Below are 69,843 nucleotides of genomic sequence, written 5' to 3'. Positions count from 1 at the left end.
AGTCACACAGCTGACAGTTGGCGGAACCTGGATTTGAACCCATGACCTCTGACTCCAAAGCTTGTGCTCTTTCCACTGAGCCACGCTGCTTCTCGATCGACTGAATACGACTTCTCAGCTACTCCAGCCCTCCAAATCACTTGCTTGGGGATTCTCCGAGGTCAGGTTTTCTCCTGAAGCTCGCAAGGTCGGCCAGGAGGGGAACCCTCGCAGCTCCTCCCGATCCACTCAATCAACTGGTGCTTGGGAAATGGATGGGGTCGGGGATTCTCTGGCAGCTCGCGAGTTCGGCCGGCAGAGGACGCCCTCGCAGCTGTTCCCGATTCCCCCCGTCTCTTTAAATGTGCGGAGCCTGGGGAACGCCTGCAGGAGGGGAATTCCTGCAGCTCCTGGGCTAGGCCAGCAGAGCACGGCGTTGCAGCTCTTCACGGCCCACACGCCATTCAGTGCAGTGTGGGGATAGGCTGGGGACGTGGCCCGACATGGAGTACCCTTTGTGGGCCAGAAGAAGGCGCCTCGCAGTTCCTCCCTTTCCCCCCCAATTAACTGGTGCTTGGGTATATGCTGGGGTCCGGAATTCTCCAGAAGCTCCTGGGCTCGGTCAAAGAACGGCGCCCTTGTCCGGCGGACTCCCGTACTACCCCCCATTCAGACGGGGCGCGGATTGTTTGGGGCAAGGGATTTCTCTGCAGCTCGCGGACCCGGCCAGCAGATGGCTCCTTCTCTGTTACTCCCTTCGTCTGTAAATTCGTTAAGTGGTGGGATTGGCTGGGACAGGGTATTCCCCTGCAACTCGTAGACTCGGTCAGCAGATAAGGACCCTCTCAGCTTCTCCCGAACCCTCCAAATCAACCAGTGCTTGGTAATCGGCTGAGGTCAGAGAGTTTCCTTAAGTTGGTGAGGTTGGCCAGCAGGGCACGTACAAAAAGCTCCTCCCTTTCTCCCCAAGCTACTGGTGCTTGGGGAGTGGCTGGGATCGGGGAGCTCCTGCAGCACGAAAGGGCGGCTAGCAGGGGGCGCCTTAGCTGCTCCTCCATTTCCCCCCAATAGCCCGGTGCTTTTGGGTTGGCTGGGGTCTGTGATTCACCGGCGGCTGGCTAGCTCGGCCAGCAGAGGACTCGCTGGCATGTCTTCCCTTCACCCCCAAATTCATTGGGGCGCATATTTCTTGTGACAAGAGATTTCCCTGCAGCTCACGGGCCCGGACAGCAGATGGCGTCCTCGCAGTTTCTCCAGTCGCCCCAAAATCACTGGAATGCAGATATTGGCTGGAGCCTTGGATTCCCCTGCAGCTCTCGGACTCGATCAGCTGAAGACGACCTCTGAGCTACTCCCGCCCTAGAAAACCCCTGGTGCTTGGGGATTCTCTGAGATCGGGTTTTCTCCTGAAGCTCGCGAGATCGACCAGGAATGGCGGCCTGGCGGCTCCTCCCGGTCCACCCATTCAACTGGTGCTTGGGAAGTGGTTGGGGTCGGGGCTTGTCCTGCATCTCGCTAGCTGGGCCGGCAGAGGACGCCCTCTCAGCTCTTCCGGATTACCCCCCCTCTCCTTAAATGAGCGGAGCCTGGGGAACGGCTGCAGCCGGGGGCATTCTTGCAGCTCCTAGCCTCGGCCAGCAGAGGGCGCTCGCGCAGCTCTTCACGGTCACCTGCCACTCAGTAGAGTGCGGAGATTGTCTGGAGACGTGGGCCCACCTGCAGTGCTCTGTGTGGGCCATCAGAGGGCGCCCTCACAGCTCCTCCCTTTGCCGCCAATCAACTGGTTCTTGGGGATTTCCTGTGGTCCGGGATTCTCCTGCAGCTCGCGAGCTCGGCCAGCCGAGGACGCCCTCGCAGGTCATACCGTTTCCACCATCTCCTTAGCTGAGTGGATCGTAGGGATCTGCTGGAGCTGGGGACCTCCTGCAGCTCCTGGGCTCGGTCAACAAACGGCGCCCTTGAATCACCTCCCGGACCATCCTCCATTGAGACCGGGCGCTGATTGTTTGGGGCAAGGGATTTCTCTGCAGCTCGCGGACCCGGCCAGCAGATGGCGCCCTCTCTGTTACTCCCTTCGCCCGAAAATTGGTGTAGTGCGGGGATTGGCTGGGACAGGGTATTCCCCTACAACTCTTATACTCTGTCAACAGAGGGCCCCCTCTCAGCTTCTCCCGATCCCTCCAAATCAACCGGAGCTTGGGGATCGGCTGAGGTCAGAGATTTTCCTGAAGCTTGCGAGGTCGGCCATATGGGGACGCACGAAAAGCTCCTCCCTTTCTCCTCAGGCTACTGGTGCTTGGGGTGTGGTTAGGGTCGGGGAAGCCCCTGCAGCGCTAGAGGTCGGCCAGCAGGGGGCGCCTTCGCTGCTCCTCCACTTCCCCCCAATAGCCAGGGGCTTTTAGGTTGGCTGGGGTCCGGGATTAACCGGCACCTCGCTAGCTGAGCCAGCAGAGGACTCCCTGGCAGGTCTTCCCTTCACCCCCAAATATAGTGGGGCGCATATTTGTTGGGGCAAGGGATTTCCCTGAACTCACGGGCCCGGACAGCAGATGGCGCCCTCGCATTTTCTCTCGTTGCCCCCAAATCACTGGAGTACAGGAATTGGCTGGGGCCTTGGATTCCCCTGCAGCTCTCGGACTCGATCAGCTGAAGACGACCCCTTAGCTACTCCCGCCCTCCAAATCTCCTGGTGCTTGGGGATTCTCTGAGCTCGGGTTTTCTCCTGAAGCTCGCGAGATCGGCCAGGACTGGCGGCCTCGCGGCTCCTCCCGGGACACCCATTCAACTGGTGCTTGGGAAGTGGTTGGGGTCGGGGATTCTCCTATAGCTCGCGAGCTCGGCCGGCAGAGGACGCCCTCGCCGCTCTTACCGATTACACCCGTCACCTTAAATGATCTGAGCTTGGGGAACGGCTGCAGCCGGGTACAATCCTGCAGCTCCTGGCCTCGGGCAGCAGAGGGCGCTCTTGCAGCTCTTCACGGTCACCTGCCATTCAGAGGAATGTGGAGATTTTCTAGAGCCGTGGGCCCACTTGCAGTGCTCTGTGTGGGCCTTCAGGGGTGCCTGGCAGGTCCTCCCTTTCCCCCCCAATCAACTGGTGCTTGGGGATTTCCTGGGGTCCGAGATTCTCCTGACGCTCCTGGCCTCAATCAAAAAACGGTACCCTTGAGTCACCTCCCGGACCACCCCACATTCAGACGGGGTGTGGAATGTTTAGGGAAACGGATTTCTCTGCAGCTCGCGGACCCGGACAGCAGATGGCGCCCTCTCTGTTACTCCCTTCGCCCGAAAATTGGTGTAGTGCCGGGATTGGCTTGGACAGGGTATTCCCCTGCAACTGGCAGATTCGGTCAACAGAGGGCCCCCTCTCATCTTCTCCCGAACCATCCAAATCAACCGGTGCTTGGGGATCGGCTGAGGTCAGAGATTTTCCTGAAGTTCACGAGGTCTGCCAGCAGGGGAAGTACAAAAAGACCTCCCTTTATCCCCAAACTTCTGGTGCTTGTGGAGTAGCTGGGGTCGGAGAAGCCCCTGGCGCACGAGGCGTCGGCCAGCTTGGGGCGCCGTCTCTACTCCTCCATTTCCCCCCAATAGCACGGCGCTTTTGCGTTGGCTGGTGTCCGGGATTCAACGGCAGCTCGCTAGCTCGGCTAGCAGAGGACTCCCTGGCAGGTCTTCCCTTCACCCCAAAATTTAGTGGGGCGCATATTTGCTGGGACAAGGGATTTTCCTGAACTCACGGGCCCGGACAGCAGATGGCTCCCTCGCATTTTCTCCCGTCGCCCCCAAACCATTAAAGTATAGGAATTGGCTGGGGACTTGGATTCCCCTGCAGCTCTCGGACTCGATCAGCTGAAGACGACCCCTCATCTACTCCCGCCTTCCAAATCACCTGATGCTTGGGGATTTTCTGAGGTTGGGTTTTCTCCCGAAGCTCGCGAAATCGGCCAGGACGGGCACCCTCGCAGCTCCTCGCGGTCCACACAATCAACTGCTGCTTGGGCAGTGGTTGGGGTAGGGCATTCTCCTACAGCTCTCGAGCTCGGCCGGCAGAGGACGCCCTTGCAGCTCTTCCCGATTCCCCCCCTCTCCTTAAATGAGCGGAGCCTGGGGAACGGCTGCAGCCGGGGACATTTCTGCAGCCCCTCGGCTCGGCCAGCAGAGGGTGCCCTCTCAGCTCTTCACGGCCCACACGCCATTCAGTGCAGCGCGGGGATAGGCTGGGAACGTGGCCCGACTTGAAGTACTCTTTGTGGGCCAGCAGAGGGCGCCTCGCATCTCCTCTCTTTCCCCCCCCCCACCAACTGGTTCTTGGGATATCCTGCGTCCCGTGATTCTCCTTAAGCTCCTGGGCTCGGTCAAAAAACGACACCCTGGAATCACCTCCCGGACCACCCCCATTCAGACGGGGTGCGTAATCTTTGGGGAAAGGGATTTCGCTGCAGCTCGCCGACCCTGCCAGCAGAGGGCGCACTCTCTGTTACTCCCTTCCCCCGCAAATTGGTGATGTGGGGAGATTGGCTGGGGCAGGGTATTTACCGCAACTCTTAGACTCGGTCAGCAGAGTGCGCCCGCTCATCTTCTCCCGAACACTCCAAATCAACTGGTGCTTGGGATCGGCTGAGGTCAGAGATTTTCCTGAGGTTCGCGAGGTCGGCCAGCAGGGGAAGCACAAAAAGGTCCTCCTTTTCTCCCCAAGCTACTGGTGCTTGGGGAGTGGCGGGGGTCCGGGAAGCCACTGCAGCACGAGAGTTCGGCCAGCAAGGGACGCCCTCGCTGCTCTTCCATTTCCTCCCAATAGCCCGGTGCTTTTGGGTTGGCTGGAGTCCGGGATTCTCCGGCACCTTGCTAACTCGGCCAACAGAGGTCTCGCTGGCAGGTCTTCCCTTCATCCCCACATTCAGTGGGGCGCATATTTCTTGGGGCAAGGGATTTCCCTGCAGCTCACGGGTCCGGACAGCACATGGCGCCCTCGCAGTTTCTCCCGTCGCCCACAAATCTCTGGTTTGCAGGAATTGGCTGGGGCATTGGATTCCCCTGCAGCTCTCGGACTCGATCAGCTGAAGACGACCCCTCAGCTACTCCCGCCCTCCAAATCACCTGGTGCTTTGGGATTAGCTGAGGCCGGGTTTTCTCCTGAAGCTCGCGACATCGGCCAGGACTGGTGGCTTCGCAGCTCCTCCCGGTCCACCCATTCAACTGGTGCTTGGGAAGTGGTTGGGGTCGGGGATTCTCCTGCAGCTCGCGAGGTCGGCCGGCAGATGACGCCCTCGCAGCTCTTCCCGATTCCCACTCCCTCCTTAAATGAGCAGAGCCTGGGGAACGGCTGCAGCCAGGGACATTCCTGCAGCTCCTGGGCTCGGCCAGCAGAGGGCGCCGTCGCAGCTCTTCACAGCCCACACGCCATTCAGTGCAGGGTGGAGATAGGCCCGGGACGTTGCAGGAATTGCAGTGCTCTTTCTAAGCCAGCATAGGGCGCCTCGCAGCTCCTCCCTTTCCCCCCGAATCAACTGGTGCTTGGGGATTTCCTGGGGTCCGGGATTCTCCTGAAGATCCTGGGCTCGGTCAAAAAACGGCGCCCTTGAATCACCTCCAGACCAACCCCCCATTCAGACGGGGCGTGGATTGTTTGGGGCAAGGGATTTCTCTGAAGCTCGCGGAACCGGCCAGAAGATGGCGCCCTCTCTGTTTCTCCCTTCGCCCGCAAATTGGTGTAGTTCGGGGATTGGCTGGGAGAGGGTATTCCCCGCAACTCTTAGACTCGGTCAGCAGAGGGCCCCCTCTCAGCTCTCCCGAACCCTTCAAATCAACCGGTGTTTGGAGATCGGCTGAGGTGAGAGATTTTCTTGAAGTTTGCCAGGTCGGCCAGCTGGGGATGCACGAAAAGCTCCTCCCTTTCTCCCCAAGCTACTGGTGCTTGGGGTGTGGTTAGGGTCGGGGAAGACTCTGCAGCACTAGAGGTCGGCCAGCAGGGGGCGCCGTCGCTGCTCCTCCACTTCCCCCCAATTGTCAAGGGCTTTTAAGTTGTATGGGGTCCGGGATTAACCGGCACCTCACTAGCTGGGCCAGCAGAGGACTCCCTGGCAGGTCTTCCCTTCACCCCCAAATTTCGTGGGGCGCATATTTGTTGGGGCAAGGGATTTTCCTGGTCTCACGGGCCCGGACAGCAGATGGCGCCCTCGTAGTTTGTCCCGTCGTCACCAAATCATTGGAGTTTAGGGATTGCCTGGGGCCTTGCATTCCCCTGCAGCTCTCGGACACGATCAGCTGAAGACAACCTCTCAGCTACTCCCGCCTTCCAAATCACCTGGTCCTTGAGGATATTCTGAGGTCGGGTTTTCTCCCGAAGCTCGCGAGGACCGCCAGGAGGGCCGCCCTCGCAGCTCCTCCCGGTCCACCCAATCAACTGGTGCTTGGGACCTGTTTGGGCTCGGGGATTCTCCTGCAGCTTGCGAGATCGGCCGGCAGAGGACGACCTCGAAGCTGTTCCCAATTCCCCCCCACTCATTAAATGAGCGGAGCCTGGGGAACGGCTGCTGCCGGGAACATTCCTGCACCTCCTGGGCTCGGCCAGCAGAGAGTGCCTTCGCAGCTCTTCACGGCTTACACGCCATTGAGTGCAGGGCAGGAATAGGCTGGGGATGTGGCCCGACTTGCAGTGCTCTTTGTGGGCCAGTAGGGGGCGCCTCGCAGCTCCTCCCTTCCCCCCCAATCAACTGGTGCTTGCGGATTTCCTGGGGTCCCGGATTCTCCTGAAGATCCGGGCCTCAGTCAAAAAACGGTACCCTTGAATCACCTCCCGGACCACCCCACATTCAGACGGGGCGCGGATTGTTTGGGGCCAGGGATTTCTCTGCAGCTCGCGGACCCGGCCAGCAGGTGGCGCCCTCTCTTTTACTCCCTTCGCATGCAAATTGGTGTAGTGCGGGGATTGGCTTGGCCAGGGTATTCCCCTGCAACTGTTAGACTCAGTCAACGGAGGGCCCCCTCTCAGCTTCTCCCGAACTGTCCAAATCAACCGCTGCTTGGGGATCGGCTGAGGTCAGAGATTTTCTCGAATTTCGCGAGGTCTGCCAGCAGGGGAAGCACATGAAGACCTTCCTTTCTCCCAAGCTACTGGTGCTTTTGGAGTAGCTGGGGTCGGAGAAGCCGCTGCAGCACGAGGCGTCGGCCAGCAGGGGGCGCCCTCGCTGCTCCACCATTTCCCCACAATAACCCTGTGTTTTCGGGTTGGCTGGGGTCCGGGATTCACCGGCAGGTCACTAGGTCGGCCAGGAGAGGACTCCATGGCAGGTCTCCCCTTCAACCCAAAATTCAGTGGGGCGCATATTTTGGGGGCAAGGGATTTCCCTGAACTCATGGGCCCTGACAGCAGATGGCGCCCTCGCAGTTTCTCCCTTCGCCCCCAAATCATTGTAGTGCAGGGATTGGCTGGGGCCTTGGATTCCCCTGCAGCTCTCGGACTCGATCAGCTGAAGACGTCCTCTCAGTTACTTCCGCCCTCCAAATCTCCTGGTGCTTGGGGATTCTCTGAGGTCGGGTTTTCTCCTGAAGTTCGAGAGGTCGTCCAGGACGGGCACCCTCGCGCCTCATCCCGGTCCAGCCAATCAACTGGTGCTTGGGAAGTGGTTGGGGTCAGAGATACTCCTGCAGCTCGAGATCTCGGCCGGCAGTGGACGTCCTCGCAGCTTTTCCCGATTACCCACCTCTCCTTAAATGAGCCGAGCCTGGGGAAAGGCTGCAACCGGGGACATTCCTGCTTCTCCTGTACTGGCCAGCAGAGGGCATCGTCGCAGCTCTTCACGGCCCATATGCCATTCAGTGCAGGGCGGGAATAGGCTGGGGTCGTGGCCCGACATTCAGTGCTCTTTCTGGGCCAGCAGAGGGCGATTCGCAGCTCCTTGCTTCCCCCCCTCCCCATCAACTGGTGCTTGGGGATTTCCTGGGGTCCGGGACTCTCCTGCAGCTCCTGGGCTCGGTCAAAAAACGGCGCCCTTGTATCACCTCCCGGACCAGCCCCCCATTCAGACGGGGCGCGGATTGTTTGGGGCAAGGGATTTCTCTGCAGCTGGCAGACCCCGCCAGCAGATGGCGCCCTCTGTGTTCCTACCTTCCCCCGCTAATTGGTGTAGTGCGGGGATTGGCTGGGATAGGGTATTCCCCTGCAACTCTTAGACTCGGTCAGCAGAGGGCGCCCTCTCATTTAATCCCGAACCCTCCAAATCAACCGGTGCTTGGGGATCGGCTGAGGTCAGAGATTTTCCTGAAGGTCGCGAGTTCGGCCAGCAAGGGATGCACAAACAGCTCCTCCCTTTCTCCCCAAGTTACTGGTGCTTGGGGAGTGGCTGGGATCGGGGAACCCCTGCAGCACGAAATGTCGGCCAGCAGGTTGCGCCCTTCCGGCTCCTCTATGTCCCCCCAATAGCCCGGTGCTTTTGGGTTGGCTGGGGTCCGGTTTTCACCGGCAGCTCGCTAGCTCGGCCGGCTGAGGACCCCCTGGGAAGTCTTCCCTTCACCCCCAAATTCAGTGGGGCGCATATTTCTTGGGGCAAGGGATTTCCCTGCAGCTCACGTGCCCGGACAGCAGATGGCGCCCTAGAAGTTTCTCCTGTCGCCATCAGGTCACTGGAGTGCAGGGATTGGCTGGGGCATTGGATTCCCCTGCACCTCTCGGACTCGATCCGGTGAAGACGACTTTCAGCTACTCCCGCCCTCCAAATCACCTGCTTGGGGATTCTCTGAGTTCAGGTTTTCTCCTGAAGCTCGCGAGGTAGGCCAGGAGGGGCGCCATCGCAGCTCCTCCCGGTCCACCCAATCAAATGGTGCTTGGTAAGTGGTTGGGGTCGGGTTTTCTCCTGCAGCTCGCGAGATCGGCCGACAGTGGACGCCCTCGCAGCTCTTCCCGATTACCCCACTCTCACTAAATGAGCGGAGCCTGGGGAACGGCTGCAGCCGGGAGCATTCCTGCGCCTTCTGGGCTCGGCCAGCAGAGGACGCCGTCACAGCTCTTCACGGCCCCCACTCCATTCAGTGCAGGGCGGGGAGAGGATGGGGACGTGGCCCGACTTGCAGTGCTCTTTGCTGGCCAGCAGAGAGAGCCTCGCAGCTCCTCCGTTTCCCCCGCAATCAACTGGTGCTTGGGGATTTCCTGGTGTCCGGGATTCTCCTGAAGATCCTGGGCTCGGTTAAAAAACGGCGCCCTTCAATCACCACCCGGCCACCCCCCTTTGAGACGGGGCGCGGATTGCTTGGGGCAAGGGATTTCTCCGCAGCTCGCGGACCCGGCCAGCAGATGGCGCCCTCTCTGTTACTCCTTACGTCCGTAAATTGCTATAGTGCAGGGATAGGTTTGGACAGGGTATTCCCCTGAAACTCTTAGACTCGGTCAGCAGAGGCCGCCCTCCCAGCTTCTCCCGAACCCTCCCAATCAACCTGTGCTTGGGGATCGGCTGAGGTCAGAGATTTTCCTGAAGTTCCCGAGTTCGGCCAACAGGGGAAGCACAAAATGACCTCACTTTCTTCCCAAGCTACTGTTGCTTGAGGAGTGACTGGGGTCGGGGAAGCCCCTGCAGCACGAGAGGACTGCCAGGAGGGGGAGCCCTCGCTGCTCCTCCATTTCGCCACAATGGCCCGGTGCTTTTGGGTTGGCTGGGGACCGGGATTCATCGGCAGCTGGCTAGCTCGACCATTAGAGGACTACCCGGCAGGTCTTCCCTTCACCCCCAAATTCAGTGGGGCGCATATTTCTTGGGGCAAGGGACTTCCCTGAACTCACGGGCCCGGACAGCAGATAGCGCCCTTGCAGTTTCTCCCGTATCCCACAAATCATGGAAGGCAGGGATTGGCTGGGGCCTTGGATTCCCCTGCAGCTCTCGGACTCGATCAGCTGAAGGTGACCTCTCAGCTACTCCGGCCCTCCAAATCACCTACATGGGGATTCTCTGAGTTCAGGTTTTCTCCTGATGCTCGCGAGGTCGGTGAGGAGGGGCGCCCGTGCAGCTCCTCCCGGTACACCCAATCAACTGATGCTTGGGAAGTGGTGGGGGTCGGGGATTCTCCTGAATCTCGCGAGCTCGGCCGGGAGAGGACACCCTAGCAGCTCTTCCCGATTACCCCCTTCTCCTTAAATGAGCGGAGCCTGGAGAACGGCTGCAGCCGGGGACATTCCTGCAGCTCCAGGCCTCGGCCAGCAGAGAGCGCTTTCGCAGCTCTTCACGGGCACCTGCCATTCAGAGGAGTGCGGAGATTGTCTTGAGCCGTGGACCCACCTGCAGCACCTCCCCTCCCGCCAATCAACTGGTGCCTGGGGATTTCCTGGGGTCGGGGATTCTCTTGCATTTCGCGAGCTCGCCCAGCAGAGGACGCCCTCACAGGTCATACCGTTTCCACCGTCTCCTTAACTGAGTGGAGTGTAGGGATCTGCTGGAGCCGGGGACCGTCCTGCAGCTCCTGGGCTCAGTCAACAAACGGCTCCCTTGAATAAACTCCCGGACCACCCCCAATTCAGATGGGGCGCAGATTGCTTGGGGCAAGGGATTTCTCTGCAGCTCGCCGACCCGGCCAGCAGATGGCACCCTCTTTGTTATCCCTTCGCCCGCAAATTGGTGTAGTGCGGGGATTGGCTAGGACAGGGTATTCCCCTGCAACTCTTTGACTCGGTCTGCAAAGGGCGCCCTCTCAGCTTCTCCCTAACCCTCCAAATCAACCGGAGCTTGGGGATCGGCTGAGGTCAGAGATTTTCCTGAAGCTCGCGAGGTTGGCCACCAGGGTAGGCACAAGAATCTCCTCCCTTTCTCCCCAAGCTACTGGTGCTTGGGGAGTGGTTGGGGTCGGGGAAGCCCCTGCAGCAGGAGAGGTCGGCCATAAGGGGGCGCCCTCGCTGCTCCTCCATTTCCCCCCAATTGCCCGGTGCATTTGGGTTGGCTGGGGTCCGGAATTCACCGGCAGCTCGCTAGCTCGGCCAGCAGAGGAATCCCTGGCAGGTCTTCCCTTCACCCTCAAATTCAGTGGGGCGCATATTTGTTGGGGCAAGGGATTTCCCTGAACTCACGGGCCCGGACAGCAGATGGCACCCTCGCAGTTTCTCCCATCGCCCCCAAATCATTGGAATGCAGGAATTGGAGGGGGCCTTGGATTCCCCTGCAGTTCTTGGACTCGATCAGCTGAAGACGACCCCTCAGCTTCTCCCGCCTCCAAATCACCTGTTGCTTGGCTGGGACAGGGTATCCCACTGCAATTCTTAGAATCGGTCAGCAGAGGCCGCCCTCTCAGCTTCTCCCGAACCCTCCAAATCAACCGGTGCTTGGGGAACAGCTGAGGTCAGAGATTTTCCTGAAGTTCCCGAAGTCGGCCAGCAGGGGAAGCACAAAATGGTCCTCCCTTTCTCCCCAAGCTACTGGTGCTTGGGGAGTGGCTTTGGTCGGGGAATCCCCTGCAGCACGAGAGGTCGGCCAGCAGGGGGCACCCTTGCTGCTCCTCCATTTCCCCCAGTTGCCCGGTGCTTTTGCGTTGGCTGGGGTCCGGGATTCACCGGCAGCTCGCTATCTCGGCCAGCAGAGGACTCCATGGCAGGTCTTCCCTTCACCCCGAAATTCACTGGGGTGCATATTTGTTGGGGCAAGGGATTTCCCTGAACTCACAGGCCCGGACAACTTATGGCGCCCTCGCAGTTTCTCCCTTCGCCCCCAAATCACTGGAGTGCAGGGATTGGCTGGGACCTTGGATTCTCCTGCAGCTCTCGGACTCGATCAGTTGAAGACGACCTCTCAGCTACTCCGGCCCTCCAAATCACCTGCTTGGGGATTCTCTGAGGTCAGCACTTCTCCTGAAGCTCGCGAGGTCGGCCAGGAGGGGCTCCCTCGCAGCTTCTCCCGGTCCAGCAAATGAACTGGTGCTTGGGAAGTGGATAGGGTCGGGGATTCTCCTGCAGCTTGCGAGCTCGGTCTGCAGAGGACGCCCTCGCAGCTCTTCCCGATTCCCCCCCCCCTTAAATAAGCGGAGCCTGGGGAACGGCTGCCACAGGCGACATTCCTGCAGCTCCCGGACTCGGCCAGCCGAGTGCACAGTCGCTTCGCTTCACGGCCCACATGCCAATCAGTTCAGGTCGGGGATAGGCTGGGGACGTGGCTCTACTTGCAGTACTCTTTGTGGGCCAGCAGAGGGCGCCTCGCATCTCCTACCTTTCCCCCCCAATCAACTGGTGCTTGGCGATATCCTGGAGTCCGGGATTCTCCTGAAGCTCCTGGGCTCGGTCAAAAAACGGCGCCCTTGTATCACCTCCTGGACCACCCCCCATTCAGACGGGGCGCGGATTGTTTCGGGCAAGGGATTTCTCTGCAGCTCGTGGACAGGGCCAGCAGATGGCGCCCTCTCTGTTACTCCCTTCGCCCGCATAATTAGTGTAGTGCCGGGATTGGCTAGGACAGGGTATTCCACTGAAACTCTTAGACTCGGTCAGCAGAGGGCGCCCTCTCAGCTTCCCCGAATCCTCCAAATCAACCGGTGCTTGGGGATCGGCTGAGGTCAGAGATTTTCCTGAAGTTCGCGAGGTCTGACAGCAGGGGAAGCATAAAAAGGCCCTCACTTTCTCCCCAAGCTACTGGTGCTTGGGCAGTGGTGGGGGTCGGGGAAGCCCCTGCAGCACGAGAGGTCGACGAGTAGGGGGCGCCCTCGCTGCTCCCCCATTTCCTCCCAATGGTCCTGTGCTTTTGGGTTCGCTGGGGTCCGGGATTCCCCGGCAGCTGGCTAGCTCGACTAGCAGAGGACTCTCTGGCAGGTCTTCCCTTCACCCCCAAATTCAGTGGAGCGCATATTTCTTGGGTCGAGGGATTTCCCTGCAGCTCACGGGCCCGGATCGCAGATGGTGCCCTCGCAGTTTCTCCCGTCGCCCCCAAATCACTGGAGTGCACAAATTGGCTGGGGCCTTGTATTCCCCTGCAGCTCTCGGACTCGATCAGCTGAAGACGACCCCTCAGCTACTCCCGCCCTCCAAATCTCCTGGTGCTTGGGAATTCTCTGAGGTCGGGCTTTGTCCTGAAGCTCGCGAGATCGGCCAGGATGAGCGCCCTCGCGGCTCCTCCAGGTCCACCCAATCAACTGGTGCTTGGGAAGCGGTTGAGGTCAGGGATTCTCCTGCAGCTTGCGATCTCGGCCGGCAGATGACGCCCTCGCAGGTCTTCCCGATTACCCCCCTTCTCCTTAAATGAGCGGAGCCTGGGGAACGGCTGCAGCAGGGGACATTCCTGCAGCTCCGGACCTCGGCCAGCAGAGGGCGCTCTCGCAGCTTTTCACGGTCACCTGCCATTCAGTGGTGTGCCTAGATTGGTGTCGTGGGCCCGCCTGCAGTGCTCTGTGTGGGCCAACAGAGGGCGCCCTCTCAGCTCCTCCCGTTCCCGCCAATCAACTGGTGCTTTGGGATTTAGTGGGTTCCGGGATTCTCCTGCAGCTCGCGAGCTCGTCCAGCAGAGGAAGCCCTCACAGGTCATACCGATTCCACCGTCTCCTTAATTGAGCGGAGCGTAGAGATCTGCTGGAGCCTGGGACCTTCCTGTATCTCCTGGGCTCGGTCAACAAACGGCGCCTTTGAATCACCTTCCGGACCACCCCCCCATGCAGACTGGTCGCTGTTAGTTTGGGGCAAGGGATTCTCTGCAGCTCGCGGACCCGGTCAGAAGATGGCGCCCTCTCTGTTACTCCCGTCGACCGCAAATTGGTGTAGTGTGGGGATTGGCAGGGACAGGGTATTCCCCTTCAACGACTAGACTCGGTGAGCAGAGGGTGCCCTCTCAGCTTCTCCCGAACCCTCTAAGTCAACCGGAGCTTGGGGATCGGCTGAGGTCAGAGATTTTCCTGAAGCTCGAGAGGTTGGCCAGCAGGGGACGCACAAAAAGCTCCTCCCTTTCTCCCCAAGCTACCGGTGCTTGGGGAGTGGCTGGGGTCGGGGAACCCCTGCAGCGCGAAAGGTTAGCCAGCAGGGGGCGCCTCACTGCTCCTCTATTTCCACCGAATATCCCGGTGCTTTTGGGTTGGCTGGCATATGGGTTTCACCCGCAGCTCATTAGCTCGGCCGGCAGAGGACTCCCTGGCTGGTCTTCCCTTCACCTACAAATTCAGTGGGGCGCATATTTTTGGGGGCAAGTGATTTCCCTGCAGATTACAGTCCCGTACAGCTGATGGCGCCCTCGCAGTTTCTCCAGTCGCCCCCAAATCACTGGAGTGCAGGGACTGGCTGGGGCCTTGGATTCCCCTGCAGCTCTCGGACACGATCAGCTAAAGACGACCTCTCAGCTACTCCTGCCCTCCAAATCACCTGGTGCTTTGGGATTCTCTAAGGTCGGGGTTTCTCCTAAAGCGAGCGAGGTCGGCCAGGAGGGGCGCCCTTGCAGCTCCTCCCCGTCCACCCAATCAACTGGTGCTTGGGAAGTGGTTGGAGTCAGGGATTCTCCTGCAACTCGAGAGCTCGGCCGGCAGAGGAGGCCCTCGCAGCTCTGACCGTTTGCCCCTTCTCGCCAACTGAGTGAAGCGTAGGGATCTGCTGGAGCCGGGAACCCTCCCGCGGTACCAGGGCTCGGCTAAAGGAGGGCGCCCTCGCATCACCTTACGTCCCACCCCCCCTTCAGTGGGGCCCGGATTGGTTAGGGCAAGGGATTTCTCTGCAGCTCGCGGGCCCGGCCTGCAGTCGGAGCCCTCGCAGGTAATCCCGTCACCCCCAAAATAGTGTAGTGCGGGGATTGGCTGGGACCGGGTATTCCCCTCTCGCTCTTAGGATCGGTCAGCAGACTGCTCCCTCTCAGATACTCTCGAACCCTTGAAATCCACTGGTGCTTTGGGATCGGCTGAGGTCTGGTATTCTCCTGATGTACGAGAAATCGGCTAGCAGGGGGCACAGCAAAAGCTCCTCCAGTTCCCCCCCAAGCAACTGGTACTTGGGGATTGGTTGGATTCGTGGATACTCCTGCCGCTAGCGGGGTCGGCCAGTAGAGGGCACCCTCGCAGCTCCTCCCATCCCCCCAAATATCCTGGGGTTTGTGGATTGGCTGGGGTCAGGGATTTTCCGGCAGCTCGCGAGCTCGGCCAGCAGAGGACGCCCTGGCAGGTCTTTCCTTCACCCTCAAATTTAGTTTGGCGCGGATCTGTTGGGGAAGGGATTTCCCTGTAGCTCACGGGCCTTGCCAGCAGACGGCGCCCTCGTAGTTTCTCCCGTCGCCTCCAAATCACTGGCGTGTGGCAATTGGCTGGAGCCTGGGATTCCTCTTTAGCTTTTGGACTCGGTCAGCAGAAGACGGCCTCTCAGCTTCACCTACCCCTCTAAATCATCTGGTGATTGGGGCTCGGCTGAGGGCGGGTTTTCTCCTGAAGCTGGCGAGGTCAGCCAGTAGGGGGCGTCCTTGCAGCTCCTCCCGTTCCACCCAATCAACTGGTCCTTGGGGAGAGGTTGGGGTCGGAGATTATCCTACAGCTCACGAGCTCGGACAGTAGAGGACGCCCTGGCAGCTCTTCCCGTTGCCCCGCACCCCCTCTAGTTATATGAGTGGAGCGTGGGGTTCTGCTGGAGCCGGGTACATTCCTGGAGCTCCTGGCCTCGGCCAGCAGAAGGCGCCCTCGAAGCTCCTAACGGCTATATGACATTCAGTGGAGTGCGGAGATTGTCTGGGGCCGTGGGCCAACCTGCAGTGCTCTGTGTGGGTCTGTAGAGGGCGCCCTCTCAGCTCCTCCCTTTCCCCCCAATCAATTGGTGCTTGAGGATTTCCTGGGGTCCGTGATTCTCCTGCAGCTCGAGATCTCGGCCAGCAGAGAAGGGCTTCGCATGTCTTACCGTTTCCACCGTCTCCTAAACTGAGTGGAGCATAGGGATCTACTGGAGCCGGGGACCGTCCTGCAGCTCCTGGGCTCGGTCAAAAAACGGCGCCCTTGAATCACCTCCCGGACCACCCCCCCATTCAGATGGGGCGCGGATTGTTTGGGGCAAGGGATTTCTCTGCAGCTCGCGGACCCGGCCAGCAAAAGGCGCCCTCGAAGCTCCTCACAGCTATATGACATTCAGTGGAGTGCGGAGATTGTCTGAGGCCTTGGGCCAACCTGCAGTGCTCTGTGTGGGCCTGTAGAGGGCGCCCTCTCAGCTCCTCCCTTTCCCCCCAATCAACTGGTGTTTGGGGACTTCCTGGGGCCCGGGATTCTCCTGAAGATCCTGGGCTCGGTCAAAAAACGGCGCCCTTGTATCACCTCCCGGACCCCCCCCCCCCCATTTAGACGGGGCGCGGATTGTTTGGGGCAAGGGATTTCTCTGCAGCTCGCCAGTTCGACCGACAGAGGACGCCCTCTCAGCTCTTCCCGATTACCCCCGTCACCTTAAATGAGTGGAGCCTGAGGAACGGCTGCAGCCGGGGACATTCCTTCAGCTCCTGGCGTCGGACAGCAGAGGGCGCTGTCGCAGCAATCCGCCGTCACCTGCCATTCAGTGGAGGGCGGGGATTGTCTGGAGCCAGGGACCCACCTGCAGTGCTCTGTGTGGGCCAACAGGGCGCCCTCGCAGCTCCTCCCTTTCCCACCAATCAACTGGTGCCTGGGGATTTCCTGGGGTACGGGATTCTCCTGCAGCTCGCGAGCTCGGCCAGCAGAGGACGCCCTCGCAGGTCATACCGTTTCCACCGTCTCCTTACCTGAGTGGAGCGTAGGGATCTGCTACAGCCGGGGACCGTCCTGCAGCTCCTGGGCTTGGTTAACAAACAACGCCCTTGAATCACTTCCCGGACCATCCCCCATTCAGACGGGGAGCGGATTGTTTGGGGCAAGGGACTTCTCTGCAGCTCAGTGACCCGGCCAGCAGATGGTTCCTCTCTGTTACTACCGTCGCCCGCAAATTGGGACAGGGTATTACCCGGCAACTCTTTGACTCGGTCAGCAGAGGGCGCCCTCTCAGGTCGCCCAAGCACTCCAAATCAACCGGATTTTGAGGATCGGCTGAGGTCAGAGATTTTCCTTTAGTTCGCAAGGTCAGCCAGCAGGGGACACACAAAAATATCCTCCCTTTCTCCCCAAGATACTGGTGCTTGGGGAGTGTTCGGAGTCGGGGAAGCCCCTGCAGCACGAGAGGTCGGCCAGCAGGGGGCGCCTTCACTGCTCCTCCATTTCCCCCCAGTAGCCCGGTGCTTTTGGTTTGGCTGGGGTCGGGGATTCACCGACAGCTCGCTAGCTCGGCCAGCAGAGGACTACCTGGCAGGTCTCCCCTTCACCCACAAATTCAGAGGGGCGCATATTTCTTGGGGCAAGGGATTTCCCTGAACTCACGTGCCCGAAGAGCAGATAGCGCCCTCGCAGTTTCTCCCGTCGCCCCCAAATAATTGGAGTGCAGGAATTGGCCCCAGCCTTGGATTCCGCTGCCTCTCTCGGACTCGATCAGCTGAAGACGACCTCTCAGCTACTCCCGCCCTCCAAGTCACCTGCTTGGGGATTCTCTGAGGTCAGGTTTTCTCCTGAAGCTCGCGAGGTCGTCCAGGAGGGGCGTCCTGTCATCTCCTCCCGGTCCACCCAATGAACTGGTGCTTGGGAAGTTGATGGGGTCGGGGATTCCCCTGCAGCTCGCGAGATCGGCCGGCAGAGGATGCCCTCGCAGCTCTTCCCGATTACCCCTCTCTCCTTAAATGAGCGAAGCCTGGGGAACGGCTGCACCCGGGGACATTCCTGCAGCTCCTGGGCTCGGCCAGCAGAGGGCGCCGTCGCAGCACTTCACTGCCCAAACGCCATTCAGTGCAGGGCGGGGATAGGCTGGGACGTGGTCCAACCTTCAGTACTCTTTGTGAGCCAGCAGAGGGCGCCTCGCATCTCCTCCCTTTCTGACCCCAATCAACCTGTACTTGGGGATATCCTGGGGTCCGAGATTCTCCTGAAGCTCCTGGGCTTGGTCAAAAAACGGCGCCCTTGTATCACCTCCCGGACCACCCCCCATTCAGAAGGGACGCGGATTGTTTGGGGCAAGGGACTTCTCTGCTGCTCGCGGACCTGGCCAGCAAATGGAGCCCTCTCTGATGCTCCCTTCGCCCGAAAATTGGTGTATTGCGGTGATTGGCTGGTACAGGGTATTCCACTGCAACTCTTAGACTCGGTCAGCAGAGGGAGCCCTCTCAGCTTCTGCCGAAAACTCCAAATCAACCGGTGCTTGGGGATCGGCTGAGGTCAGAGATTTTCCTGAAGTTCGCGAGGTCGGCCAGCTGGGGAAGCACACAAAGGTCCTCCCGTTCTCCCCAAGCTACTGGTGCTTGGGGATTGGCTGGGGACGGGGAAGCCTATGCAGCACGAGAGGTCGGCCAGCAGGGGGGCGCCCTCGCTGCGCCTTCATTTCCCCCCAAGAGCCCGGTGGTATGGGGTTGGCTGGGGTCCGGGATTCACCGGCAGCTGGCTAGCTCGGCCAGCCGAGGACTCTCTTGCAGAGGACTCTCTCACCCCCAAATTCAGTGGGGCGCATAATTCATGGGTCAAGGAATTTCCCTGCAGCTCACGTTCATGGACTGCAGGTGGTGCCCTGGCCTTTTCTCCCGTCGCCCCCAAATCAGTGGAGTGCAGGAATAGGCTGGGGCCTTGGATTCCCCTGCAGTTCTCGGACTCGATCAGCTCAAGACGACCCCTCAGCTACTCCCGCCCTCCAAATCACCTGGTGCTTGGGGATTCTCTGAGGTCCGGATTTCTCCTGAAGCTCGCGAGATCGGCCAGGACTGGTGGCCTCGCGGCTCCTCCCGGTCCACCCTATTAACTGGTGCTTGGGAAGTGGATGGGGTAGGGGATTCTGCTGCAGATCGCGAGCTCGGCCGGCAGAGGACGCCCTCGCAGCTCTTCCCGATTCCCCCTCTCTCCTTAAATGAGCGGAGCCTGGGGAACGGCTGCAGGCGGGGCATCCCTGCAGCTCCTGGACTAGAACAGCAGAGGCGCCGTCGCAGCTCTTCACGGCGCACACGCCATTCAGTGCAGGGCGGGGATAGGCTGGGGACGTGGCCCGACATTTACTACCCTTTGTGGGCCAGCAGAGGGTGCCTCGCAGCTCCTCCCTTCCCCCCCCAATCAACTTTTGCTTGGGTATATGCTGGGGTCCGGAATTCTCCAGAAGCTCCTGGGCTCGGTCAAAAAACGGCGCCCTTGTATCACCTCCCGGACCACCCCCCATTCAGGCGGGTCGCGGATTGTTTGGAGCAAGGGATTTCTCTGCAGTTAGCGGACCCGGACAGCAGATGGCGCCCTCTCTGTTACTCAATTCGCCCGGAAAATAGTGTAGTGCGGGGATTGGCAGGGACAGGGTATTCCCCTGCAACTCTTAGACACGGTCAGCAGAGGGCGCCCTCTCAGCTTCTCCCGAACCCTCCAAATCAACCGGTGCTTGGGGATCGGCTGAAGTCCGAGATTTTCCTGAAGCTCGCGAGGTCGGCCAGCAGGGGACGCACAAAAAGTTCCTCCCTTTCTCCCCAAGCTACTGGTGCTTGTGGAGTGGATGCCTCGGGGAGGCCCTGCAGCACGAAAGGTCTGCCAGCAGGGGGCGCCCTCGCTGCTCCTCTATTTCCCCCCAATTGCCCGGTGTTTTGGGGTTGACTGGGGTCCGGGTTTCACCGGCAGCTCGATAGCTCGGCCGGCAGAGGAATCCCTGGCAGGTCTTCCCTTCACCCCCAAATTCAGTGGGGCGCATATTTCTTGGGGCAAGGGATTCCCCTGCATCTCACGGGCCCAGACAGCAGATGGCGCCCTCGCGGTTTCTCCCGTCGCCCCCAAATCATTGGAGTGCAGGGATAGGTTGGGGCCTTGCATTCCCCTGCAGGTCTCGGACTCGATCAACTGAAGACGACCTCTCAGCTACTCCAGGCCTCCAAATCACATGGTGCTTGGAGATTCTCTGATGTCGGGTTCTCTCCCAAAGCTCCCCAGGTCGGCCAGGAGGGGCGCCCTCGCAAATCCTTCCGGTCCACACAATCAACTGGTGCTTGGGAAGTGGTTGGGATCAGGGATTCTCCTGCAGCTCGCGAACTCGGCCGACAGAGGACGCCCTCGCAGCTCTTCCCGATTACCCCTCTCTCCTTAAATGAGCGGAGCCTGGGGGACGGCTGCAGCCGGGAACATTCCTGAAACTCCTGGGCTCGACCAGCAGAGGGTGCCATCACAGCTCTTCACGGCCCACCTGCCATTCAGTGCAGGACGACGTTAGGCTGGGGACGTGGCGCGACTTGCAGTACTCTTTGTGGGTCAGCAGAGGGTGCCTCTCATCTCCTCCCTTTCCCCCCCAATCAACTGGTGCTTGGGGACTTCCTGGGGTCCGGGATTCTCCTGAAGCTCCTGGGCTCGGTCAAAAAACGGCGCCCTTGTATCTCCTCCCGGACCACCCCCCATTCAGATGGGGCGCGGATTGTTTGGGGCAACGGATTTCTCTGCAGTTCGGCCGACAGAGGACGCCCTCGCAGCTCTTCCCGATTACCCCCGTCACCTTAAATGAGTGGGGCCTGGGGAACGGCTGCAGCCGGGGACATTCCTGCAGCTCCTGGCCTCGGCCAGCAGAGGGCGCTCTCGCAGTTCTCCACCGTCACCTGCCATTCAGTGGAGGGTGGAGATTGTCTGGATCCAGGGGCCCAGCTGCAGTGCTCTGTGTGGGCCAACAGGGCGTCCTCGCAGCTCCTCCCTTTACTCTCAATCACCTGGTGCTTGGGGATTTCCTAGGGAGTGGGATTCTCCTGCATCTCGCGAGCTCGGCCAGCAGAGGACGCCCTCGCAGATCATACCATTTCCACAGTCTCCTTAACTGAGTGGAGCGTAGGGATCTGCAGGAGCCGGGGACCGTCTTGCTACTCCTGGGCTCCGTCAACAAACGGCGCCCTTGTATCACCTCGCGGACCACCCCCGATTCAGACGGGGCGCGGATTGTTGGGGGTAAGGGATTGAGCGCTTACTATGTGCAGAGCACTGTACTAAGGGCTTGGGAAGTACAAATTGGCAACATATAGAGACAGTTCCTACCCAACATTGGGCTCACAGTCTAAAAGGTTTCACTGGCAGCTCTTTAGCTCTGCCGACAGAGGACTCCCTTGTAGGACTTCCCATCACCCCCAAATTCAGTGGGGCGCATATTTCTTAGGGCAACGGATTTCCCTGCAGCTCACGGGCCCGTACAGCAGATGGCGCCCTCGCAGTTTCTCCAGTCGCCCCCAAATTACTGGAGTGCAGGGATTGGCTGGGGCATTGGATTCCCCTGCAGCTCCCAGACTCGATCAGCTGAAGACGACGTCTCAGCTACTCCCGCCCTCCAAATCACCTGCTTGGGGATTCTCTGAGGTCAGGTTTTCTCCTGAAGCTCGCGAGATCGGCCAGGACTGCGGCCTCGCGGATCCTCCCTGTCCATCCATTCAACTGGTGCTTGGGAAGTGGTTGGGGTCGGAGATTCTCCTGCAGCTCGCGAGCTCGGCCGGCAGAGGACGCCCTCGCAGCTCTTCCCGATTAACCCCGTCACCTTAAGTGAGCGGAGCCTGGGGAACGGCTGCAGCCGGGGAAATTCCTGCAGCTCCTGGCCTCGGCTAGCAGAGTGCGCTCTCTCAGCTCTTCACTGTCACCTGCCATTCAGTGAAGTGCGGAGATTTTCTGGAGACGTGGGCCCACCTGCAGTGCTCTGTGTGGGCCAGCAGAGGGCGTCCTCGCAGCTCCTCCCTTTCCCACCAAGCAACTGGTGCTTGGGGATTTCCTGGGGTCCAGGATTCTGCTGCAGCTCGCGAGGTCGGCCAGCAGAGGACGCCTTCGCAGATCATACCGTTTCCACCTTCTCCTTAACTGAGTGGAGCGTAGGGATCTGCAGGAGCCGGGGACCGTCTTGCTGCTCCTGGGCTCCGTGAACAAACGGCACCCTTGTATCACCTCGCGGACCACTCCCGATTCAGACGGGGCGCGGATTGTTGGGGGTAAGGGATTTCTTTGGAGCTCGCAGACCCGGCCAGCAGATGGCGTCCTCTCTGTTACTCCCTTCGCCCTTAAATTGGTGTAATGGGGGGATTGGTTGGGACAGGGTATTCCCCTGCAACTCTTAGACTCGGTCAGCAGAGGGCGCCCTCTCAGATTCTCCCGAACCCTCCAAATCGACCGGTGCTTGGGGATCAGCTGAAGTAAGGGATTTTCCTGAGGTTCCCGAGGTCAGCCAGCAGGGGAAGCACAAAACGGTCCTTCTTTTCTCCCCAAGGTACTGGTACTTGGGGAGTGGCTGGGGTCGGGGAAGCCCCTGGAGCACGAGAGTTCGGCCAGCAGGGGACGCAAAAAAAGCTCCTCCATTTCTCCCCAAGCTACTGGTGCTTGCGGAGAGGCTGGGTTCGGGAAACCGCTGCACAATGATAGGTCGGCCTGAAGGGGGAGCCCTCGCTGCTCCTCTATTTCCTCCCAATAGCCCGGTGCTTTTGGGTTGGCTGGGGTCGGGGTTTCACAGGCAGCTCGCTAGCTCAGCCGGAAGAGGTCTTCCCAGCAGGTCTTCTCTTCAGCCCCAAATTCAGTGGGGGTCATATGTTTTGGGACAAGGGATTTTCCTGGACTCACGGGCCCGGACAGCAGATGGCGCCCTCGCAGTTTCCCTGTCGCCCCCAAATCACTGGAGTGCAGGGATTGGCTGGGGCATTGGATTCCCCTGCAGCTCTCAGACTCGATCAGCTGAAGACGACCTCTCAGCTACTCCCGCCCTCCAAATCATCAGCTTGGGGATTCTCTGAGGTCAGGTTTTCTCCTGAAACTCGCGAGGTCGGCCAGGAGGGGCGCCCTCGCAGCTCCTCCCGGTCCACCAAATCAACTGGTGCTTGGGAAGTGGATGAGGTCGGGGAATCTCCTGCAGCTCGCGAGCTCGGCCGGCAGAGGACGCCCTCGCAGCTCTTCCCGATTACTCCCCTCTCATTAAATGAGGGGAACCTGGGGAACGGCTGAAGCCGGGAACATTCCTGCATCTCCTGGGCTCGGCCACTAGTGGGCGCCGCCGCAGCTCTTCACGGCGCACACGCCATTCAGTGCAGGGCGGGGATAGGCTGGGGACGTGGCCCGACTTGCAGTACTCTTTGTGGGCCTGCAGAGCTGGCCTCGCATTTTCTCCCTTTCCCCCCAGTCAGCTAGTGCTTGGGGATTTCCTGGGGTCCGGGATTCTCCTGAAGCTCCTGGGCTCGGTCAAAAAACGGCGCCCTTGTATCCCCTCCCTGACCACCCCCCATTCAGAGGGGGGCGCGGAATACTTGGGGCAAGGGATTTCTCTGCAGCTCGAGGACCCGGCCAGCAGATGGCGCCCTCTCTGTTCCTCCCTTCGCCCGCAAATTCGTTTAGTGGGGGGATTGGCTGGGACAGGGTAGTCCCCTGCAAATCTTAGATTCGGTCAGCATAGAAGCGCCCTCTCAGCTTCTCCCGAACCCTCCAAATCAACCGGTGCATGGGGATCGGCTGAGGTCAGAGCCCGGTGCTTTTGGGTTGGCTGGGGTTCGGGATTCACCAGCAGCTCACTAACTCGACCAGCAGGGGTCTCTCTGGCAGGTTTTCCCTTCACCCCAAAATTCAGTGGGGCGCATATTTCTTAGGACAAGTGATTTTCCTGCAGCTCACGGGCCGGACAGCAAATGGTGCCCTCGAATTTACGCCCGGCGCCCCCAAATCACTGAAGTGCAGGAATTGGCTGGGGCCTTGGATTCCCCTGCAGCTCTCGGACTCAATCGTCTGAAGACGACCCCTCAGCTATTCCCGCCCTCCAAATCACCTGGTGCTTGGGAATTCTCTGAGGTCGGGTTTTCTCTGAAGCTAGCGAGTTCGGCCAGGACTGGCGGCCTTGCGTATCCTCCCTGTCCACCCATTCAACTGGTATTTGGGAAGTGGTTGGGGTCGGGGATTCTCCTGCAGCTCGCGAGCTCGGCCAGCAGAGCACGCCCTCGCAGTTCATACCGTTTTCACCGTCTCCTTAACTGAGTGAAGCGTAGGGAACTGCTAGAGCCGGGGACCGTCCTGCAGCTCCTGGGGTCGGTCAGCCAACGGCGCCCTTGAGTTACCTCCCGGTCCACCCCACATTCAGAGGGGGCGCTGATTGTTTGGGTCAAGGGATTTCTCTGCAGCTCGCGGAGCCGGCCAGCAGATGGCGCCCTCTCTGTTTCGCCCTTCGCCAGCAAATTGGTGTAGTGTGGGGATTGGCTGGGACAGGGTATTCCTCTGCAACTCTTTGACTCGGTCAGCAGAGGGCGTCCTCTCAGCTTCTCCCGAACCCTCCAAATCAACCGGAGCTTGGGGATCGGCTGAGGTCAGAGATTTTCCTGAAGCTCACGAGGTCGGCCAGCAAAGGATGCACAAAAAGCTCCTCCCTTTCTCACCAATCTACTGGCCCTTGGGGAGTGGTTGGGGTCGGGGAAGCCCCTGCAGTACGAGAGGTCGGCCAGCAAGGGGTGACGGCGCTGCTCCTCCATTTCCCCCCAATAACCCGGTGCTTTGGGGTTGGCTGGGGTCCAGGATTCTCCGGCAGCTCGCTAGCTCGGCCAGCAAAGGACTCCCTGGCAGGTCTTCTCTTCAACCCCAAATTCAGTGATGCGCATATTTCTTGGGAGAAGGGATTTCCATGAACGCACGGGCCCCGACAGCAGATGGCGTCCTCGCGGTTTCTCCCGTCGCCCCCAAATCATTGGAGTACAGGCATTGGCTGGGGACCTGGATTCCCCTGCAGCTCTCGGACTCGATCAACTGAAGACGACCTCTCAGCTACTCCCGCCCTCCAAATCACCTGCTTGGGGATTCTCTGAGGTCAGGTTTTCACCTGAAGCTCGCGAGGTCGGCCAGGAGGGGCGCCCTCGAATCTTCTCCCGGCCCACTCAATCAACTGGTGCTTGGGAATTGGATGGGGTCGGGTATTCTCCAGCAGCTCGCGAGCTCGACCTGCAGAGGACGCCCTCGCAGCAATTCCCGATTGCCCCCTCTCCTTAAATGAGCGAAGCCTGAGGAACCACTGCAGCCGGAGATATTCCTGCAGCTCCTGGGCTCGGCCAGCAGAGGGCGCCGGCTCAGCTCTTCACGCCCCACACTCCATTCAGTGCAGGGCGCGGATAGGCTGGGGACGTGGACCGACTAGCCGTAATCTTTGTGGGCTAGCAGAGGGCGCCTCGCATCTCCTCCCTTTCCCCCCCAATCAACTGGTGCTTGGGGATATTCTGGGGTCCGGGATTCTCCTGACGCTCCTAGGCTCGGTCAAAAACGGCGCCCTTGTATCACCTCCCGGATCACCCCCCATTCAGATGGGGCCCGTATTGTTTGGGGCAAGGGATTTCTCTGCAGCTCGCGGACCCGGCCAGCAGATGGCCCCCTCTCTGTTACTCCCTTCATCCGCAAATTCGTTATGTTGGGGGATTGGCTGGGACAGGGTATTCCCCTGCAACACTTAGACTCGGTCAGCATAGGGCGCCCTCTCAGCTTCTCCCGAACCCTCCAAATCAACCGTTGCCTGTGGATCGGCTGAGATCAGAGATTTTCCTGAAGTTCGCCAGGTCGTCCAGCAGGGGAAGCACGAAAAGGTCTTCCTTTGCTCCCCAATCTACTGGTGGTAGGCGAGTGGCTTGTGTCGGGTAAACCCCTGCAGCACGAGAGGTTGGCCAGCAGGGGGCGCCCTCGCTGCTCCTCCATTTCCCCCCACTAGCCCGGTGCTTTTGGTTTGGCTGGGATCCGGGATTCACCGGCAACGGGCTAGCTCGGCCAGCAGAGTTCTCGCTGGCAGGTCTTCCCTTCACCCCCAAATTCAGTGGGACGCATATTTCTTGGGAAAAGAGATTTCCCTGCATCTCACGGGCCCAGACCGCAGATGGTGACCTCGCAGTTTTTCCAGTCGCCCCCAAATCACTCGGTGCAGGGATTGGTTGGGGCCTTGGATTCCCCTGCAGCTCTCGTCCTCGATCAGCTGAGGACGACCTCTCAACTACTCCCGCCCTCCAAATCACCTGCTTGGGGATTCTCTGTGTTCAGGTTTTCTCCTGAAGCTCGCAACGTCGGCCAGGAGGGGAGCCCTCGCTGCTCCTCCCGGTCCACCCAATCAACTGTTGCTTGGGAAGTGGATGGGGTCGGGGATTCTCCTGCTGATCGCGAGCTCCGCCGGCAGAGGGCGCCCTCGCAGCTCTTCCCGATTCCACCCCTCTCCTTAAATGAGCGGTGCCTGGGGAACGGAAGCAGCCGGGCGATTCCTGCAGCTCCTGGGCTCGGCCAGCAGAGGGCGCCGTCGCAGCTTTCACGGCACACACGCCATTCAATGCAGGGCGGGGATAGGCTGGGGACGTGGCCCGATATGCAGTACTCTTTGTGGGCCAGCAGAGGGCGCCTCGCATCTCCTCCCTTTCCCCCCAATCTACTGGTGCTTGGGTATATGCTGGGGTCCGGAATTCTCCAGAAGCTTCTGGGCTCCGTTAACAAACGGCACCCTTGTATCACCTCCCTGACCAACCCCAATTAAGACGGGACGCGGATTGTTTGGGGCAAGGGATTTCTCTGCAGCTCGCGGACCCAGCCAGCAGATGGCACCCTCTCTGTTACTCCCTTCACCCGCAAACTAGTGTAGGACGGGGACTGGCTGGGACAGGGTATTCCCCTGCAACTCTTAGACTCAGTCAGCAGATAAGCGACCTCTCAGCTTCTCCCGAACCCTCCAAATCAACCGGAGTTTGGGGATCGGCTGAGGTCAGAGATTTCCCTGATGTTCGCGAGGTCGGCCAGCAGGGGAAACACAAATGGACCTCCCATTCTCCCTAAGCTTCTGGTGCTTGAGGAGTGGCTTATGTCGGGGAAGCCCCTGCAGCACGAGAAGTCGCCCAGCACGGGGCGCCCTCGCTGCTCCTCCATTTCTCCCCAATAGCCCGGTGCTTTTGGGTTGCCTGGGGTCCGGGATTCACAGGCAGCTGGCTAGCTCGGCCAGCAGAGGACTCGTTGGCATGCCTTCCCTTCACCCCCAAATTCAATGGGGCGTATATTACTTGTGGCAAGAGATTTTCCTGCAGCTCACGGGCCCGAACAGCAGATGGCGCCATCGCAGTTTCTCCAGTCGCCCCCAAATCACTGGAATGCAGATATTGGCAGGGGCCTTGGATTCCTCTGCAGCTCGCGGACTCGATCAGCTGAAGACGACCTCTCAACTACTCCCGCCCTCCAAATCACGTGCTTGGGGATTCTCTGTGTTCAGGTTTTCTCCTGAAGCGTGCGAGATCGTCCAGGACTGGCGGCCTGGCGGCTCCTCCCGGTACACCCATTCAACTGGTGCTTGGGAAGTGGTTGGAGTCGGGGATTATCCTGCATCTCGCTAGCTGGGCCGGCAGAGGACGCCCTCGCAGCCCTTCCCGATTACCCCCGTCACCTTAAATGAGCTGAGCCTGGGGAACGGCTGCAGCTGGGGACAGTCTTGCAGCTCCTGGCCTCGGCCAGCAGAGAGCGCTCTCGCAGTTCTTCACGGTCACCTGCCATTCAGTGGAGTGCGGAGATTTTCTGGAGACGTGGGCCCACCTGCAGTGCTCTGTGTGGGCCAGCAGAGGGCGCCCTCGCAGCTCCTCCCTTTCCCGCCAATCAAATTTTGCTTGGGGATTTCCTGGGGTCCGGGATTCTGCTGCAGCTCGCGAGCTCGGCCAGCAGAGGACGCCCTCGCAGGTCATACCGTTTCCACCGTCTCCTTAACTGAGTGGAACGTAGGGATCTGCTGGAACCGGGGACCGTCCTGCAGCTCCTGGGCTCGGTCAACAAACGGCGCCCTTGAATCAACTCCCGGATCACCCCACACTCAGATGCGGAGCGGATTGTTTGGGTCAAGGGATTTCTCTGCAGCTGGCGGACCCGGACAGCAGATGGCACCCTATCTGTTACTCCCTTCGCCCGGAAATTGGTGTAGTGCAGGGATTGGCTGGGACATGGTATTTCTCTGCAACTCTTAGACTCAGTCAGAAGAGGGCGCCATCTCAGCTTTCCCGAACCCTCCAAATCAACCGGAGTTTGAGGATCGGCAGAGGTCAGAGATTTTCCGGAAGTTCGCGAGGTCGGCCAGCAGGGGAGGCAAAAAAAGCTCCTGCCTTTCTCCCCAAGCTACTGGTGCTTGGGGAGGGGCTGGGGTCGGGGAACACCTGCAGCACGAAAGGTCCGCCAGCAGGGGGCGCCCTCGCTGCTCCTCTATTTCCCCCCAATAGCCCGGTGCTTTTGGGTTGGCTGGGGTCAGGGTTTCACCGGCAGCTCACTAGCTCGGCCGGCAGAGGTCTCCCTGGCAGGTCTTCGCTTCACCCCAAAATTCAGTGGGGCGCATATTTCTTGGGGCAAGAGATTTCCCTGCAGCTCACAGGTCCGGACAGCAGATGACGCCCTCGCAGTTTGTCCAGTCTCCCCCAAATCACTGGGGTACAGGAATTTTCTGGGGCATTGGATTCCCCTGCAGCTCTCGGACGCGATCAGCTGAGGACGCCCTCTCAGCCACTCCCGCCCTCCATATCACCTGGTGCTTGGAGATTCTCTGAGGTCGGGCTTTCTCCCAAAGCTCGCGAGGACGTCCAGGAGGGGCGCCCTTGCAGCTCCTGCCGGTCCACCCAATCCACTGGTGCTTGGGAAGTGGTTGGGATCGGGGATTCTTCTGCAACTTGCGAGCTCGGCCAACAGAGGACACCCTCGAAACCCTTCCCGATTACCCCCCTCTCATTAAATGAGCGGAGCCTGGGGAACGGCTGCAGCCGGGAACATTCCTGCAACTCCTGGGCTCGGCCAGCAAAGGGCGTCGTCGCAGATCTTCACGGCCCACACGCCATTCAGTGCAGGGCGGGGATAGGCTGGGGACATGGCCCGAATTGCAGTGCTCTTTCTGGGCCAGCAGAAGGCGCCGTTGCAGCTCTTCACGGTCACCTGCCATTCAGTGGATTGCGGAGATTGTCTGAAGCAGTTGGCCCACCTGTAGTGCTCTGCGTGGGCCAGCAGAGGGCGCCCTCGCAGCTCCTCCCTTTCCCACCAATCAACTGGTGCTTGGGGATTTCCTGGGGTCCGGGATTCTCCTGCAGCTCGCGAGCTCGGCTAGTAGAGGACGCCCTCGCAGGTCATACCGTTGCCACCGTCTCCTTAACTTAGTGGAGCATAGGGATCTGCAGGAACCGGGGACCGTCCTGCAGCTCCTGGGCTCGGTCAACAAACGGTGCCCTTGAATCACCTCCCGGACCACCCCCATTCAGACGGGGCGCTGACTGTTTTCTGGCAAGGTATTTCTCTGCAGCTCGCGGAGCCTGCCAGCACACGGCGCCCTCTCTGTTACTCCCTTCGCCCGCAAATTGGTGTAGTGTGGGGATTGGTTGGGACAGGGTATTCTCCTGAAAATCTTTGACTCGGTCAGCAGACGGCGCCTTCTCAGCTTCTCCCGAACTCTCCAAATCAACCGGAGCTTGGGGATCGGCTGAGGTCAGAGATTTTCCTGAAGCTCACGAGGTCGGCCAGGAGCGGATGCACAAAAATCTCCTCCCTTTCTCGCCAAGCTACTGGTGCTTGGGGAGTGGTTGGGGTCGGGGATGCCCCTGCAGCACGAGATGTCGGCCAGCAGGAGGCGCCGTCGCTGCTCCTCCATTTCCCAACAATAGCCCGGGGCTTTGGGTTTGGCTGGGGTCCGGGATTCACCAGCACCTCGCTAGCTCGGCAAGCAGAGGACTTCCTGGGAGGTCTTCAATTCACCCCAAAATTCAGTTGGGCGCATATTTGTTGGGGCAAGGGATTTCCCTGAAAACACGGGCCCGGACAGCAGATGGCACCCTCGCAGTTTCTCCCATCGCCCCCAAATCACTGGAGTGCAGGGATTTGAGCAGCTCTCGGACTCGATCAGCTGAAGAAGGCCTCTCAGCTACTCCCGCCCACCAAATCACCTGGTGCTTGGGGATTCTCTGAGTTCGGGTTTTCTCCTGAAGCTCGCGAGGTCGGCCAGGAGGAGGGCCCTCGCACTACCTCCTGGTCCACCCAATCATCTGGTGCTTGGGAAGTGGTTGGGTTCGGGGATTCGCCTGCAGCTCTCCAGCTCGCCCGGCAAAGGACGCCCTCGCAGCTCTTCCCGATTTCCCCCCTCTCATTTAATGAGCGGAGCCTTGGGAATGGCTGCAGCCGGGGACATTCGTTTATCTCCTCGGCTCGGCCAGCAGAGGGCGCCTTCGCAGCTCTTCACGGCCCACACGCCATTCAGTGCAAGGCGGGGATAGACTGGGGACCTGGCCCAACTTGTAGTGCTCTTTTTTGCCAGCAGAGGGCGCCTCCCAGATCCTCCCTTTCCCCCCAATCAACTGGTGCTTGGGCATTTCCTGCGATCCGGGATTCTTCTGAAGTTCTTGGGCTCGGTCTAAATACGGCGCCCTTGAATCAGCTCCCGGACCACCTCCCATTCAGACAGGGCTCGGATTGTTTGGGGCAAGGGATTTCTCTGCAGCTCGCGGACTCGGCTAGCAGATGGCGCCCTCTCTGTTACTCCCTTCGCCCGGAAATTTGTGTAGTGCGGGGATTGGCTGGGACAGGGTTTTCCACTGCAACCCTTACACTCGGTCAGCAGAGTGTGCCCTCTCAGCCTCTTCCGAACACTCCAAATCAACCGGTCATCGGCTGAGGTCAGAGATTTTCCTGAAGTTCGCCAGGTAGGCCAGCAGGGGACGCACAAAAATCTTCTCCCTTTCTCCCCAAGCTACTGGTGCTTGGGTAGTGGCTGAGGTCGGGAAACCCCTGCAGCACGAAAGGTCGGCCAGCAGGGGGCGCCCTCGATGCTCCTCTATATCCCCCCAATAGCCCTGTGCTTTCGGGTTGACTGGGGTCCGGGTTTCGCCGGCATTTCGCTAGCTCGGCCTGCAGACGACTCCCTGGCAGGTCTTCCCTTCACCCTTAAATTCAGTTTGGCACATATTTCTTGGGGCAAGCAATTTCCCTGGAGCTCACGGGCCCGAACAGCTAATGGGGCCCTCGCTGTTTCTCCAGTCGCCCCCAGATTACTGGAGTGCAGTGATTGCCTGGGGCCTTGGATTCCCCTGAATCACTCGACCTCGATCAGCTGAAGACGACCTCTCAGCTACTCCTGCCCTGCACATCACCTGCTTGCAGATTCTATGAGGTCAGGTTATCTCCTGAAGCTCGCGAGGTCGGTCAGGAGGGGCGCCCTCGCAGCTCCTCCCTGTCCACCCAATCAACTGGTTCTTGGCAAGTGTTTAGGGTCGGCGATTTGCCTGCAGCTCTCGAGCTCGGCCGGCAGAGGACGTCCTCGCAGCTCTTCCCGATTACACCCCCCCCCTCATTTAATGAGCGGAGATGGGGAAAGGCTGCAGCCGGGGACATTCCTGCAGATCCTGGGCTCGGACAGTAGAGGGCACCGTCGCAGCTCTTCAGGGCCTCCACCGCCATTCAGTGCAGGGAGGGGATAGGCTGGGGACGTGGGCCGACTTGCAGTGCTCTTTTTGGGCCAGCAGATGGCGCCTCGCCTCTCCTCCCTTTCCCCCCCTATCAACTGGTGCTTGGGGATTTCCTGGGGTCCGGTATTCTCCTGAAGCTCCTGGGCTCGGCCAAAAAACGGCGCCCTTGAATCACCCCCCGGACCACCCCCTATTCATACGGGGCGCGGATTGTTTGGGGCAAGGGATTACTCTGCAGCTCGCGGACACGGCCAGCAGATGGCGCCCTCTCTGTTACTCCCTTCGCCCTCCAATTGGTGTAGTGCGGGGATTGGCTGGGACAGGGTATTCCCCTGCAACTCTTAGAACCGATCAGCAGAGGACGCCCTCTCAGCTTCTCCCGAACCCTGCAAATCAACCGGCCTTGGTGATTGGCTGAGTTCAGAGATTTTCCTGAAGTTCCCGAGGTCGGCGAGCAGGGGACGCACAAAAAGCACGTCCCTTTCTCCCCAAGCTACTGGTGCTTGCGGAGTGGCTGGGTTCGGGGCGGCCCTGCAGCACGAAAGGTCGGCCAGCAGGGGGCGCCCTCGCTGCTCCTCTATTTCCCCCCAGTAGCCCGGTGCTTTGGGGTTGACGGGGGTCCGGGTTTCACCGGCAGCTCGCTAGCTCGGCCGGCAGAGGAATCCCTGGCAGGTCTTCCCTTCACCCCCAAATTCAGTGGGGCGCATATTTCTTGGGGCAAGGGATTCCCCTGCAGCTCACGGCCCGGACAACGGATGGCCCCTCCTAGTTTCTCCAGGCGCCCCCAAACCACTGGAGAGCAGGAATTGGCTGGGGCCTTGGATTCCCCTGCAGCTGTCGGACTCGATCAGCTGAAGACGACCTCTCAGCTACTCCCGCCCTCCAAATCACCTGGTGCTTGGGGATTCTCTGAGTTCGGGTTTTCTCCTGAAGCTCGCGAGGTCGGCCAGGAGGAGGGTCCTCGCAGCACCTCCCGGTCCACCCAATCAACTGCTGCTTGGGAAGTGGTTGGGATCGGGTATTCTCCAGCAACTCGCGAGCTCGACCTGCAGAGGACGCCCTCGCAGCTCTTCCCGATTCCCCCCTCTCCTTAAATGAGCGAAGCCTGAGGAACCGCTGCAGACGGGGATATCCTTCAGCTCCTGGGCTCGGCCAGGAGAGGGCGCCGTAGCAGCTCTTCACGGCCCACACGCGACTCAGTGCAGGGCGGGGATAGGCTGGGAATGTGGCCCGACTTGCAGTACTCTTTGTGGGCCAGCGGAGAGCGCCTCTCATCGACTCCCTTTCCCCCCCCCCCCAATCAACTGGTGCTTGGGGAATTCCTGGGGTCCGGGATTCTCCTGAAGCTCCTGGGCTCCGTCAAAATCGGCGCCCTGGTATCAGCTCCCAGACCACAACCCCATTCAGACGAGGCGCGGATTGTTTGGGGCAAGGGATTTCTCTGCAGCTCGCGGACCCGGCTAGCAGATGGCGCCCTCTCTGTTACTCCCTTCGCCAGCAAATTGGTGTAGTGCGGGGATTGGCTGGGACAGGGTACTCCCCTGTAACTCTTAGACTCGGTCAGCAGAGGGTGCCCTCTCGTTTTCTCCAGAACCCTCCATATCAACCGGCGCTTGGGGATCGGCTGAGGTCAGAGATTTTCCTGAAGCTTGCGAGGTCGGCCAGCAAGGGACGCACCAAAAGCTCCTCCCTTTCTCCTCAAGCTACTGGTGCTTGGGGAATGATTGGGGTCGGGGAAGCCCCGGCAGCAGCAGAGGTCGGCCAGCAGGGGCGCCCTCGCTGCTGCTCCATTTCCCCACAATAGCACGGTGCTCTTTGGTTGGCTGGGGTCCGGGATTCACCGGCAGCTGGCTAGCTCGACCAGCAGAGGACTCTCTGGCAGGTCTTCCCTTCACCCCCAAACTCAGTGGGGCGCATATTTCTTGGGGCAAGTGATTTCCCTGAACTCACGGGCCCGGACAGCAGATAGCACCCTCGCAGTTTCTCCCGTCGCCCCCAAATCACTGGAGTGCAGGAATTGCCTGGGGCCTTGGATTCCCCTGCTGCTCTCGGACTCCATCAGCTGAAGACGATCCTCAGCTACTCCCGCCCTCCAACAAACGGTCAACAAACGGCGCCCTTGAATCACCTCCCGGACCACCCCCCATTCAGACGGTGCGCGGATTGTTTGGGGCAAGGGATTTCTCTGCAGCTCGCTGACCCGGCCAGCAGATGACGCCCTCTCTGTTACTCCCCTCGCTGCAAATTGGTGTAGTGAGGGGATTGGCTGGGTCAGGGTATTCCCATGCAACCCTTAGACTCGGTCAGCAGAGGGCCCCCTCTCAGCTTCTCCCGAACACTCCAAATCAACCGGAGCTTGGAGATCGGCTGAAGTCAGAGATTTTCCTGAAGCTCGCGAGGTCGGCCAGCAGGGGACGCACAAAAAGCTCCTCCCTTTCTCCCAAAGCTATTGGTGCTTGGAGAGTGGTTGGGGTCGTGGACGCCCCTGCAGCACGAGAGGTCGGCCAGCAAGGGGCGGACGGCGCTGCTCCTCCATTTCCCCCCAATATCCCGGTGCTTTGGGGTCGGATGGGGTCCGGGATTCCCCGGCAGCTCGCTAGCTCGTCCAGCAGAGGACTCGCTGGCAGGTCTTCCCTTCAGCCCCAAATTCAGTGGGGCGCACATTCCTTGGGGCAAGAGATTTCTCTGGAGCTCACAGGCCCGGACAGCAGATGGCGCCATCGCAGTTTCTCCAGTCGCCCCCAAATCACTAGGGTGCAGGGATTGGCTGGGGCCTTGGATTCCCCTGCAGCTCTCGGACTCGATCAGCTGAAGACGACCTCTCAGCTACTCCCGCCCTCCAAATCACCTGCTTGGGGATTCTCTGAGTTCAGGCTGTCTCCTGAAGCTCGCAAGGTCGGCCAGAAGGGGAGCCGTCACAGCTCCTCCCTGTCCACCCAATCAACTGGTGCTAGGGAAGTGGTTGGGGTCGGGGATTCTCCTGCAGCTCGCGAGCTCGGCCGGCAGAGGACGCCCTCGCAGCTCTTTCCGATTCCCCCTTCTCCTTAAATGAGCGGAGCCTGGGGAACGACTGTAGCCGGGGCATTCCTGCAGCTCCTGGGCTCGGCCAGCAGAGGGCGCCGTTGCAACTCTTCACGGCCCACACCCCATACAGGGCAGGGCAGGGCTAGGCTGGGGACGTGGCCCGACATGCAGTACCCTTTGTGGGCCAGCAGAGGGCGCCTAGCATCTCCTCCCTTTCTCCCCAATCAACTGGTGCTTGGGTATATGCAGGGGTCCGGAATTCTCCAGAAGCTCCTGGGCTCCGTCAAAATACGGAACTCTTGTATCACCTCCCTGACCAACCCCAATTAAGACGGGGCGCGGATTGTTTGGGGCAAGGGATTTCTCTGCAGCTCGCGGACCCGGCCAGCAGATGGCGACCTCTCTGTTACCCCCTTCGCCCGCAAATTAGTGTAGTGCGTGGATTGGCTGGGACAGGGTATTCCCCTGTAACTCTTAGACTCCATCAGCAGATAAGCGCCCTCTCAGCTTCTCCCGAGACCTCCAAATCAACCGGTGCTTGGGGATCGGCTGAGGTCAGAGATTTTCCTGATGTTCGCCTAGTCGGCCAGCAGGGGAAGCACAACTAGACCTCCCATTCTCCCTAAGCTACTGGTGCTTGAGGAGTGGCTGAGGTCGGGGAAGACCTTGCAGCACGAGAGGTCGGCCAGCAGGGGGCGCCCTCGCTGCTTCTCCATTTACCCCCAATAGCACGGCGCTTTGGGGTTGGCTGGGGTCCGGGATTCACCGGAAGCTGGCTAGCTCGGCCAGCAGAGAACTCGCTGGCAGGCCTTCCTTTCACCCCCAAATTAAGTGGGGTGCATATTTCTTGTGGCAAGAGATTTCCCCGCAGCTCACGGGCCCGGACAGCAGATGGCGCCCTCGCAGTTTCTCCAGTCTCTCCCAAATCACTGGAATGCAGGTATTGGCTGGGGCCTTGGATTCCCCTGCAGCTCTCGGACTCGATCAGCTGAAGACGAAACCTCAGCTACTCCCGCCCTCCAAAAGCCCTGGTGCTTGGGGATTCTCTGAGGTCGGGTTTTCTCCTGAAGCTCGGCGAGATCGGCCAGGACTGGCGGCCTCGCGGCTCCTCCCGGTCCCCCCATTCTACTGGTGCTTGCGAAGTCGTTGGGGTCGGGGATTCTCCTGCAGCTCGCTAGCTCGGCCGGCAGAGGACGCCATCGCCGCTCTTCCCGATTACCCCCGTCACCTTCAATGAGCGGAGCCTGGGAAACGGCTGCAGCCGGGGACATTCTTGCAGCTCCTGGACTCGACCAGCAGAGGGTGCTCTCGCAGCTCTTCAGGGTCACCTGCCATTCAGTGGAGTGCGGAGATTTTCTGGAGCCGTGGGCCCACCTGCAGTGCTCTGTGTGGGCCAGCAGAGGGCGCCCTGGCAGCTCCTCCCTTTCCCGCCAATCAACTGGTGCTTGGGGATTTCCTGGGGTCCGGGAATCTCCTGCAGCTCGCGAGCTCGGCCAACAGAGGACGCCCTCGCAGATCATACCGTTGCCACCGTCTCCTTAACTGAGTGGAGCGTAAGGATCTGCTGGAGCGGGGGACCGTCCTGTAGCTCCTGGGCTCGGTCAACCAACGGCGCCCTTGAGTCACCTCCCGGTCCACCCCACATTTAGACGGGGCGCTGATTGTTTGGGGCAAGGGACTTCTCTGCAGCTCGCTTACCCCGCCAGCAGATGGCACCCTCTCTGTTACTCCTTTCGCCAGAAAATGGGTGTATTGTGGGGATTGGCTGGGACAGGCTATTCCCCTGCTACTCATTGACTCGGTCAGGAGAGGGCGCACTCTCAGCTTCTCCCGAACACTCCAAATCAAGCGGAGCTTGGGGATAGGCTGAGGTCAGAGATTTTCCTGAAGCTCCCGAGGTTGGCCAGCAGGGGATGCACAAAAAGCTCCTCCCTTTCTTACCAAGCTCCTGGTTCTTGGGGAGTGGTTGGGGTCGGGGAAGCCCCTGCAACACGAGAGGTCGGCCAGCAGGGGGCGACGTCGCTGCTCCTCCATTTCCCCCCAATAGCCACGGGCTTTTGGGTTGGCTGGGGTCCGCGATTCACCGGCAGCTCGCTAGCTCGGCCAGCCAAGGACTCCCTGGTAGGTCTTCCCTTCAACCCCAAATTCAGTGAGGCGCATATTTCTTGGGACAAGGGATTTCCCTCAACCCACGGGCCCGGACAGCAGATGGCACTCTCGCAGTTTCTCCCGTCGCCCCCAAATCATTGGAGTGCAGGCATCGGCTGGGGCCTTGGATTCCCCTGAAGCTCTCGGACTCGTTGAGCTGAAGACCACCTCTCACCTACTCCCGCCCTCCAAATCACCTGCTTGGGGATTCTCTGAGGTAAGGTTTTCTCCTGAAGCTCGCGAGGTCGGCCAGGAGGGGCGCCCTCGAGTCTTCTCCCGGACCACCCAATCAACGGGTGCTTGGGAAGTGGATGGGGTCGGGTATTCTCCAGCAGCTCGAGAGCTCGGAGGGCAGAGGACGCCCTCGCAGCTCTTCCCGATTCCCCCCCCTCTCCTTCAATGAGCGGAGCCTGGGGAACCACTGCAGCCGGGGCATTCCTGCAGCTCCTGGGCTCGGCCAGTAGAGGGCGCCGTCGCAACTCTTCAGGGCCCACACCCCATTCAGTGCAGGGCGGAGATAGGCTGGGGACGTGGCCAGACATGCAGTACTCTTTTTGGGCCAGCGGAGGGCAACTCGCATCTCCTCCCTTTCCCCCCCAATCAACTGGTGCTTGGAGACTTCCTGGGATCCGGGATTCTCCTGAAGCTCCTGGGCTCGGTCAGAAAAGGGATTTCTCTGCAGCTCGCGGTCCCGGCCAGCAGATGGCACCCTCTCTGTTACTCCCTTCTCCCGCAAATTCCCTTAGTGAGGGGATTGGCTGGGACAGGGTATTCCCCTGCAACTCTTAGATTCGGTCGCAGAGAAGCGCCCTCTCAGCTTCTCCCGAAACTTCCAAATCAACCGGTGCATGGGGATCGGCTGAGGTCCGAGATTTTCCTGAAGTTCGCCAGGTCGGCCAGGAGGGGAAGCACAACAAGGTCCTCCCTTTCACCCCAAGCTACTGGTTCCTGGGGAGTGGCTGAGGTCGGGGAAGACCCTGCAGCACGAGAGGTCGGGAGGAAAGGGGGAGCCCTCGCTGCTCCTCCTTTTCCCTCCAATAGCCCGGCACTTTTGGTTTGGCTGGGGTCCAGGATTCCCCAGCAGCTCGCTAGCTCGGACAGCAGAGGACTCTCTGGCAGGTCTTCCCTTCACCCCCAAATTCAGTGGGGCGCATATTTCTTGAGGCAAGGGATTTCCCTGCTGCTCACGGGCCCGGACAGCAGATGGCGCCCTCGCAGTATCTCCCCTCGCCCCCAAATCATTGGAGTGCAGGGATTACCTGGGGCCTTGGATTCTCCTGCAGCTCTCGGACTCGATCAGCTGAAGACGACCCCTCAGCTACTACCGCCCTGCAAATCACCTGGTGCTTAGGGATTCTCTGAGGTCGGGTTTTCTCCTGAAGCTCGCTAGAAGGGCCAGGACTGGCGGCTTCGCGGCTCCTCTCGGTACACCCATTCAACTGGTGCTTGGGAAGTGGTTGGGGTCGGGGATTCTCCTGCAGCTCACGAGCTGAGCCGGCAGAGGACGCCCTCGCCGCTCTTACCGATTACCCCCGTCACCTTAAATGATCTGATCTTGGGGAACGGCTGCAGCCGGGGACATTCCTGCAGCTCCTGGCCTCGGCCAGCAGAGGGCGCTCTCGCAGCTGCTCACGGTCACCTGCCATTCAGTGGAGTGTGGAGATTTTCTGGAGCCGTGGGCCCACCTGCAGTGCTCTGTGTGGGCCAGCAGAGGGCACCCACGCTGCTCCTCCCTTTCCCGCCAGTCAACTAGTGCTTGGGGATTTCCTGGGGTCGGGGATTCTCCTGCAGCTCGCGAACTCGGCCAGCAGAGGACGCCCTCCCAGGTCCTACCGTTTCCAGCGTCTCCTTAACTGAGTGGAGCGCAGGGATCTGCTGGAGCCGGGGACCGTCCTGCAGCTCCTGGCCTCGGACAAACAACGGCGCCCTTGATTTAACTCCCGGACCACCCCCCATTCAAACGGGGCGCTGATTGTTTGGAGCAAGGGATTTCTCTGCAGCTCGGTGACCCGGCCAGCAGATGGCGCCCTCTCTGTTACTCCCTTCGCCCGCAAATTGGTGTAGTGCGGAGATTGACTGGGACAGGGCTTTCCTCGCAACTCTTAGACTCGGTCAAAAGAGGGCCCCCTTTCAACATTCCAGAACCTTCCAAATCAACCGGTTCTTGGGGATCGGCTGAGGTCAGAGATTTTCCTGAAGCTCGCCAGGTCGGCCAGCAGGGGAGGCACAAAATTCTCCTCCCTTTCTCCCTAAGCTACTGTTACATGGGGAGTGGTTGGGGTCGGGGAAGCCCCTGCAGCACCAGAGGTCGGCCAGCTGGCGGCGCCATCTCTGATCCTCCATTTCCCTCCAATAGCTCGGTGGTTTTGTGTGGGCGGGGTAACGGGTTTCAGCGGTAGCTCGCTAGCTCGGCCAGTCCGGGACTCCCTGGCAGGACATCCATTCACCACCAAATTCAGTGAGAGAGAAGAGGGGGGCCAGAGCTGGTAGACAGTGCGACAAGGGCCGGCAGGCTGGGACCAGTGCCAGAAGGCAGAGGGGTACTTGGGCCGGGAGACAGGGTGACCAGGGTCAGGAGGCAGAAGGGGACCAGGGCCAGGGGACAGAGGGGTTCCTGGGAAGAGGTACAGGGGACCAGAGCCGGGAGGCCAGGGGGTACCTGGGCTGGTAGATGGGGGCCAGGGCATGGAAGCTGAAGGGGATTTCTTCCAGGAGGCGGTGTGGTACCTTGGCCCGAGGCAGAGGGGGACCAGAGCTGAGAGGTCTTGGGGACCAGGGCAGGGAAGCCGAGGGGGCCAAGGACCTGGAGGGAGGGGAGATCAGGGCCAGGAGGTAGAGGGGAACCCGGACCGGTAGACGGGGGACCAGTGCCGGGAAGCAGAGGGGAACCAGGGCGGGGAGGCAAAGGGGGACCAGGGCCGAGAAGCGGTGTGACAAGTTCAGAGAGGCAGAGAGGTTACCTGGGCCGCGAGACAGGGGCACCCGGCCAGGGAGGCAGAGGGGTCCCAGGGTTGGATGGCAGAGGGGCTTTCTGGGCTGTGTGACAGGGGGACCAGGGCAGGGAAGCAGAGGAGTACCTGGGCCGGGAAATGGGGACGAGGGCCAGGGGAATAGGGCGACCTTGTCCGAGAGGCAATGTGGTACCTGGGCCGGAATACAGGGGGACCAGTGCCAGGAGGTTGAGGGAACCCAGGTCCAGGACGCAGGGATGGACCAGGGCTTGGAGGTAATAATAAGCATAATATCAATAATAATTATAATAATAATGGCATTTATTAAGCGCTTACTATGTGCAAAGCACTGTTCTAAGTGCACGGGGTTTACAAGGTTATCAGGATGCCCCCCGCGGGGCTCACAGTCTTCATCCGCATTTTACAGATGGAACCGAAGCCCAGAGAAGTGAAGTGACTTGCCAAAGGTTACACACAGCTGACTAGCAGTGGAGACGGGATTTGAACGTCTGACCTCTGACTCCAAAGCCCGGGCTCTTGCCACTGAACAACACTGCTTCTCTATACTGTACTAGACCATACTGTAATATACACCATACTATCCCATTCCCATGCGCTTAGCACAGTGCTCTACACTGCGTAAGCGTTCAATAAAAAAAATACGATTGAATGAATGAATGAATGAACGATATAGTCCCCAAAGCTATATCTTCAGCCCTAGAGAGCGGGGCACATACGCAATCGAAGCCCGGGTTGGGGGGGGAGATGGGAGGGAGCTCTGCGCATGCACGTGCGGAGCCGGGCAGGGAGGAGAAGCGGGGCGTATGCGCATTCGGAGTCTCGGCGAGGGGGGGGTGCCCACGGCCCCGAAGGGCGCGGCGCATGCGTGGTCTCAGCCCGGCCCCGGGCCCGGGGAGATGGGACAGCTGCCCTGGAGAGCGTAGCGCATGCGCGGTCAGAGCCCGGACCGGAAGGGAAAGGGGGCCCGCCCGGAAGATCGCGGCGCATGCGCCGTCGGAGCCCGGGCCCGGGGAGAAGGGAGCCCCCGCCCTTGAGAGCGCAACGCATGCGCAGTCGGAGCCCGGGCGGGTGGGGAAAAAGTGGGCCCGTCCGGGAGGGCGCGCGGCGCATGAGCAGTCGGACCGCGCCCACGCTCACTATGTACGAAGCTTACTATGTTGCCAAGTTGTAATAATGAGAATAATGATGGCATTTATTAAAAGCTTACTATGTGCAAAGCACTGTACTAAGCGCTGGGGAATTTACAAGGTGATCAGGTTGTCCCACGTGGGGCTCACGGTCTTAATCCCCATTTTACAGAGGAGGTAACTGAGGCCCAGAGAAGTGAAGTGACTTGCCCTAGGTCACACAGGTGTGAGCCTAGACTGTGAGCCCACTGTTGGGTAGGGAGTGTCTCTATGTGTTGCCAATTTATATTTCCCAAGCGCTTAGTACAGTGCTCTGCACATAGTAAGCGCTCAATAAATACGATTGATGATGATGATGATGATGACAAGCTGTGGAGAGAGATTCGAACCCCTGCCGTACAAGGAGACCAGGGCCTGGACACATAAAGGGGCCAGGTCCGGGACGCCGAAGGGGACCGGGTCCTGGAGGCAGAGGGCTACCAGTGCCAGGAAGCAGATGGGTACCTAGGTTGTGAGACAGGGATACCAGGGCCAAAGGGCAGAGGGGGACAAAGGCCAAGAGGCAGACTGGGGACCAGGGCAGGGAGGCAGAGGGGGACAAGTGCGGGAAGGCGGGGGGGGGGGGGTCACGGACAAGAAGTAGAGGGTTACCTGGGCCAGAAGACAGGGGGACCTAGGCTGGGCGGTAGAGAGGACCCAGGGCCGGGACGGAGGGAGATCCAAGGCTTGGAGGTAGAAGGCGACCAGGGCTGGGGGGCAGATGTGGACCGTGGCAGGCGGGGACCAGGGCCAGAAGGGAGAGGGGTACTTGGGCCGGGAGACAGGGGGACCAGGGTCAAGAGGCAGAGGGGGACCAGGGCCAGGGGACAGAGGGGTTCCTAAGAGGGGATACAGGGGGACCAGAGCCGGGAGGCCAAGGGGTACCTGGGCTGGTAGATGGGGACCAGGGCATGGAAGCTGAAGGGGATTTCTTCCAGGAGGCGGTGTGGTACCTTGGCCGGAGGCAGAGGGGCACCAGAGCTGAGAGGCCTTGGGGACCAGGGCAGGGAGGCAGAGGGGGCCGAGGACCTGGAGGCAGCGGGGGATCAGGGCCAGGAGGCAGAGGGGTACCCGGGCCGGTAGACGGGGGACCAGGGCCGGGAAGCAGAGGGGTACCAGGGCCGGGAGGCAAAGGGGGACCAGGGCCGAGAAGCGGTGTGACAAGTTCAGGAAGGCAGAGAGCGGCCAGGCCCGGGAGAAAGAGGGGAGACCAGGGCTGGTAGACAGTGCGAACAGGGCCGGTAGTCAGAGGGGTACCTGGGCCGGCAGAAAGTGGGACTATGGCTGAGAAGCCGAGGGAAACCAGGGCCGAGAGACGGGGCGTGACCAGGTCATCGAGGCAGAGGCCGGCCTGGGCCAGGACTTTGAGAGCGACCAAGGCAGGGAGCCAGACGGGGACCAGGGCCGGGAGGTAGAGGGGTACCTGGGCCCGGAGGCAGAGGGGGACTAAGGCCGAGAGGCGGTGGGAGATCTGGACAGGGAGGCAAAGGGGGACCAGGGCCTGGAGGCAGACGGCAGTACCAAGGCATGGAAGCAGAGGGGCACCACGTCCAGGAAACAGGGGTATCTGGGCAGGGAGACAGGGGGACCCGGGCAGGGAGGCAGAGGGGTCCCAGGGCTGGATGGCAGAGGGGCTTCTGGGCTGGGTGACAGGGGGACCAAGGCAGGGAAGCAGAGGAGTACCTGGGCAGGGAAATGGGGACCAGGGCCAGGGGAATAGGGGGACCTGTACCTAGAGGCAAAATGGTACCTGGGCCGGAAGACAGGGGGACCCGTGCCGGGAGGTTGAGGGAACCCAAGTCCAGGATGCAGGGATGGACCAGGGCCTGGAGGTAATAATAATAATAATAATAATAATAATGATAATTATTATTATTATTATTATTATTATTATGGCATTTATTAAAAGCTTACTATGTGCAAAGCACTGTTCTAAGCGCTCGGGGTTTACAAGGTTATCAGGATGCCCCCCGCGGAGCTCACAGTCTTCATCCCCATATGTTGCCACCTTGTACTTCCCAAGCGCTTAGTACACTGCTCTGCACACAGTAAGCGCTCAATAAATACGATTGATGATGATCCCCATTTTACAGATGGAACTGAAGCCCAGAGAAGTGAAGTGACATGCCCAAGGTCACACAGGTGACAAGAGGTGGAGTCGGGATTTGAACGCCTATCCTCTGACTCCAAAGCCCGGGCTCTGGCCACTGAACCACACTGCTTCTCTATATTGTACTAGACCATACTGTAATATGCGACATATTATCCCATTCCCAAGCGCTTAGCACAGTGCTCTGCATAGCGAAAGCGCTCAATAAAAAAATACGATTGAATGAATGAATGAATGAACGATATAGTCCCCAAAGCTATATCTTCAGCCCTAGAGAGCGCGGCGCATGCGCAGTCGAAGCCCGGGTTGGGAGAGGGAGAAGGGAGGGAGCTGTGCGCATGCGCGTGCGGAGCCGGGCGGGGAGGAGAAGCGGGGCGCATGCGCATTCGGAGTCTCGGCGGGGGGGGGGGGGGGGCGGCCACGAAGAGCGCGGCGCATGCGCGGCCACAGCCCGGGCCCGAGTCCGGGGAGAAGGGACACCCGCCCTGGAGAGCGTAGCGCATGCGCGGTCAGAGTCCGGACGGGAAGGGAAAGGGGGCCCGCCCGGAAGATCACGGCGCATGCGCCGTCGGAGCCCGGGCCCGGGGAGAAGGGAGCCCCCGCCCTTGAGGGCGCAACGCATGCGCAGTCGGAGCCCGGGCGGGTGGGTAAAAAGTGGGCCGGTCCGGGAGAGCGCTTACTATGTGCAAAGAACTGTAGTAAGCGCTGGGGAATTTCCAAGGTGATCAGGTTGTCCCACGTGGCTCACGGTCTTAATCCCCATTTTACAGGGGAGGTAACTGAGGCCCAGAGAAGTGAAGTGACTTGCCCAAGGTCACACAGGTGACAAGCGGTGCCAGGGCCGGGAAGCAGAGGGGAACCAGGGCCGGGAGGCAAAGGGGGACCAGGGCCGAGAAGCGGTGTGACAAGTTCAGGGAGGCAGAGAGCGGCCAGGACCGGGAGAAAGAGGGGGACCAGGGCTGGTAGACAGTGCGACCAGGGCCGGCAGTCAGAGGGGTACCTGGGCCGGGAGACAGTGGGACTATGGCTGAGAAGCCGAGGGGAACCAGGGCCGAGAGACGGGGCGTGACCAGGTCATAGAGGCTGTGGCCGACCTGGGCCAGGACTTTGAGAGCGACCAAGGCAGGGAGCCAGACGGAGACCAGGGCCGGGAGGTAGAGGGGTACCTGGGCCGGGACGCAGAGGGGGACTAAGGCCGAGAGGCGGTGGGGGATCAGTACAGGGAGGCAGAGGGGGACCAGGGCCTGGAGGCAGATGGCAGTACCAAGGCAGGGAAGCAGAGGGGCACCAGGTCCAGGAAACAGGGTTATCTGGGCAGGGAGACAGGGGGACCCGGGCAGGGAGGCAGAGGGGTCCCAGGGCTGGATGGCAGAGGGGTATCTGGGCTGGGTGACGGGGGACCAGGGCAGGGAAGCAGAGGAGTTCCTGGGCCTGGAAATGGGGACCAGGGCCAGGGGAATAGGGGGGACCTGTACCTAGAGGCAAAGTGGTACCTGGGCCGGAAGACAGGGGGACCAGTGTCGGGAGGTTGAGGGAACCCAAGTCCAGGACGCAGGGATGGACCAGGGCCTGGAGGTAATGATAATAATAATAATAATAATAATAATAATAATAATAATAATGGCATTTATTAAGCGCTTACTATGTGCAAAGCACTGCTCCAAGAGCTGGGGGGTTACAAGGTGATCAGGTTGCCCCCCGCGGGGCTCACAGTCTTCATCCCTATTTCACAGATGTAACTGAGGTCCAGAGAAGTGAAGTGACTTGCCCAAGGTCACACAGCTGACAAGCGGTGTAGTCGGGATTTTGAACGCCTGACCTCGGACTCCAAAGTCCGGGCTATTGCCACTGAACCACACTGCTTCTCTATACTGTACTATACAATACTGTAATATACGACATACTATCCCATTCCCAAGCGCTTAGCACAGTGCTCTACACACTGTAAGCGCTCAATAAAAAAATATGATTGAATGAATGAATGAACGATATAGTCCCCAAAGCTATATCTTCAGCTCTAGAGAGCGCGGCGCATGCACAGTCGAAGCCCGGGTGGGGGTTTGAAGCGAGTGAGCTCTGCGCATGCGCGTGCGGAGCCGGTGGTGGGGGAGGAGAAACGGGGCGTAAGCGCATTCTGTGCCTCGACGAGGGTCGGGGGGGGCTACGAGCCGGAGTGGGCGGAGCATGCGCAGTCAGAGTGCGCCACGGGGCTGTGGAGGAGGGAGGCCCGTCTCGGAGAGCGCGGTGCAAGCGCGGTCGGAGCCCGGGCGGGAAGGGAAAGGGGACCCACCCGGGAGAGCGCGGCACATGCGCATTCAGAGTCCGGGCGGGGGGGAATAAGGGGCCCGCACGGGAGAGCGCGGCGCATGCGCGGTCGAAGCCCGGGCCGGGGGAGAAGGGAACCCCCGCCCTGAAGAGCGTAGCGAATGCTCAGTTGGAGCCTGTAGCTACTCCTGCAGCTCTCGAGGTCGGCCAGCAGGGAGCGCCCTCACAGCTACTCCTGTTCCACCCAGTCTACTGGTGCTTGCGGACTGCCTGGGGTCGGGGATACACCTGCAGCTCGCGATGTCGGCCAGCAGGGGGCTCCCTTGCAGCTCCTCCATTTCACCCCAATGAACAGGGGCTTGTGGATTGACTGGGGGCAGGGATTCTCCGGCAACTCGCGAGCTCGGCCAGCAGAGGACTCCCTCGCAGCGTTTCCCATTTCCCCCCCTCTCCTTACATGAGTGGAGAGAGGAGATCGGCTGGAGGCGGGGACATTCTTGCAGCTCTTGGGCTCGGCCAGCAGAGGGCGCCCTCGCAGCTCCTCACGACCAACACGATATTCAGCGGAGTGCGGAGATTGGCCGGGGCCGGGGGCCCGACATACACTGTTCTGTGTCTGCCAGCCGACGGCGCCCTCGCATCTCCTCCTGTTCCCCCCAATTCAACTGGTGCTTGGGAATTGGCTGGGATCCAGGATTCCCCTGCAGCTCGCGAACAAGTCCAGCAGAGGACGCCCTCGCATCTCTTATCACTTCGACCCTCTCCTCAACTGAGTGGAGCGTAGGGATCTGCTGGAGCCAGGGACCGTCCTGCTGCTCCTCGGTTCGGGCAACAGAGGGCGCCCTCGCATCACGTCCCGGCCTACACACCATTTCGCGGGGTACGGAGTGGTTGGGGAAAGGGATTTATCTTCAGCTCGCGGGCCCGGCCAGCAGATGGCGCACTTGCAGTTAATCCCGTCGCCCCCAAATTAGTGTAGTTCGGGGATTGGCCAGGACCGGGTATGCCCTTGCAGGTCTTAGACTCGGTCAGAGGAGGGCGCCCTCTCTGGTTCTCCCAAACCCTCCAAATCAACAGGTGCCTGTGTAGCAGCTGTGGTTGGGATTCCAATGACGTTAGCGAGTTCGTCCAGCAGGGGGCGCACTAAGAGCTCCTCCCGTTCCCCCAAAGCACCAGGTCAATGGGGGATTGGCTGGGGTGGGGGATATTCCTGCAGCTCGCAAGGTCGGCCAGTAGGGTCGCCCCCCGCAGCTCCTCCATTTCCCCCCAATAAACTGGGGCTTCTGTATTGGCTGGGGTCTGGGATTCTCCTGAAGCTCGTGAGCTCGTTCAGCAGAGGATTCCCTCGCAACTGTTCCCGGTCCCTCCCTCTCCTTAAATGAGTGGACTCTGGGGAATTGTTGGAGCCGCGGAAATTCCTGCAGCTCCTGGGCTCGGCAAGCAGAGGGCCCCCTCGCAGCTCCTCACGTCCCACACGCCATTCAGTGGAGTGCGGGGATTGGCTGTGACCGTGGCCCGACCTGCAGTGCTCTGTGTGGGCCAGTAGAGGGCGCCCTCGCAGCTCCTCCCGTTCTCCGGAATCAACTGGGACATGTGAATTGGCTGGGGTCTGGGATTCTCTTGAAGTTCGCGAGCTCGTTCAGCAGAGGACGCCCTCGCAACTGTTCCCGTCCCCCCCCCCCCTCCTTAAATGAGTGGAAAGTAGGGATCTGCTGGACCCGGGGACCGTCCAGCAGCTCCTGGGCTCGGACAACAGAGGGTGACCGCGCATCACCTCATGGCCCACTCCCAATTCAGTGGGGCGCAGATTGGTTGGGGCAAGGGATTTCTCGGCAACTCGCGGGCCCGGACATCAGATGGCACCCTCGCAGTTAATCCCGTCGCCCCCATGTTAGTGCAGTGTGGAGATTGGCTGGGACCGGGTATTCCCCTGCGGCTCGTAGAATCCAGCAACAGAGGATGTTCTCTCAGATTCTCACGTCCCCTCCAAATCAACTGGTCCTTGGGAATTTGCTGGGGTTGGGGATACTCCTGCAGCTCGTGAGGTCGGTCAGCAGGGGGCATCCTGGCAGCTCCTTCCGTTCCACCCAATCTATTGGTGCTTGGGGAGTGGTTACGGTGGGGACTATCCAGCAGCTCGCGAGCTTGGCCAGCAGAGGACGCCCTCGCTGCTCTTCCGGTTTCCGCCCTCTCCTTACATGAGTGGGTCGTAGGGATCGGCTGGAGCTGGGGATATTCGTGCAGCTCCTGGGCTCGGCCAGCAGAGGACCCCCTCGCAGGTCCTCACGGCCCACACGCCATTCAGTGGAGTGCGGGGGATTGGCTGGGGCCCTGGGCCGACCTGAAGTGCTCTGTGTGGGCCTGCAGAGGGCGCCTTCGCCGCTCCTCCTTTTCCCCCCAATCAACTAGTGCTTGGGGACTGGATGGGGTCGGGGATTCTCCTGCAACTTACGAAATAGGCCTGCAGAGGACGACCTCGCAGATCTTACCGTGTCCCCCACCTCCTCAACAGAGTGGATCGTAGGGATCTGCTGGAGCCGAGGACCGCCCTGCAGCTTCTGGGCTCGGCCAACCGAGGGCTCCGTCGCATCACCTCTTGGCCCAACCCCATTCAGTGGGGCGCGGATTGGTGGGGCAAGGGATTTCTCTTCATCTCGCGGGCCCGCCCAGCAGATGTCGCCCTCGCAGTTAATCCCGTCGCCTCCAAATTAGTGTAGTGCGGGGATTGGTTGGGACCGGGTATTCCCCTGTAGTTCTTAGACTCGGTCAGCAGAGGGCGCCCTCTCAGCTTTACCGGACTTCTCCAAATCAACCGGTGCTTGGGTATCGGCTGAGGTTGGGGATTCCCCTGAAGTTCACGAGGTCGGCCAGCAGGGGGCGCACTAAGAGTACTCCCGTTACCGTCGAGCAACTGGTGCTTAGGGAGTGGCTGCGGTCGGGGATACTCCTGCAGCTCGTGGGCCCTGACAGCAGATGGCGCCCTCGCAGCTCCTCCCTTTTACCCCCCAGTAAACTGGGGCCTTGTGGATTAGCTGGGGTCAGGGATTCTCCTGCAGCTATCGAGCTCGCTGAGCAGAGGACGCCCTCGCAACTCTTCCCGTTCCCCCCCCCCCCGCACTCCTTAAATGAGAGGAGCATGGGGATCGGCTGGAGCCCGGGACACTCCTGCAGCTCCTGGGCTCGGACAGCAGAGGGCGCCCTCCCAGCTCCTCACGTCCCACACACCATTCAGTGGAGTGTGGGGATTGGCCGGGGCCGTAGCCCGACCTGCACAGCTCTGTGTAGGCCAGCAGATGTCGCCCTCGCAGCTGCTCCCGTTCCCCGCAATCAACGGATGTTTGGGGATATTGGCTGGGGTCGGACATTCTCCTGCAGCTCGTGAGTTCTTCTAGGAGATGACGCCCTCGCAGCTGTTACCTTGTCACCCGTCTCCTCAACTGATTGGAGCGTAGGGACCTGCTGGAGCCGGGGGACCGTCCTGCAGCTCCTGGGCTCGGCCAAAAGAGGGTGCCCTCACATCCCCTCCCGGCACCACCCCCCATTCAGTCGGGTGCGGATTGGTTGGGGCAAGGGATTTCTCTTCAACTCGCGGGCCCGGCCAGCAGATGGCGCCCACGCAGTTAATCCCGTCGCCCCCAAATTAATGTAGCAGCAGGATTGGCTGGGACCGGGTATTCACCTGCAGCCCTTAGACTCGGTCAGCAGAGGGAGCCCTCGCAGCTTCTCCCGGCCCCTCCAAACCAACCGGTGATTGGGGATCGGCTGAGGTCGGGTTTTCTCCTGAAGCTCGCGTGGTCGGCCAGGAGGAGGCGCCCTCGAAGCCCTCCCGTTCCCTCCAATTACCTGAGGCTTGGGGAATTGCTGGGGTCGGGGATTTTCCCTTAGCTCGCCAGCTCGGCCAGCAGAGGACGCCCTCGCAGCTCTTCCCGTTTCTCCCCCTCTCCTTAAATGAGTGGATCGTGGGGATCGGCTGGAGGCGGGGACATTCCTACAGCTCCTGGGCTCGGCCAACAGGGAGCGCCCTCGCAGCTCCTCCCGTTCTCCGGAGTCAACTGGGGCTTGTGAATTGGCTGGGGTCTGGGATTCTCCTGAAGCTCGCGAGCTCGTTCAGCAGAGGACGCCCTCGCAACTGTTCCCGTCCCCCCACCCCTCCCTACATGAGTGGAGAGAAGGGATCGGCTGGAGCCGGGGACCGTCCGGCAGCTTCTGGGCTCAGACAACAGAGGGCGCCCGCGCATCACCTCACGGCCCACTCTCCAATTCAGTGGGGTGCGGATTGGTTGGGGAAAAGCATTTCTCTTCATCTCGTGGGCCCGGCCAGCAGATGGCGCCTTGACATTTAATCCCATGGCCCCCGCAGTAGTGAAGTACGGGGTTTGGTTGGGACCGGGTATTCCCCTGCAGTTCTTAGAGTCAGTCAGCAGAGGGCGCCCTCTCAGCTTCACCCGACTCCTCCAAATCAACCGGTGCTTTGGGATCGAATGAGGTTGGGGATTCCCCTGACGTTCGCGAGGTCGGCCAGCACGGGGCGCACTAAGAGCTCCTCCCATTCACACCCGAGCAACTGGTGCTTGGGCAGTGGCTGGGGTCGCGGATACTCCTGCATCTCGCGTGCCCGGCCAGCTGATGGCACCCCTAGCCGGTAATCCCGTTGCCCCCAACATCAGTGTAGTTGGGGATTGGAGCGGACCGGGTATTTCCCTACAGCTCTTAGACTCGGTCAGCAGAGTTCACCCTCTCAGCTTTTCCCCGACCCCTGCAAATCAACCGGTGCTTGAGAATCGGCTGAGCTTGGGGATTCCCCTGAAGTTCGCAATGTCGGCCAGCAGGGGCGCAATAAAACCTCCTCCCGTTCCACCTACGCAACTCGTGCTTGGGGATTGTCGCTGGTCGGGGATACTCCTGCAGCTCGCGAGGTCGGCCAGCAGGGGGGCGCCCTCGGAAGCTTTTACTGTTTCCCCCCTCTCCTCAACTGAGTGGAGCCTAGGGATCTGCTGGAGCCGGAGACCGTCCTGCAGCTCCTGGGCTCGGCCAAAATAGGGTGCCCGCACATCACCTCCCGGCCCACCGCTCATTCAGTGGGTAGTGGATTGGTTGGGGCAAGGGATTTTCTCGGCAGCTCGCTCGCCCGGCCAGCGAATGTCGCCCTCGCAGTTAATCCGTCACCCCCCAAATTAGTGTAGTGAGGAGACCGGGTATTCCCCTTCAGCTCTTAGATTCGGTCAGCAGAGGGCGCCTTCTCACCTCCTCGCTACCCCTTCAAGTCAAACGGTGCTTGGGGACGAGTGAGCGTGTGGATTCTCCTGAAGTTCGAGATGGCGGCTAGCTGGGGGGGGCACTAAAATCTCCTCCCGTTTCCCCCAAGCAACTGGTGCTTGGGGAATGCCTGGGGTCGGGAATACACCTGAAGCTCGCGAGGTCGGCCAGCAGGGGGCGCCCTCGCAGCTCCACCCTTTCACCCCAGTGAACTGGGGCTTGTGGATTGGCTGGGGTCAGGGATTCTCCAGCAGCTCGCGAGCTCTGCCAGCAGAGGACGCCCTCGCTGCTCTTCCCGTATTCCCCCTCTCCTTAAATGAGTGGATCGTGGGGATCGTCTGGAGCTGGAGATATTCCTGCAGCTCCTGGGCTCGGCCAGCAGACGGCGCCCTCGCAGGCCCTCACGGACCGCACGCCATTCAGTGGAGTGCAGGGATTGGCTGGGGCCGTGGCCCCACATGCAGTGCTCTGTGTGGGCCAGCAGAGGACGCCCTCGCTGCTCCTCCCATTCTCGCCAATTAACTGGTGCTTGGGAATTGGCTGGGGTTGAGGATTCCCCTGCAGCTCGCGAACTAGGCCAGCGGAGGACGCCCTCGCAGCTCTTACTATTTCCCCCATCTCCTCAACTGAGTGGAGCGTAGGGACCTGCTGTAGCCAGGGACCGTCCTACAGCTCCTCGGTTCAGACAACAGAAGGCGCCCTCGCATCACGTCCCGGCCCACACACCATTTCGCGGGGTACGGAGTGGTTCGGGAAAGGGATTTATCTTCAGCTCGCGGGCCCGGCCAGTAGATGGCGCACTCGCAGTTAATCCCGTCTCCCCCCTAGTTACTGTAGTGCGGGGATTGGCCAGGACCGGGTAAGCCCATACAGGTGTTAGACTCGGTCAAGAGAGGGCGCCCTCTCTGGTTCTCCCAAACCCTCCAAATCAACCTGTGCTAGGGTTGAACCTGCGGTTGGGGATTCCAATGAGGCTAGCGAGTTCGGCCAGCAGAGAGCGCAATAAAAGCTCCTCCCACTCCCCCAAAGCACCAGGTGCTTGGGGATTAGCTGGGATGGGGGATACTCCTGTAGCTTGCAAGATCGCCCAGCAGGGTCGCCCTTGCAACTCCTCCCTTTCCCCCCCAGTAAACTGGGGCTTGTGTATTGGCTGGGGTCCGGGATTCTACTGAAACTCGTGAGCTCGTTCAGCAGAGGATGCCCTGGCAACTCTTCCCGATCGCGCCCTCTCCTTAAATGAGTGGAGCGTGGGGAAATGTTGGCCTCGGCCAGCAGAGGGTACCCTCGCAACTCCTCACGGCCCACACGCCATTCAGTGGAGTGCGGGGATTGGCTGTGGCCGTGGCCCTCCCTGCAGTGCTCTGTGTGGGCCAGCAGAGGGCGCCCTCGCAGCTCCTCCCGTTCCCCGGAATCAACTGGGGCTTGTGAATTGGCTGGGGTCTGGGATTCTCCTGAAGCTCACGAGCTCGTTCAGCAGAGGACGCCCTCGCAATTGTTCCCGTTTCCCCCTCCTCCTTCATTGAGTGGAGAGTAGGGACCTGCTGGAGCCGGGGATCGTCCTGCAGCGCCTGGGCTCGGACAACAGAGGGCGCCCGCGCATCATCTCACGGCCCACTCCCAAATCAGTGGAGCCGGATTGGTTGGGGTCAAGGGGATTTCTCTGCAGCTCGCGGGCCTGCCAGCATATGGCACCCTCGCAGTTAATCCCGTCGCCCCCATATTAGTGTCGGGCGGGGATTGCCTGGGACCGGGGTATTCCCCTGCAGCTCGTAGAATCCATCAGCAGAGGACGTTTTCCTCAGCTTCTCACGTCCCCTCCAAATCAACTAGTCCTGGGGGATTGGCTAGGGCTGGGGATACTCCTGCAGCTCACGAGGTCGGCCAGCAGGGGGGAGCCCTCGCAGCTCCTCCCGTTCCACCCAATTTACTGGTGCTTGGGTAGTGGTTAGGGTGGGGACTCTCGAGCAGCTCGCGAGCTTGGCCAGCAGGGGGACTCCCTCGCAGCTCTTCCCGTATCCCCCCTCTCCTTAAATGAGTGGATCGTGGGGATCGGCTGGAGCTGGAGATATTCCTGCAGCTCCCGGGCTCGGCCAGCAGAGGGGCACCCTCGCAGGTCCTCACGGCCCACACGCCATTCAATGGAGTGCGCAGATTGACTGGGGCCCTGGACCGACCTGCAGTGCTCTGTGTGGGCCAGCAGAGGGCGCCCTAGCCGCTCCTCCCGTTCCCCCCCCCTTCAACTAGTGCTTGGGGACTGGCTGGGGGTAGGAGATTCTCCTGCAATGCACGAGCTCGGCCAGCAGAGGACGACCTCGCAGCTCTGACCGTGTCCCCCATCTCCTCAACAGAGTGGAGCATAGGGATCTGCTGGAGCCGGGGACCGTCCTGCAGCTCCGGGGCTCGGCCAACAGGGGGCGCCCCTGCATCACCTCCTAGCCCACGCCCCATTAAGTGGGGCGCGGATTGGTTGGGGCAAGGGATTTCTCTTCATCTCGCCGACCCGGCCAGCAGATGGCGCCCTCGCAGTTAATCCCGTCGCCCCCAAAGTAGTGTAGCGCGGGGACTGATTGGGACGGGGTAGTCCCCGGCAGTTCTTACACTTGGCAGCAGAGGGCGCCCTCTCAGCTTCACCCGTCTCCTCCAAATCAACCGGTGATTGGGGATCGGCTGAGGTTGGGGATTCCCCTGAAGTTCGCGAGGTCGGCCAGAAGGGGGCGCACTAAGAGCTCCTCCCGTCCACCCCGAGCAACTGGTGCTTGGGTAGAGGCTGGGATCGGGGATAGTCCTGCAGCTCGCCGGCCCTGACAGCAGATGGCGCCCTCGCAGCTCCTCCCTTTCCGCCTAATAAACTGGGCCTTGTGGATTAGCTGGAGTCAGGGATTCTCCTGCAGCTATCGAGCTCGCTCAGCAGAGGACGCCCTCGCAACTCTTCCCGTTCCCCCCACTCCTTAAATGAGTGGAGCGTGGGGATCGACTGGAGCCTGGGACATTCCTGCAGCTCCTGGGCTCGGACAGCAGAGGGTGCCCTCCCATCTCCTCACGGCCCACACACCATTCAGTGGAGTGCGGGGATTGGCTGGGGCCGTGGCCCGACCTGCACTGCCCTGTATGGGCCAGCAGAGGTCGCCCTAGCAGCTGCTCCCGTTCCCCACAATTAACTGGTGTTTGGGGATTGGCTGGGGCCAGAGATTCTCCTGCAGCACGTGAGCTCTTCTAGGAGACGACGCCCTCGGATCTCTTACCTTGTCCCCCGTCTCCTCAACTGAGTGGAGCGTAGGGATCGGCTGGAACCGGGGACCGTCCTGCAGCTCCTGGGCTCGGCCAAAAGAGGGTGCCCTCACATCACCTCCCGGCCCACCCTCCATTCTGTAGGGCGCAGATTGGTTGGGGCAAGGGATTTCTCTTCAACTCGTGGGCCCGGCCAGCAGATGGCGCCCACGCAGTTAATCCCGTCGCCCCCAAATTAGTGTAGTGCCGGGATTGGCTGGGTCCGGGTAGTCACCTGCAGCCCTTAGGCTCCGTCATCAGAGGGAGCCCTCTCAGCTTCACCCGACTCCTCGAAGTCAACCGGTGCTTGGGGATCAGCTGCGTTTGGGTTTTCTCCTGAAGCTTTCCAGTTTGGCCAGGAGGAGGCGCCCTCGAAGCCCTCCCGTTCCCTCCAATTAACTGAGGCTTGGGGATTTGCTGGGGTCGGGGATTTTTCTGCAGGTCGTGAGCTCGGCCAGCAGAGGACGCCCTCGCAGCTCTTCCCGTTTCTCCCCCTCTCCTTAAATGAGTGGATCGTGGGGATCTGCTGTAGGCGGGGACATTTTGCAGCTCCTGGACTCGGCCAACAGAGGGCGCCATCGCAGCTCCTCACGGCAAACACGCCTTTCAATCAATCAATCGTATTTATTGAGCGCTTACTGTGTGCAGAGCACTGTACTAAGCGCTTGGGAAGTCCAGATTGGCAACATATAGAGACGGTCCCTACCCAGTAGTGGGCTCACAGTCTAGAAGGGGGAGACAGAGAACAAACCCAAACATATTAACCAAATAAAATAAATAGAATAGATATGTACAAGTAAAATAAATCAATAAATAGAGTAAATAAATCCGTCCAAACATATATGCATATATACAGGTGCTGTGGGGAAGGGAAGGAGGTAAGGTGGGGGGGAGGAGGGGGAGAGGAAGGAGGGGGCTAAGTCTCAGTCTTGGAAGAGTACAATAATCAATCAATCAATCGTATTTATTGAGCGCTTACTGTGTGCAGAGCGCTGTACTAAGTGCTTGGGAAGTCCAAGTTGGCAACATATAGAGACGGTCCCTACCCAACAGTGGACTCACAGTCTAGAAGTGGGAGACAGAGAACAAAACCAAACATATTAACCAAATAAAATAAATAGAATAGATATGTACAAGTAAAATAAATCAATAAATACAGTAATAAATCCATCCAAACATATATACATATATGCAGGTGCTGTGAGGAGGGGAAGGAGGTAAGGCGGGGGGGTGGAGGGGGGAGGAGGGAGAGAGGAAGGAGGGGGCTCAGTCTCAGTCTTGGAAGAGTACAATACAGCAGAGTTCCTTGCCCACCAACAGCTTACAATCTAGAGTGGACAGTTACTCTGCCTTCTGTTGTCCACTAGCAGACTTGACATGACTGACTCCATTTTGTGTATGCTGAAAGTAAACCTCCACTTGGGCAGGTCGAGAGAACAAGTCTGCAACAGATGCCTTCAAGGCCATCAAGGAACACCCATCCGAAGATAACGAGAATTTACCTCCCTGTTAAAGAGAATTTACCTCCCTATTAACGAGAATTTACAGACCTATCTATGCAAGGCCATAGGGCAAATAACATCTTGCACAAGGCCGTAGGAACGGAGAACAAAGAGAATTCGTAACACCCTGCCGGTCCCAATTGAATTCCTGAAATTTCCAAATGCCCCACCCCCATGTTGCTGTAACTCAATAAAAGGCACAGTGATATTGGGATCGGGGCTGCTTGTCACTCGTACCTCTCCCGGGAGGTGAACGGGCAGGTAGCCACTTTCCTTCTTTACTGCTCTGACTCATGTCTCCGAGTCATTTTTCCTATCTGCGTCACCATCCTGGGTACAAGAACCCTGCGGCCGATTTACACCGAGTTAACCTATTTTGCACCCTACTTGTCGATAACACTTCCATTTTGTGCACAGTAGGGACTCAGTAGACGCTACTGACTGAAGCCTTATTGACGGTCCATCTCTTCCCAGTCTAAGCCCTCACTTCCTTTCCTCCCACTCCCTTCTGCGTCGCCCTGACTTGCTCCCTTTATTCACCCTCCTCCGCTCCCAGCCCCCCAGCGCTTCCGTCCGTATCCGGCATTTATTTATTTCTATTAACGCCTGCCTCTCCCTCTAGACCGTAAGCTCCTTGCGGGCAGAGATGGGTCTGTTATTTTGTCACAGTGTACTCTCAATCAATCAATCAATCAATCGTATTTATTGAGTGCTTACTGTGTGCAGAACACTGTACTAAACGCTTGGGAAGTACAAGTTGGCAACGTATAGAGACAGTCCCAAGTAAGAGAGCAAGAAATGCGATCGCTGGATCGCCTGATGGGCCGGTTGCTCCCAGGGAAAACGGACGCTTCCCGCCGGCCCGATCCCGCGTCCCCTCGTCCACGCCGCCTCTCTCTCCGCACGAGACATCGTGGCCATCGCCAAACCTCTCAGTGGAGTGCGGGCATTGGCTGGGGCCGTGGCCCGACCTGCAGTGCTCTGTGTGGGCCAGAAGAGGGCGCCCTCGGAGTTCCTCCCATTCCCCCCAATCAAATGAAATTTGGGCATTGGCTGCGGTCGGGGATTCTCCTGCAGCTCGCGAGCTCGGCCAGTAGAGGACGCCCTCGCTGCTCTTACCGTTTCCCCCCTTCTCCTCAGCTGAGTGGAGAGGAGGGATCGGGATCTGCTGGAGCCGGGGACCGTCCTGCAGCTCCTGGGATCGACCAATAGACGGCGCCCTCGCATCACCTCCCGGCCAACGCCCCATGGGGACCTAAGGCCAGAGGGAGAAGGGGACCAGGGCCAGAAAGTAAAGTGGGTCCAGTGCTGAAAGACAGAGGGGGACAAGGGCCGGGAGACAGAGGGGGACCATGGCTAGGAGGCAGAAGGGTACTGGGCAGAGAGACAGGGGGACTAGGGCCAGAAGGTAGAGGGGACCCAGGGCCAGATTGGAGAGAGACCCAAAGGGCTGGAGGTAGAAAGAGACCAGGGCCATGAGGCACAGAAGGACCAGGACCAGGAGCCAAGCGGGGACCAGGGCAGGGTGTCAGAGCAGGACCAGGGCCAGGAGACAGAGGGGTAACTGGGCCTGGAGGCAGAGGGATCCAGGGCCGAGAAGCAGGGGGGACCAGGGCGGAGAGGCAGAGGGCGAACTAGGGCCAGGGGGAGAAGAGGAACAGGGCTGGGTAGCAAATGGAGACCAGGGTAGGTAGGTAGAAGGCGATCAGATGCAGGAGGCAGATGGGGATCAGGGTTGGGTGGCAGAAAGTAACGAGCACTGGGAGGCAGAGGACGATCAGGACAGCGAGGCAGAGGGGAATAAGGGCCACGAGGTCGGGGGCTACAAGGGCCGGTAGGCATAGGGGCACGAGCACCAGGAGGCAGAGAGGGACCAAGCCCAGGAGGCAGATGGGGATCAGGGCCGGGAGGCAGAGGGGGATGAGGGCCAGGAGACAGAGGGGGATCAGGGCCGGGAGGCAGATTGGGACCAGTACCGGGAGGCGGAGGTGGACCAGGGGCTGGAGGAAGAGGGGAACCAGGGTGGGGAGGCAGAGGGGGACCATGGCCAGGATTTAGAAGGGTACCTTGGCCGGGAAAGAGGGGGACCAGGACCGGTAGGCAAAGTCGGACTAGGGCAGGGCGGCCCCGGGTTATCAGGGTCAGGAGGCAGAAGGGTACCTGGGCCGGTAGATGAGGTAACAGGGCCGGAAGGCAGAAGGGTACCTGGGCCAGGAGGCAGAGGGGGTCCAGGGTAGGTAGGCAGAGGGGGACCAGGTCCAGAAAGCATAGGGGTACCTGGGCCGGGAGATGGGACATCAGGGCCGGGAGGCAGAGGGGGATCAGGGTTAGGGAGGCACAGGGGTACCTGGGCCGAGAGACAGGAGGACAAGGGCCGAGAGGCAGAGGGGGACCAGGGCCGAGAGTCAGAGCGGGACCAGGGCCGACACGGGGAGGGGGACCAGGGCAGAGCAGCAGAGGGGGAAAAGGGCCGGGAGATGGGCAGCATATCTGGGTGGTATATCTGACCTGGGACGGAGAGAGAGAACCGGGCCAGGAGGCTGAGGTGGACTGGGGCAGGTAGGCAGAGGGGGACCAGGGCCAGAAGGCAGAGGGGTACCTGGACTGGGAGACAGGGGGACGAGGTCCCGGAGGCATATGGGAACCTGGGCCGGGAGACAGGCCTACCTGGGCCAGGAGACAGGCGCATCATGGCCGAAAGTCAGAGGGGAACCAAGACTGAGACTCAGGTGGGATCCAGAGCAGGGAGGTAGAGGGGGACCAGGACCAGGAGGCAGAGGGTAACCAGAGCAGGGAGGCAGAGAGGGACCAGGGCCGGGAGGCAGAGGGATATTTGGGTTGGGGGACAGGTGGACCAGGGCCGCAGATAGAGGGGAACCAGGGTCGGGACGGAGAGAGACCCAAGGGCCTGGAGGTAGAAGGAGACCAGAACCGGGAGGCACAGAGGGACCAGGGCCGGGAGGCAGAGGAGGACCAGAGCAGAGCGGCAGAGGGGGACCAGGGCAAGGAGACTGAATGGTCCCTGGGCCAGGAGACAAGGCGACCAGGGCATGGAGGTAGAGGGGAGCCACGGCCGGGGAGGAGAGAAACCCAAGGCCTGGAGGTAGAAGACCAGGGTCTGGAGGCACAGAGCGTCCACGACCAAGAAGCAGAGGGGGGTCAGGACAGAGCAGCAGAGGGGTACCAGGGCCAGAGTGCAATGCAGTACCTGGGCCATGAGACAGAGGGAACTGAACAGTGAGGCAGAGAGAGACCTTGACCAGGAGATGGGGGACAAGGCCCGGGAGGTAGTGGGGGACCAGGGCTGAGAGGCGGGTTGGACTGGGGCAGGGAGGCATAGGGGGACCAGGGCTGGGAGGTAGAGGGGACCCATGGCCTGGACGGAGAGGGACCCAAGGGCCTGGAGTTAGAAGGAGGCCAGGGCAGGGAGGAACAGAGCTACCAGAGCCTGGAGGCAGAGGTGAACCAAGGCAATGCGGCAGAAGGTGACCATGGCCAGGAGGCAGGGTGTTACTTGGGCCAGGAGGTGGAGGATAAGGGCCGGAGGGAGTGGGGGACTAAGGCCTGAAGGCAGAGGGTGACCAGGGCCAGGAGGCAGAGGGGTACCTGGGCCAGGAGGCAGAGGGGTACCTGGGCCAGGAAACAGGTGGACCGGGGCAGGGAGGCAGAAGGGTACCGCGACCCGGAGACAGAGGAACCAGGATCGGGAGGCAGAGGGGGACCTGGGCAGAGGGGGCAGAGTGGTACCAGGGCCATGGCACAGAGGGACCAGAACAGGGAGGCAAAGGGGTTCCTTGGCCAGGAGACGGGGGACCAGGTCCTGGAAGTAGTGGGAGACCAGAGCTGAGAGGCGGTGAAGACTGGGGCAGCGAGGCATAGGGGGACCAGGGCCGGGAGGTCCCTCCTCTCAAGTGCTACTCCGGCCACCTGTGCTTCTGACCCCATTCCCTCTCATCTCATGAAATCTCTCGCTTCGTCCCTTCTCCCCTCCTTAACGTCCATTTTCAACCACTCACTCCCCACTGGTTCCTTCCCCTCTGCCTTCAAACATGCCCATGTCTCTCCCATCCTAAAAAAACCCTCTCCTGACCCCACCTCACCTTCTAGTTCCCTCTACCTCTAGCTCCCATCTCCCTCCTACCATTAATAGTAATAATAATAATCATGGCAGTTGTTAAGCACTTACTATGTGCAAAGCACTGTTCTAAGTGCTGGGGGGAGGGGGATACAAGGTGATCAGGTTGTCCCACGTGGGGCTCACAGTCTTAGTCCCCGTTTTACAGATGAGGGAACTGAGGCTCAGAGAAGTGAAGTGACTTGCCGAAGGTCACACAGCAGACATGTGGTGAAGCCGGGATTCGAACCCATGTCCTCTGACTCCAAAGCCCGGGCTCTTTCCATTGAGCCACGCTGCTTCTCTGTTCTTTCGAAACTCCTTGAACGAGTTGTCTACACGCGCTGCCTCGAATTCCTCAACACCAACTCTCTCCTCGACCCCCTCCAGTCTGGCTTCCGTCCTCTACATTCCACGGAAACTGCCCTCTCAAAGGTCACCAATGACCTCCTGTTTGCCAAATCCAACGGCTCATACTCTATCCTAATCCTCCTCGACCTCTCAGCTGCATTCGACACTGTGGACCACCCTCTTCTCCTTAACACGCTATCCAACCTTGGTTTCACTGACTCCGTCCTCTCCTGGTTCCCCCCTTATCTCTCGGTCCTTCATTCTCAGTCTCTTTTGCAGGCTCCTCCTCCCCCTCCCATCCCCTTACTGTGGGGGTTCCTCAAGGTTCAGTTCTTGGTCCCCTTCTGTTGTCGATCTACACTCACTCCCTTGGTGACCTCATTCGCTCCCACGGCTTCAACTATCATCACTACGCTGATGACACCCAAATCTACATCTCTGACCCTGCTCTCTCCCCTTCCCTCCAGGCTTGCATCTCCTCCTGCCTTCAGGACATCTCCATCTGGATGTCTGCCCGCCACCTAAAACTCAACATTTCCAAGACTGAACTCATTGTCTTCCCTCCCAAACCCTGCCCTCTCCCTGACTTTCCCATCACTGTTGACGGCACTACCATCCTTCCCGTCTCACAAGCCCGCAACCTTGGTGTCATCCTCGACTCCGCTCTCTCGTTCACCCCTCACATCTAAGCCGTCACCAAAACCTGCCGGTCTCAGCTCCGCAACATTGCCAAGATCTGCCCTTTCCTCTCCATCCAAACCGCTTACCTGCTCGTTCAAGATCTCATCCTATCCCGTCTGGACTACTGTATCAGCCTCCTCTCCGATCTCCCATCCTCCTGTCTCTCCCGACTTCAATCCATACTTCATGCCGCTGCCCGGATTGTCTTTGTCCAGAAACGCTCTGGGCATGTTACTCCCCTCCTCAAAAATCTCCAGTGGCTACCAATCAACCTACGCATCAGGCAGAAACTCCTCACCCTCGGCTTCAAGGCTCTCCATCACCTCGCCCCCTCCTACCTCACCTCCCTTCTCTCCTTCTACAGCCCAGCCCGCACCTTCCGCTCCTCTGCCGCTAATCTCCTCACAGTGCCTCGTTCTCGCCTGTCCCGCCGTCGACCCCCAGCCCACGTCACCCCCCTGGCCTGGAATGCCCTCCCTCCCCACATCCGCCAAGCTAGCTCTCTTCCTCCCTCCAAGGCCCTACTGAGAGCTCACCTCCTCCAGGAAGCCTTCCTAGACCGAGCCCCCTCCTTCCTCTCCCCCCCTCATCCCCCACGCCTTACCTCCTTCCCTTCCCCACAGCACCTGTATATATGTATACGTTTGTACGTATTTATTGCTCTATTTATTTATTTATTTTACTTGTACATATCTATTCTATTTATTTTATTTTGTTAATACGTTTGGTTTGTTCTCTGTTTCCCCCGTCCAGACTGTGAGCCCACTGTTGGGTAGGGACCGTCTCTATGTGTTGCATACTTGTACTTTCCAAGCTCTTAGGACAGTGCTCTGCACACAGTAAGTGCTCAATAAATAGGATTGAGTGATTAATTGATTGATTGATTGATTGATTTGAGGCAGAAGGAGACCAAGGCCGGTAGGCAGAGAGTTACCTGGGCCAGGAGACAGGGGGACCAGGGCAGAGAGATAGAGGGATATCTGGGCCTGGTGACAGAGTGACCAGGGCCGATAGGCAGAGGAGGACCACGGCCGAGAGGCAGAGGGATACCGGGGCTGTGACGCAGGGGGGGACCAGGCCCGGGAGGCAGAGGGGCACCTTGGCTGGGAGGTAGAGGGGGACTAGGGCTGAGAGGCGGGAGGTACCAGGGCAGGGAGGCAGAGGGGGACCTGGGTTGGGAGGTGGAGGGGACCCACGGCCAGGAGGCAGAGGGGTACCTGGACCGGAAAACAAAAGGACCAGGGCTGGGAGGTAGTGGGGTACCTCTGGACCGGACGTCATGGGGACCAGGGCTGGTTGGTAGAGGGGACCCAGGGCTGGGAAGGAGAGAGGGCCTAGGTCCGGAAGGTAGAGGGAGACCAGGGCTGGGAGGCACAGAGGGACAAGGGTTGGGAGGCAGAGGGGGACCAGGGCGGAGAGGCAGAGGGAGTACAGGGCCGGGCAGCAGAGGGAGGCCAGGTCCAGGAGGCAGTGGGGAACCTTGTCCAGGAGACGGGGGACCAGGGTCGGGATGTAGAGGGGTTACCTGGGCCAGGAGACCCGGGGACCAGGTCGGGAATTTGAGAGGTACCTGGGCCGGGAGACAGGGGAAGCCGGGCCGGGAGGTAGAGGGGTACCTGGGCCCATAGACAGAGGGACCAGGGACGAGAGGCAGTGGGGGACCACAGCCGAGAGGCAGAGGGGTACCAGGGCCGAGACGTAGGGGGGAACCCGAGCCGGGAGGCAGAGGGGTACCTGGGCTGGGAGACGGGGTTCAGGGCTGGGAGGCAGAGGGGGACCAGGGCTGAGAGGCGGGAGGGACCAGGGCAGGGACGCAGTGGGGGACCAGGACTGGGAGGAAGAGGGTTCCTAGATCAGGATAGAGGGGACAAGGGCCGGAATGTAGAGTGGTACCTGGGCCGGGATGTTGAGTGGACCCAGAGCCAGGACGGGTAGAGGAGACCCAAGGTAATAGGAGACAAGGAGACTAGGGCTGGGAGGCACAGAGGGACCAGGACCAGGAGGCAGAGGGGGACCAGGTCCAGGAGGCAGAGGGGGACCAGGGCCTGGAGGCAAAGGGGGACCAAGGCCGGGAGGCAGAGGGGTACCAGGGCCAGGAGGCAGAGGTGTACCTGGACCGGGAGGCAGAAGGGAACCAGGGCCGAGAAGCGGTGGGTGACCAGGGCAAGGAGGCAAATGGGACCATGACCAGGAGGCAGAGGGGGACCAGAGCTCAGAGGCAGAGGGTTCCAGGGCCAGGATGCCGAGTGGTACATGGCCCAAGAGACGGGGTCCAGGGCCGGGAGGCAGAGGGGGATCGGGGCAGATAGGCAGGGGGAACCAGGATATGCAGGCAGAGGCGAACCAGGGCTGGGAGGGAGATGGGGACCAAGGCTGGCAGGCAGAGGGGGACCAGTAGACTGTGAGCCCACTGTTGGGTAGGGACTGTCTCTATGTGATGCCAATTTGTACTTCCCAAGCGCTTAGTACAGTGCTCTGCACATAGTAAGCGCTCAATAAATACGATTGATTGATTGATTGACCAGGGGCAGGAGGCAGAGAGGTACCTGTACCTGGGCCAGGAGACCCGGGGACCAGGATTGGGCGGTAGAGAGGTGCCTGGGCCGGGAGACAGGGGGACCAGGGCTGGGAGGTAGAGGGGATCCCGGGCTAGGCTAGAGAGAGACCAAATTGCCTGAAGGTTGAGGGAGACCAGGGCCAGGAGACACAGAGGGACCAGCGCCTGGAGGTAGAGTGGAATCAGGGCCATGAGGCAGAGGGGTATCTGGGCTGGGAGCCAGGTGGACTAGGTCCGGGAGACAGAGAAGTACCGGGGCCGGGAGAGAAGAGGACCAGGGCCAAGAGTCAGAGGGGGATCAGGGTTGGGAGGCAGGAGGGGACCAGGGCCGGGAGGTAGATGTGGACCATGGCGGAGAGGCAGAGGGGAATCAAGGCTAAGAGGCAGAGGTGTACCTGGGTCCGGAGACAGGGGACCAGGGCTGGGAGGTAGAGGGGACCCAGGGCTGGGAGGTACAAGTTGATGAGAGCTGGGAAGAATTGCGGCACCCTGCCCGTAGGCAGAGAGGTTTCAGGTCTGGGTGGATGATAGAGACCAAGGCAGTGAGGTAGAGGGCACCAAGGGCTGGAAAGAGAAGGGGACCAGGGCCGGAAGCTTGGCGGTGAACCGGGCCATAAAATAGAGTGGGACCAGGGCTGAAAGGCAGAAGAGGTCTAGTGCTGGGAGGCGGCAGAGGGGTACTAGGGCCGGGTGAGAGGGGGCCAGGGCCACGAGGTAGAGGGGACCTAGGGCCAGGAACGAGAGAGTAACCAGGGCCTGGAGGTAGAGTGAGACCAGGGCCGAGGGGGAGGGGGGAACAGGCCTGGGAAGGCAGAGGGGGACCAGGGCCAGGAGGGAGAGTGTTACCTGGGTCCAGAGACATGGGTACAAAGGCCTGGAGGCAGAGGGGACCCAGGGCCGGGACAGAGAGAAGGGCCAGGGCCAGGAGGTAGAGGGAGACTGGGGCTGGCAGGTACTGCGGGACCAGGGCCGGGAGGCAGTGATCAGGGCCTGGACGCAGAGGACCAGAGCCAGGAGGCAGAGGGGTACCTGGGCTGGGAGACAGGTGGACCAGGGCAGGGAGGCAGAGGGGTAACTGGGCCAGGGGACAAGGTTACCAGGGCCAAGAGTCAGAGGGGGACCAGGGCGGGGAGGCAGGGGGGACCAGGGCAGGGCGGTAGAGGGGGACCAGAGCCAGGAGGCATAGGGGTACCTGGGCCGGGAGACATGGGGACAAGGGCAGGGAGGCAATGGGGTGCTTGGGCTGAGAGATGGACGACCAGGGCCTGGAGGTAGAGGGAGACCATGGCCGAGAGACAGGGAAGGACCAGGGCCGGAAGGCAGAGGGTGACAAGAGCATGGAGGCAAAGGGGGGCCAGGGCAAGGCAGCAGAGGGGGACCAGGGCCAGGAGGCAGAGCAGTACCTGGGTCCAGAGACAGGGGACCAGGGCCGGGAGGGAGAGAAGGGCCAGGGCCAGGAGGTAGAGGGAGACGAGGGCTGGCAGGCACAGGGGGAACAGGGTGTAGAGGCAGAGTGGGTCCAGGGCCGGAGGTACAAGGCGACAGGTGCTGGGAAGAACCACGGCACCATGCCAGTAGGCAGAGAGGGACCAGGTCCGGGTGGAAGATGGGGACCAATGTAAAGAGGTAGAGGGGAAATAGGGCCAGAGGGAGAGGGGGCCCGGGGCCGGAAGGTCCGGGGAGACCAAGGCCAGAAAGTGAAGTGTGACCAGGGCTGAGAGGCAGAGGGGGACCAGGGCATGGAGGCAGAGTTATACCTGCACCAGCAGATAGGGGGATCTGGGCCGGGAGTTCGAGGGGTACCAGGCCTGGGAGACAGGGTGACCAGGGCCGGGAGGTAGAGGGGACCCAGAGCCGGGAACAAGAGAGTGACCAGGGCCTGGAGGTATAGTGAGACAGGGGCAGAGAGGCAGGGGGTGACCAGGGCCGGGAGGCAGATGGGGACCAGTGAGGGAAGGCAGAGGAGGAGCAGAGCCAGAAGGTAGAGGGGTACCTGGGTCCGGAGACGGGGGACTAGGACCTGGACTAGGTAGAAGGGACTCAGGGCCGGGATAGAGAGAAGGGCCAGGGCCTGGAGGTAGAGGGTGATGAGGGCTGGCAGGCACAGGGGGACCAGGGCCGGGAAGCAGAGAGTTACCAGGGACCGGAGGTACAAGGCGACAAGGGCTGGGTAGAACCGGAGCACCATGCCGGTAGACAGAGAGGGACCAGATCCGGGCAGAAGATGCGGACCAAGGTAGGGAGGTAGAGGGGAACTAGGGTCGGAGGGAGAAGGGGACCAGGACCGAGACGCCGGAGGGGTGGGCAGGGAAGAGAGGCTGAGGGGGATCAGAACTGGGAGGTAGAGGGGGACCAGGGCCAGGACTCACTGGGGTACATGGGCCGGGAGTCAGAGGAGGACCAGGGCTGAGAGGTGGGAGGGACCAGGGCAGGGACGCAGAGGGGGACCAGGAATGGGAAGCAGAGGTGGACCTAGGTCAGGAGGCAGACGGTGACCACGGCCAGAAGGCAGAGGGGTAGCTGGACCGGGAAACGAAGGGACCAGGGCCGGGAAGTAGTGGGGTACATGGGTCGGAGGTCAAGGGGACCAGGGCCGGTTGGTAGAGGGAAACCAAGGCAGTGAAGGAGAAGGACCAGGCGAAAGAGGTAGAGGGCCACCACTGCTGGGAGACAGAGAAGGACCAGGGCCAGGAGGCAGATGGGTACCTGGGCCTGCAGTCAGGTGGACTAGGGATGAGTGGCAGAGGGAGACCATGAGTGGGTGGCAGAGGGGTACCTGGAACAGGAAACAAGGGGACCAGTGCCGGAGGGTAGAGGGGTACCTGGGCCGGGAGGCAGGGAGACCAGAGCGGGCAGGTAGAGGGGACCCAGGGCCGCGACGGAGAGGACCAGGGCTTGGAGGTAGAGGGAGAACAGTGCCGGGAAGCACAGAGGGACCAGGCCACGGAGGCAGAGGGGGACCACGGCACGGTGGCAGAAGGGGACCAGGGCCAGGAGGCCGAGAGGTATCTGGACTGGGAGGCAGAGGGGTACCTGGGCCAGGAGGCAAGGGGACCAGGGCCTGGAGGTAGAGGGCACCAAGGCCCGGGACGGAGAGAGACTCAAGGGCCTGGACGTAGAGGTAGATTCAGGCCGGGAGGCACAGAGCGACCAGGTCCGGGAGGCACAGAGCGACGCGGGCCGGGAGGCAGTGGGACTAGGGCCGAGAGGTGGGGGGAACCAGGATAGGGAGGCAGAGGGGGACAAGGATGAGGAGGCAGAGGGGGATCAGGGCCCAGAGGCAGAGGGCGTACCTGGGCTGGGAGACAGGGGGGTCAGGGCCAGGATGCAGAGGGGGAAAAGAACCACGATGCAGCGGGGTACCTGGGCCGGGAGACAGAGGGGGATCAGGTCCAGAAGCAGAGGGGAACCAGGTCCGAGAGCCAGGGGAGGACCAGGGCAGACAGAAGGGGAGCAGGAATGGGAGGTAGAAGGGGACCAGGGTGGGGAGGTAGAGGGGTATCAGGGTCAGGAGGTAGTGGGTACCTGGGTTAGGAGACAGTTGGACCAGGGTCCGGAGGTAGTGGGAACCAAGGGCCGGGATGGAGAGAGACCCAAGGGCCTGGAGTTAGGAGACCAAGTCCGGGATGCAGAGGGACCAGGTCCGGGAGGCAGAAGAGTACCTGGGCCAGGAGACGGGGCCGGCGGCCAGGAGGCAGAGGCGTACTAGGCCAGGAGACTGGCAGCAGGGCTGAGATGTATATGGTTGGGATGGAGATGGGGAGCCGGGCCTGGAAGCAGAGGAGGACCAGGGCCAGAAGGCAGAGGGATACCTGGGCCGGGAGATGAGGGACCAGGGCCGGGAGGCAGAGGGTGACCTGGGCCAGAAGACAGAGGGATACCTGGGCCGGAAGGTGAGGGACCAGGGCCGGGAGGCAGAGGGTGACCTGGGCCAGAAGACAGAGGAACCAGGGTCGGGAGACACAGGGGGACCGGGGCAGAAAAGTGAGGGCGACAAGGGCAGGGAGGCAAAGGGGGACCAGAGCTGGGAGGCCGAGGGGGACCAGGGCCTGGAGGTAGGGGTGACCCAGGGCCGTGATGGAGAGAGGGACCAGGGCCTGGAGGTTGAGGGAGACCAGACCCGGGATGCAGACGGGGATCAGGGTCGAGAGGCAGAGGGGGACCAGAGCCAGGAGGCAGAGGAGTACCTGGGCCGGGAGCCAGGGGGACCATAACCGGGAGGCAGAGGTGTACCTGGGCCTGGAGAAAGGGGGACCATGGTTGAGAAACAGAGGGGAACCAGTGCTGAGGGGCGGGGGCGACCAGGTCATAGAGGCAGAGGCAGACCAGGGCCGGGAGATAGGGGGACCAGGGCTGGGAGGCAGAGGGGTAACTGGGCCGAGAGATGGGGGACCAGGGCCAGGAGGTAGAGGCGTACCTTGGCCGGGAGGTAGAGCGGGACCATGGCCAAGAAGTAGGGGGGACCGGGATCATGAGGCATAGGGGGATCTGGGCCGGGAGACAGGAAGACCAGAGCCGAGAGGCAGAGGGGGACCAGGACAGGTTGGCAGAGGGGAACCAGGGCCAGTGGCGGTGGAGGCAGTGTGGAATCTGGGCCGGGAGACAGGGGGACCAGGGTCGGGAGGTAGAGGGGACCTAGACCGGGATGGAGAGAGGGACCAGAACCTGGAGATCCAGGGAGACCAGGGCGGGGAGGCCGAGGGGGACCAGGGCCGGAAGACAGACGGGGACAGGTCGGGGAGGCCGAGGGGGACCAGGGCCAGGAGGCAGAGAGGTTCCTGGGTCGGGAGGCAAAGGGGGATAGGGGCCGATAAGCAGGGGGGACCAGGGTATGGAGGCAGAGGCGGACCTGGGCCAGGAGACAGATGGGGACCGGGGCGAGGAGGCAGAGGGGTACCTGGGACGGGTGACGGGTACCTGGGACGGGTGACGGCTACATGGGACGGGAGATAGGGGGACCAGGGCCGTGAGGTAGAGGGAGACCAGGGCCGGGAGGCAGAAGGATATGCGGGCTAGGGGGTAGAGAGTTACCTGGGTCTGGAGACAGGGGGCCAGAGCCTGAAGGTAGAGGGAACCCAGGGCCGAGATGGAGAGAAAGGCCAGGTCCAGGAGGGAGAGGGAGACGAGGGCTGGCAGGCACAGGGGGACTTGGGCCATAAGGCAGAGAGGGACAGGTCCGGGCGAAAGATGGGGACCAAGGCAGGGAGGTAGAAGGGAACTAGGGCAGGACGGAGAAGGGGACCAGGGCTGGAAGGTCGGGGGGGGGCACTGGGGGACCAGGGCCATAAAGTAAAGTGGGACCAGGGCTGAAAGGCAGAGGGGGACAAGGGCCGGGAGGCAGAGGGGGACCAGGGACGAGACGTGGGGCGGGACCAGGGCAGGGTGTCAGAGCGGGACCAGGACCAGGAGGCAGAGGGGTACTTGGGCTGGGAGATATTGGTACCAGGACTGGGAATTAGAGGGGACCCAGGGCCGGGACGGAGAGAGACCCAAGGGCTTGGAGGTAGAGGGAGACCAGAGCTGAGAGGCACAGAGGGAACAGGGCTCAGAGGCAGAGAGGGACCATGGCAGGGCAGCTGAGGGGGACCAGGGCAGGGAGGCAAAAGGGTACCTGGACAGGCAGACAGGGGGACCAGGGTGGAAAGGTAGAGAGAGACCAGGGCTGGCAGAACAGGGGGACCAGGGCCGGGAGGTAGAGGGGACCCATGGCCCGGACATAGAGAGACCCAGTGGTCTGCAGGTAGAGGGAGGCCAGGGCCACGAGGCTTAAAGGGACCAGGGCCACAAGACAGAGGGGCAACTGGGCCAGGAGGTAGTGGGGGACCAGGGCCGGGATGCAGAGGGGCCCAGGGCCGGGAAACAGGGATTAGGACTGGCAGGCAGAGGGGTACCTCTGCCCCCCTGTCCTTGTCCCTCCTGCTTCTCGGAAGTAAAGGGGAGCTACGGACGAAAGTCAGAGGGGGACCAGGGACGAGAGCACAGGGGGATCAAGGCAGGGAGGCGGAAGGGGACCAAGGCAGGTATGCAGAGAGGGACCAGTGCGAGGAGTCATGGGGGACCAGGGTTAGGATTTAGAAGAGAACCTGGACCAGTAGGCAGGTGGACAATGGCCGGGAGGCAGAGGGGGACCAGTGCCAGGAGGCTGAGAGGTACCAGGGCCGGGATGCAGAGGGGCCCAGGGCCGGGAAACAGGGATTAGGACTGGCAGGCAGAGGGGTACCTCTGCCCCCCTGTCCTTGTCCCTCCTGCTTCTCGGAAGTAAAGGGGAGCTACGGACGAAAGTCAGAGGGGGACCAGGGACGAGAGCACAGGGGGATCAAGGCAGGGAGGCGGAAGGGGACCAAGGCAGGTATGCAGAGAGGGACCAGTGCGAGGAGTCATGGGGGACCAGGGTTAGGATTTAGAAGAGAACCTGGACCAGTAGGCAGGTGGACAATGGCCGGGAGGCAGAGGGGGACCAGTGCCAGGAGGCTGAGAGGTACCTGGGCTGGAAGGCAAAGGGGGCCCAGGGCCGAGAAGGGGGCGGACAAAGGAAGGGAGGCAGAGGGTGACCAGGGCCAGGAGGCAGAGTTGTACCTGTGCCAGGCGACGGGGGACCACGGTTGGCAGGCAGAGGGGGACCGGGGTTGGGAAACGGGAATCAGGGCCGGGAGACAAAGGGGGACCAGGGCCAAGAAGCATGGGGGACAAGGTCATGGATGTAGAGGGGGACCGGGGTCAGGAGATAGAGGGGGACCAGGGCCGGTAGACAGGGGGACTGGGGCTGGGAAGTAGAGGGTTTCCTGGGCCAGGAGACGGGACCCACAGCTGGGCAGAGGGAAACCAGGGCTGAGAGGAGGGGGCGACCAGGTCTCAGAGAGGCAGAGGCCGTCCAGGGCTGGGAAGCAGAAGGGGACTGGGGCAGGGAGGCAGAGGGGGACCAGGGCTTGGAGGCAGAGAGGGACCAAGGCCGGTAGACAAGAGGACCGGGGCCAGGAGGCAGGAGGATCCCTGGCCGGGAGACAGGGGGACCAGGGCCAGGAGGCAGAAGGGTCCCTGGCCGGGAGACAGGGGGACCAGGGCCGGGAGTCAGTGGGGGACCAGGGCC

Source organism: Tachyglossus aculeatus, chromosome 11 (genome assembly GCF_015852505.1).
Source record: "Tachyglossus aculeatus isolate mTacAcu1 chromosome 11, mTacAcu1.pri, whole genome shotgun sequence".
In the NCBI taxonomy this organism is placed as follows: Eukaryota; Metazoa; Chordata; class Mammalia; order Monotremata; family Tachyglossidae; genus Tachyglossus; species Tachyglossus aculeatus.
This window is presented reverse-complemented; position numbering follows the sequence as displayed.